The sequence below is a fragment of the Grus americana genome, chromosome 27, assembly GCF_028858705.1.
Source record: "Grus americana isolate bGruAme1 chromosome 27, bGruAme1.mat, whole genome shotgun sequence".
Taxonomy (NCBI): domain Eukaryota; kingdom Metazoa; phylum Chordata; class Aves; order Gruiformes; family Gruidae; genus Grus; species Grus americana.
Window position 1 is genome coordinate 3,922,162 of NC_072878.1, and position 69,994 is coordinate 3,992,155.

The 69,994-nt window shown below is 53.5% G+C and overlaps 4 protein-coding genes and 1 pseudogene across 4 annotated transcripts in view; 3 read left to right on the forward strand and 2 right to left on the reverse strand.

Annotated features, from left to right (window-relative positions):
- The first annotated feature begins 17,964 nt into the window (after positions 1 to 17,964).
- LOC129196982 (olfactory receptor 14A16-like) lies at positions 17,965 to 18,900 on the forward strand. Its single transcript, XM_054804947.1, has one exon. The coding sequence runs from the start codon at positions 17,965 to 17,967 to the stop codon at positions 18,898 to 18,900; it is 936 nt and encodes a 311-aa protein (XP_054660922.1).
- A 5,802-nt stretch (positions 18,901 to 24,702) lies between these two features.
- LOC129196983 (antigen WC1.1-like) lies at positions 24,703 to 28,998 on the forward strand. Its single transcript, XM_054804949.1, has 7 exons — positions 24,703 to 24,795; positions 25,675 to 25,771; positions 26,588 to 26,725; positions 27,461 to 27,556; positions 27,956 to 28,039; positions 28,249 to 28,401; positions 28,654 to 28,998. The coding sequence occupies exons 1-7, from the start codon at positions 24,703 to 24,705 to the stop codon at positions 28,908 to 28,910; spliced, it is 918 nt and encodes a 305-aa protein (XP_054660924.1). The 3' UTR covers positions 28,911 to 28,998.
- Positions 28,999 to 35,068: 6,070 nt separating this feature from the next.
- LOC129197015 (olfactory receptor 14J1-like) lies at positions 35,069 to 35,587 on the reverse strand (the record flags this gene model as incomplete). Its single annotated transcript, XM_054804982.1, has 1 exon — positions 35,069 to 35,587. A coding segment is annotated over exon 1 (519 nt), but the record flags the coding sequence as incomplete, so codon positions are not given.
- A 24,602-nt stretch (positions 35,588 to 60,189) lies between these two features.
- On the forward strand, positions 60,190 to 64,589 carry LOC129196984 (olfactory receptor 14A16-like; annotated as a pseudogene).
- Positions 64,590 to 67,878: 3,289 nt separating this feature from the next.
- Positions 67,879 to 69,994, reverse strand: part of LOC129196985 (olfactory receptor 14A16-like) — a 5,702-nt gene continuing 3,586 nt past the window's right edge. The window contains exon 2 of the mRNA XM_054804950.1: positions 67,879 to 67,916. Coding sequence (XP_054660925.1) covers positions 67,879 to 67,916 — 38 coding nt within the window. The remainder of the gene's footprint in view (positions 67,917 to 69,994) is intronic.

Here is a 69,994-nt window from a genome sequence, read left to right on the forward strand (position 1 = left end):
AGATGGCATGTCTTAAACTCAGCTTCAGCTCATTGCCCAGCAGATAACACCCAGCAGACATCTCAGTGAAGGACCAAACGAGATCTGCCTGAACACAGCATCTCCCAATCCTTGTGTGCAGTTTCCTCCCACTCCCTGCCCACATCTCCGCTGCCTGGAGCAGTATTTGCCAGGAGCTGTTTCTCTTTCCCCAGATCTCTTCCCTGTCCCTGCTCACAGACCCCATCCCACCCTCTGTGTGCATCTGTGTCACACCTCCTGGCAGCAAGGAATTGCCATGGGGGATGTCCATGCTGGCAAGTCTTAGGGGTCTCTGTCTCTTGTTGAAATCTGACAGCTCTGTTACCATTTGCATCTACTGTCACAGCTGGAATGTGAAAGCGCAGACACTGGAAAGCACCTTTACTCCGATGTAGACCCTGCCTTGATGTGCTTCTTGAAAAGTTCCCTGGGAAATGTCCCGGGGGTGATCTGGAGCTGTGAGTAGCCTGGAAACACGCAGCACCCTCTCAAGAGCAGAAGGACCCTGCCCTGCCCTTCCAGGGGGTCGCTCCTTCCACCCACAGCTTCTCCCTGCAGTGCCCTGGGCAGCTCCCCGGGCAGGCTGAGGGCTGACCCTGGCAGGCAGAAGATTCCCCTGGTGTGCAGGGACCGTCCTCTGAAGGACACAACTGGGCACCTCCAGCTGAAAACTGTGGCTACACAGCTATTCAAAATTGCCTAAAAGAGCCCACCCCCTCCTTACAGATCGAATAAGCTTGAGCTGTGCCAGCTTGAGGAGATGCCTCCAGGAACTACAGCTGCATTGCCCTGCACCCAGAGACTTACCGTGTCAAGGGCTCTGAAGATTTCTCCTTCCCTGAGCTCTCAGCAAGCCTCCCATTTCCAACTGCCTTTAAGCTCTCTCTGCCTCGCTGTTCTCCCCTCAGCGCCTGCAGGCAGAGCCCTCAGCCCTGCTGTGCTCTGCAGAGGAGCTGCTCCTGGCCAGAGATGTCTCTCTGCAGCACAGCCCACTTGCCATGAGCTCCCTTTGTCCCAGGAGAGCAGCAGCAGAGGCCCAGCCCAAGGCGGCATGTTAATGACCCCTCTGGTGGGTTTGGGGATGAGTCCATGAAGCTCCGACCCTGAGAGGAAGCTGATGAAACCTCTCCAGAAGTCACAGTCCGATGCAAACTCCACAGTTTCTTGGAGCATTAATGGGTCCCCCTGAGGGCCATCCCTGACAAAGCAACTCTGGGGCTGGTTAGAGCAGGCAAGTGGAGGCAGTGATGACAGGTAGGCAAAGGCAATGGCAAGGTGGCTCTGATGCTGAGTAGTCCTGGGTGTGTTTCATCAAGCCAAAGGGCCAAGCCCAAGGGCCGCCAGCCCCTGCGAAGGGAGGTCCTGTCCCACACACAGGGCTCAGAGCTCTTCCTGGGGCAGGGTGTTGTGGGGATGTGCAACGTAAACTGCAGGAGGATGGTACGACACCTCCCAGGCCTTTGAGTGGAGACAAGGAGGCCATGAGGCCCTCGTGCTGTAAGGATTAGGCGTCTCCTGGTAGGCCTTGGTGACACAGACAACAGCCACAGCCAATGGGAGCAAGACCTCAGCTCTGTTGGGGGCTTTCAACTTTGTCATCTCCCTTGACCATCTCCACCATAGGTTGTCCTATGGTGTCCTATGCCTTCACCTGCTTCCTTGAAGGCTGTGGACATCCACTGTGCTTGCCATCCGTGCTCTCACTTGAGCATCTTCCTACCCTTACTGATCTCTCTCCATCCTCATGGGCTGTGTGTTGAAATACTAAGCTTTGGCTAATCCAGACTCTTGCTGGGTGGCCTCTTGTATCACAGCACTGCACTTGGAGTGATGTTTCGTGTAACTCAATGTGACATGAAATCCTCATGCCCAGTCTCAACTTCCAAAGCTTCCCTTTGTGCCGTTATTTCTTTCTTGTGCTGCTTTCCAAAGTTGAGAAAAACTCCACCATCTCTGAAAGCACACTTCAACCAGTCTCAAGATAGTCTGGGTGGCCATGGTCATCCTAATGCAGACCTGTATGCAGGTGGCCTTGTTCATAGTGAACATGCACCACTGGCTTGTATGGTGTCCCACATAATTCCCAGACCCTTCTCCTCAGGGTCACTGTTCGGCCGGTCAGGTGCAAGCCTGCCCTGATGACCGAGGTTACTCTTCCTTCTAATGCAGGACTGGCCACTTCTCCTTGTAACCCTCAAGAGGTTTGTGTTGACTAGCATCTCAAAGTATCTCAGGTCCCTCTGGACTGCAGCCCCATTTGGTCAGCGGTTAATGTCTGTGTGCGGGTGGCTCACCCTGATGGTGGTGTAGTCTCACAAGAGAACAGCATGAGGAGTTGCAGGGCTCTACAGACCCAGGTAGGAATTGCCATGAACACCACCTCCAAAACACCAATGAGATTACAAAACCAGCAAAACGAGGGCCAGCAGATGTGTTTGGTTTGTGTGGCAAGGTTTTGGTAGCAGGAGGAGGGGAGGCTACAGGGATGTCTTCTGTGAGAAGATGCCAGTGACAGTAATTAGTGAATGATCTCGCCTTGTCCTTATCTCGACCCACAAGCCTTTCGTTATATTTTCTCTCCCCTGTCCAGCTGAAGAGGGCAGTGACAGAGCAGCTTTGGTGGGCACCTGACGTCCAGCCAGGGTCAACCCACCACAACTGGGAGCACTGGTGTGGCACTGGGAGCACTGGAGGGAGCCTGTGAGCAGCTCTAGTAGAAATGGAGCCTAGAAATGTAGACTAGAAATGGAGTAGAAATGGAGACTAGAAGCACCGCGGGGAGCCTGGGAGCGGCTCTGGGGGCACTGGGAGGAGCCAGGGAGCCATAGTGGGAGAACTGGGGTGGCACTGGGACCAGTGGGGGAGACAGGGAGCCACCCTGGGTGCACTGAGGTGGCAGTGGCAGAACTGGGAGGGGAGCCAAGGACCCCCACTGGGAGAACTGAAGAAGCACTGGGAGAACCAAGGAGTGGCACTGGCTGCACTGGAGTGGCACTGGGAGCACTGGGCTGAGCCAGGGAACTGAACTGGGAGCACTGGGGCAGAACTGGGGGGACTAGAGGGACCGAGGGAATTGCTCTGCAAGTACTGGGGCAGTACTGGGAGCACTGGGGGAAGCCAGTGAATGGCACGGGGAGACCTGAAGCACAACTAGGAGCACTGCAGGGAGCCTGGGAATTGGACTGGGAGCACTGGGGTGGCTCTGGCAGAACTGGAGGGAGGGGAGGAGGGGAGGTCGGGGGGCAAAGAGCCCCACCAGGTTCACTGTGAGGAGCCAGGAATCCACACTGGGAGCACTGGAGTGGCAGTGGGAGCCCTGCGGTGAGCTAGGGAGCACCACCAATAGCACTCGGGTGGCACTGGGAGCACTGGAGCGGCACTGTGATCCACACTGGCAGCACTGGGGCAGAACTGGGAGCACCGGAATGAGCCAGGAAACCACACTGGGAGCACTGGGGCAGATCTAGAACTGGTAGGACCGGGGAGCCACACTGGGAGCACGGGGGAAACACTGGGAGCACTATGGCTGCACTGGGAGCTCTGGGGTGGCACTGGGAGCTGTACTGAGAGTACTGGGGAGATACTGGGAGAACTTGGAGGAGCCACTAATCGGCACTGGGAGCACTGGTGTGGAACTGGGAGCACTGCAGGGAGCCAGGGAGCTGCTCTGGGAGTACTGGGGCAGCACTGGGAGAACCGGGGCAGCACTCTGATCCTCACTGGCAGCACTGGAGTGTCACTGGGAGGACTTCTCACCTCTGTGCCTGGCAAGATCATGGAGCGGATCCTCCTGGGAACTGTGCTCAGGCACTTGGAAAACCAGGAGGTGATTGGTGACAGCCACCATGGCTTCACTAAGGGCAAATCCTGCCTGACAAATTTGGTGACCTTCTACCATGGGGTTACAGCATTGGTGGATAAGGGATGAGTGACTGACGTCACCTACCTGGACTTGTGCAAGGCATTCGACACTGTCCCGCATGACATCCTTGTCTCTAAATTGGAGTGACATGGATTCGATGGATGGGCCACTCGGTGGATAAGGAATTGGCTGGATGGTCACACTCAAAGACTTGTGGTCAACAGCTCAATGTGCAAGTGCAGACCAGTGACGAGTGGTGTTCCTCAGGGGTTGGTATTTGGACTGGAACTGTTTAACATCTTTGTTGGAGACATGGACAGCTGGATCGAGTGTGCCCTGAGCAAGTTTGCCGACAACACCAAGCTGTGTGGTGTGGTTGACACGCTGGAGGGAAGGGATGCCATCCAGAGGGACCTTGACAGGCTGGAGAGGTGGGCACATGCAAACCTCATGAAGCTCAACAAGGCCAAGTGCAAGGTCCTGCACATGGGTCGGGGCAATCCCAAGCACAACTACAGGCTGGGTGCAGAATGGATTGAGAGCAGCCCTGAGGAGAAGGACTTGGGGGTGTTGATTGATGAAAATCTCAACATGAGCCGGCAATGAGCGCCTGCAGCCCAGAAAGCCAACCGTGTCCTGGGCTGCATCAAAAGCAGTGTGACCAGCAGGTCGAGGGAGGGGACTCTGCCACTCTTCTCTGCTCTCATGAGACCCCACCTGCAGTACTGCGTCCAGCTCTGGGGTCCCCAGTACAAGAAAGACATGGAGCTGTTGGTGTGAGTCCAGAGGAGGCCAGGAAGATGATCAGAGGGCTGGAGCACCTCTCCTGTGAAGACATACTGAGACAGTTGGGGTTGTTTAGCATGGAGAAGAGAAGGTTCTGGGGAGACCTAATTCTTTCTAGGTCTTCCAGTACCTGAATGGGGCCTACAGGAAAGCTGGAGAGGGACTGTTTCTCAGGGAGTGTCATGATAGGACAAAGGGGAATTGGGTTTAATCTAAAAGAGGGTAAAGTCACACTAGATGTTTGGAAGAAATTCTTGATTGTGAGGGTGGTGAGGCACTGGAACAGGTTGCCCAGAGAAGCTGTGGATGCCCCATCCCTGGGTGGTTTGAAGGCCAGGTTGGATGGAGCTTTGGGCAGCCTGGTCTAGTGGAGGGTGTCCCTGGCCATGGCAGAGGGGCTGGAACTAGATGACCTTTGGGGTCCCTTCCAACCCCAAGCCATTCTATGATGATTCTATGATGATTCTAACAGAAGGAGATATTCAGAAAGCTGGTCAAAATCTCCTTTTGTGAAGGAAAAAGAAACAAACAAAAAAACAACCCCCCCCCCAACACCAGTTTAGACTTAAACAACAGATGAGCAGAGATTTAAGTGATGTGGAGGGAAGTGATCCCATCTGTCCCAGGTAAGATTTGGTAGTCCAGTGATAGATCAGAGTGGGGTAAATTCAGTGTTATAATCACGGTCAGTTCCTTGGCAGGTAGAACTGGTGGAGAATTTTTATTGTCATTCCTGTTCTGTCTGGTGAGAGGGTGCATACAGAGTGCGTATAACAGAAAGAATGTCAGAAGATTATGAAAAAGCAAAAGATTTGAAACAGGGAGGAAACATCCAAATAGAATAGAATAGAATAGAATAGAATAGAATAGAATAGAATAGAATAGTTCAAGCTGGAAGGGACCATCTACTCCAATTGCAGAACAGGGCTGATATCACTCAAGCCATTAAAGATCAAAGGGGCTTTGGATTATTGGGTGTGTGGTCACTGGTGTGTACATGTTCTGGCAGGGGCTTTTCCAAAGGCAACCATCACCTCAGCTGATGTACCTCCAGTGTGAACTTATCCACAGGTCATCGTCCATTTGACTCCAATTCACACCAGAGTTTTAGCAAGTTCCCTTGCTGCCCCCAAAGCTACTCGCTGGTGGGAGCAGAGTGGAGAAAAGAAGAGATGAGATGCCCTGCAGGACTTCATGCTTACAAAGAAGGAAGAGCTGGTCAGAGATGTAACAGTCAGGGGCGAGAAAGTAGAGTGTAGGATCCTGAGAGAAGGGAAGAAGGCCAAGAGCAGGACTTAAGGAGAGCAGAAGCTGACCTCCTGGCCGCCATGCTTGGAAGAATCCCTTGGGATATGGCCCAGCAGAGAAGAGAGGTGCAGAGAGCTGTTTGATGCGCCTAAAGCAGAAAGTCAAGAAAAGGTGGCCAGAGGAAGGCATGGATGAGAAAGGAGCTCCTGACAAAAATCAGGCATGCAGAGGAAGCACAGAGAAGGTGGAAGGTGGCTGCCTTCCAGCCTCAATGGTGCTGTGCTGCTGGGCTGGAGAGAGTCATTTGTACGTGAGTGTCTGTCTGTGCGTGGGGGAACTGGGGAGCTGAGGTGACCCTGGGGCCAGCGCCTGGATAGATGGAAGGTCTAAGACCAGCTCCTGGAGGGATCCATGTTGTCTGTGTGTCTACACAGGTATACATTTTCCACTAATATCACCATGCGTCAAACAGCCCCACCCTCATTTCACCTTTCTCCGCTGACCCTGGTTTGGCTTGCTTTGTACCATCCTTTGGTGTTTTGCAGACTCTCTTCATGGCAATTCCTGCCTGGGTCTGTAGAGATCTGCAACTCCTCATGCTGTTCTCCTGTGAGAGTACACCACCATCAATCAGGGTGAGCCACCCGCACACAAACAGTAACCGCTGACCAAATGGAGCTTCAGTCCAGAGGGACCTGGAGAACCTCGGGGATTTGGCCAAAAGAAACCTCGTGACGTTGACAAGGAGAATTGGCCAGTCTGGCCTCAGGGAGAAGAACCAACCTGTACATCAGGGCCAGCTGGGACCTGCTGTGCTGAGGAGGGACTCTGAGGAGGAGAAGGGCCTGGCAACTGCGAGGGACACCATTCGAGCCAGGGGTTTCTGCTCACTGTGAAGAAGGCCACTTGCATACGGGGCTGCGTTAGGATGAGCATGGTCCCCCAGAGCAGGGCAGTTCTTCTGGCCCTTGACACCGCACTGGTAGGGACCCCCACACATGGCTTTGTCCCAGTTCTCGGCTCCCTCTTTTGCTGGAGCTGGGAGGAGCTGGAGAGTGGCCAGAGGAGATGTGGCCAGGTGGAGTTTGGGGCCTTAAGCAGATGGGCTGTGTGGAGGGGCTGAGAGACCTGGGCTTCTTTGGCCCCTTTGCCCAGTGGTGGAGAGGCTCGGGGCAGTCTAGGAGTAACCTGAGACTGCTTGAAAGGTGGTTTCAGAGATGGTGGAACTTTTCTTAAATCTGGGAAACATCATGAGATGCCACCAAGTGCATCTTGGGAGGTTGAGATGGGAGACGAGGAGAAAGAAATGTCCTTCCAAGTGCAGTTCTGTGGTACAAGAGGCCACCCAGCAAGAGTCTGGATTAGCCAGAGCTTTGCCTTTCAATGAAGAGTCTGTGAGGATGGAGAGATACCAGTAAGGGTAGGAAGACGCTCAGGTGAGACCCAAGTTGGTAAGCAGGCTGGGTGTCAATAGCCTGCAGGGAAAGAGGTGCAAGTGTGGGACACCGTAGGACATGCTGTGGTGGAGACATCTGGGGGCAGTGGCAAGGCTGAAAGCCCCCAACACAGCCAAGGTCTTGGTCTGCTGGGCTGTGGCTGTTCTCTCTGCAGGTGATGCCTGTGAGGAGACATCTTCTCATTAGAGCACCAGGACTTCATCGCCCCCTTGTCACAACCTGTGAGCCTGAGAAAGAGTGTGTGGTAGTCCTGCTCTAGGCATTGCACATCCCCACATCACAGTGGCCCAGGAAGAGCCCTGAGCCCTGTGTGTGGACAGGGTCTCCCCTCCCAGGGGCTGGGGGTCACAGCTTGGCCCTTTGGCTTGATCAAACACACCCAGGATTACTCAGCCACCTTGCCATTGCCTTTGCCTACCTGTCATCACTGCCTCCACTTGCCTGCTCTAACCAGCCCCAGAGTTGCTTTGTCAGGGATGGCCCTCAGGGGGACCCATTAATGCTCCAAGAAACTGTGGAGTTTGCATCGGACTGTGACTTCTGGAGAGGTTTCATCAGCTTCCTCTCAGGGTCGGAGCTTCATGGACTCATCCCCAAACCCACCAGAGGGGTCATTAACATGCCGCCTTGGGCTGGGCCTCTGCTGCTGGTCTCCCGGGACAAAGGGAGCTCATGGCAAGTGGGCTGTGCTGCAGAGAGACATCTCTGGCCAGGAGCAGCTCCTCTGCAGAGCCCAGCAGGGCTGAGGGCTCTGCCTGCAGGCACCGAGGGGAGAACAGCGAGGCAGAGAGAGCTTAAAGGCAGTTGGAAATGGGAGGCTTGCTGAGAGCTCACGCAAGGAGAAATCTTCAGAGCCCTTGACACGGTAAGTCTCTGGGTGCAGGGCAATGCCGATGCGGTTCCTGGAGGCATCTCCTCAAGCTGGCAGAGCCCACAGCTGCTGGGATGTGCCAGGTGGACTCCCTGTGCAGAGGCAAGTTTGAGTGGCTGGGAATGCAGGTGTGCAGGCAGGGGTGCCCAGTTGTGTCCTTCAGAGCAGGGTCCCTGCAGCCCAGGGGCTGTGTGCCGGGGCAGGGACTCTGCCGCCTGCCAGGGTCAGCCCTCAGCCTGCCCGGGGAGCTGCCCAGGGCACTGCAGGGAGAAGCTGTGGGTGGAAGGAGCGACCCCCTGGAAGGGCAGGACAGGGTCCTTCTGCTCTTGAGATGGTGCTGTGTGTTTCCAGGCTGCTCAAAGCTCCAGATCACCCCTGGGACATTTCCCAGGGCACTTTTTCATAAGCAAATAAAGGCAGGGGCTACATGGAAAGAAAGGTGCTGCCCAGGGTTGTTGCTTTCAATTCCCTGCTGTGATGGTCATAGGAAACAGTGATGGAGCTGTCAGCTTTGCACAGGAGACCAAGACTCTGTCGCCTGTCGTTGGCGTGACGACCTGGTTCAGGAACGGCACGACGACCAACCCCAGGTCGTTCGGTCCATTAGCTCACAGACACCAATGTGGTGGGCGGCAAATGGCGTTTATTGGTGGGCAACACAGCATTATATAGCTTAGGTTTACAACATCACATCCGCCTGCTTACGTCGTAAATTAAACACTATTGGCTATTAGGAGAGGGGTCTTATCTTTCCGTACAGCGCGACATCTTCCGGCCGCCGGGCCCTAACTACCTACATTTCCCCCCTCCCTATCCATAAGTAAATTAGTTAAAATATAACAATTCTAAGAATAAGGTCTATCTCTATTCTTATTCTATAGTATATGACACTCTTATATGTTATAAATTTGAAGAAAAAGATAAGGCACGTTAAACGGGTGGAAGTTAGGGGTAACCGTTAGTAATGAGGTGTAAGTCGGGATAACTTCAGGGATAACTGGGGGTAACACTGAGTATACCTTCTTAGTATTCTTAAATATATATACCTACTCACTATTCTTAAAGCAGTTGCTGGTGTTCTACTAACATAATGTTAACGCTCTCTAGCCGGCTTCTAACAAACGACACGATTCTATTCAATAGACAGGGCCCAAAGATCAGTGCCATCATGATCATTGCGATTGGCCCTATCAAGGTCGATATCAGGGTGGTTAGCCATGGTGGGTGGTTAAACCATGATGCAAACTAATTTTGTTGTGCCTCTCCTTCCCTTTTTCGCTTTTCCAATCCCTCTCGCAATTTGGCCATAGTGTCTCTCACTACTCCTGTGTGGTCCGCGTATACACAACACTCTTCTTTTAGTGCAGCGCACACCCCTCCTTGCTGTAAGAAAACCAGGTCTAATCCTCTTCGATTTTGTAACATGACTTCCGATAATGATCTAATTGATTGTTCTAATGCAGTTATTGATTGTTCAATTCTAGCCATGTCCTCATCTACTGCCACTCTCAGGGCGCTGAATTCTTTACTCTGTTGTACCAAGGATGTTACTCCTGTGCCTAGTCCCGCACCCCCTATGATCATCAGAGTAGCTATCGTTAGTACTGTAAAGGGTTCCCGTTTTAACAGATGATGTTCTGGGGTAATATATGAGTCATAGGCATATTCTTCAGGATGGTAGAAGATCTTAGGGACTATAGACGCCTGGACACAATATTCTGAGGATTCATCAAATATTTCCAAGGACAAACAAAGTGTAAGTCCAACAGTGGAACAAACCCACTTGGCATTTTCGGCCGGTACTAACCACTTTGCAGGGGTTTTGTACCGTGCCTTATCAATACATAGTTGTTTATTGTGCTCTGGGACTTTGCCTACACACATGCCACTTCCCACCACCTGTGTCAATGTAATGGCTTGTTTCTCTGTGTCCCATATACACTGGGCCGGATTTGTACCATTTGACTGTAAAGGCATGTCCGTTATTCCTACAGCTTCATAAAAGGGTGGTTTTATCCCGTAGCATAACAAGCAATGCTCTGTAAGGTTTGGATGAGTTTTGTTCAATACTTGGTAGCTAGCTTGCATCATTTTCCAGAGAGGATTTCCATAAGGGATTTCGGTGGTGCGTGGCGTGGTAGATGTTTTCTGGCTGTTGGTCTTTCTAATCATGTAGTCCTGACTGCGAATAGTCCGGACCACTCTCTTAGCAATTGCTTGGTTGGGGCCCACTGGCAAAGGATCATTCGGGACAACCTCTTTTTTTATGATGATTAAGCCACCTCTGTCTGTCCCTGGTTCTGTGTATCTTATTCCCCACATTTTTCCAAGTAACCAACTGTCCTCTTGGGACTTGGTAACATTTAAGAAGAGGTATTGACAATTTCCGCGTCCTCGCCATGCTTGCGGTGGAATGCACCCATATGGACCCCATTGGACTTCTAGGTATTTGTCTCTACCACTACCCGGTATCCAAGCAGGGGCTATGGTCTCACATCCCCAATAGCTACAGTAATATTGGTTAGGGGAGTTACAATATCCCTTCCCAGGATTGGAGCTAGGACACATATAAAATCCTAGGTATTCCCAACACCGGTCTCTCGGGACAAGCTGACACAGAGAGGTAGTAAAACTTGGCGCACCTGATGTTATTTGAGTTGCGATAATCTGGTGATCCTCAAATCGAAAGAGGGACCATTTAAATGGCTGATGAGGGTGACCTGATTTTACCTGTTCTATGGTGACAAGCTCTAGGATCAAAATCACACAAAGGCATTGCGGCCCCCCCCGCGGGGGCCATTTCGTCGTTGTTTGGTTTCTGCCAGTGCGGAATTTCCAGGTTCGGACGGGGTGCTTGTCAGCTTGTTATCTTCTTTTGTCACCGGCGTGTATGGGTTACGGGGGCGTCCAGTGATCCGGTCCTGTGAACAAAAACTCATAGTTTTCATTAGTTTTATTCTGGAGGTCCGGTTTAATAGACTTAAGCGGACACCACTTAACTATTCCATCTTTTTTGACAGCGGCATATACTCGCCCTGTAAGGACTAATCTCCATCCTTGTTCCCATTCTCCCAGCTCATTTCTGATTATGACTAACGGGCCTTCCTCTAATGCCCGAGTGGCCCAATGTTTTTGGGTGGGACTATTCATCTCTTCTCCCCTGGGGAATTGGTTTAGTGCTAATAAAGCAGTCGCTAGTAAGCACGCCTGATCTCCTGGGGGAACAGTGTTGGTAAAACCTTCTGCTTTTGTTAGTAACTCTAATTTAGATTTTAAAGTTTGGTTTGCTCGTTCGACTATGGCTTGTCCCGTGCTATTATACGGGATGCCGTGTATTAAGGTAATGCCCCATTTCAGAGCGAATGCTTGGACCGATTTGGATACAAAATTCAGACCGTTGTCTGTTTTGATCTGATTAGGGACGCCAAGCCAAGCCATGGCTGTCAGCCAGTGTTGGATGGTTGCTTTGGAGTCGGTCTTGAGGTGTTGTGTAGCTACGATCACTCCGCTATACGTGTCTACAGTCACCGCTAGCCACGCTCAAGGCTTCAGTAATTGACAGAACGTAAAATCCGTCTGCCACACCTCGGAGGCTTTGAGACCTCTGGGGTTGACTCCACTAGACCATAGAGGTGTTTTTTGACAATGGGGGCACGTGGCTACTATGTGTTTCGCGTCAGTGGCTGAAATTCCACATCTCTTTGCTAGCGCTTTAGCTCCAATGTGGAGTGATTCATGTAGCTGGTGGGCATCTCTTAGCGTCCACAATCCTTTAGCAGCGGCATCTGCTTTGTCGTTACCGGTTTGGAAAAAGCCTTTAATTGGGTCGTGGCTGTTGACGTGGATGACCGATATGGTACCTTTTCGGGAAAAAAGCGCTTCTTCTAGCATTAGAGCTATTGTAGATGTCGACACACCGGGCCCTGACATGGCTAAGCAAAGCTTGGCCACGAACATTGAATTGGTTACTATATTGAGATGTTCCATTGGGAACAGTCCGCATGCTAGTACCACTGCCGCCGCTTCCAGCTGTTGAACTGAAAGCGCACAATCGGTCATTTTGATACGGTGCCATTCTCCTTCCGATTGCCATACTGCTGCCGCGGTTGAGGTCACCGAGGATGCGTCTGTGAAGACCGTTGGTCCCAGCTGGGGCCGGTCCATGACCTTCTGTGGAAGGTCGATGTCGACGATTGTCAGCATTTGAGTCCAGGGGGGCTTTTTGGCATGCCGGACTACTCCACCAAATCCGACGAGGGCTACAGCTAGATGTTCTGACATTGCCACTGATTGCGTTGGGAGCTGTTTGCGGAAGGGTAGGTATATTGTGGCAGGTTCAATGCCTAAATGTCTTAGGGCGAGTTTTCTGCCTTTCATGATGAGGTTACCAAGGCACTCGATTCCTGGGGAGAATGCACGTGATGGTTTTCCCAGGACTACCCATTGTATTGGTTGAGCTTTTTCAGGGGGGCCCTGGGCCAGTGCCCCTACTCCCCCTCCTGTCGTAAAATGCACATACAGATCGAGTGATACATTTGGCTTCCATCTGGCGAGTGAGCTTGACGATATTTGCTGCTCGATAAAGTCAAGAGAGCTCATTGCTTCTGTCGTTAGAGTTTTTTGTTCCCATGGGTTCTTACCTTTCAAAAGATCGTATAGGGGGGACATGGTTTCTGGAGGGACCAGGACGATATTGCGGAGCCATTGCAAGGATCCTACTAATTGTTGCATGTCGTGGAGCGTCTTGATGTTCCGACAGATTTTCATTTGGGGGGGGGTTATGTAGGAGCTCATGATGTTTACTCCTAAAAAACTTACACATGGTCCTCTTTTAATTTTTGCAGTCGCAATTTCGAACCCGTTTGTTTTTAGAGTGTCTGAAACTGTCGACACCAGCTGGTCCACCTGACTCCCTGACGGCGCGGCGATCAAAATATCATCCATATATTGAATGATAGTTGCAGTCGGGTCGCTGCGTCGGACCGGTGCCAGTGCCCGATCTACCGTTATTTGGCAGATAGTAGGCGAGTTAATCATTCCTTGGGGTAGTACTTTCCACTGGAAGCGTAAATTGGGGCATTGGCTATTTGGGAACACAATGGAAAAGGCAAATCGTTCTCTATCCTCCTCATGCAGGGGTATCGAAAAGAAACAGTCTTTAATGTCGAGAACAGTGCAAGGCTGTCCCTCTGGTATCATAGAGTTCACAGGTAACAGCGTTTGGACAGGACCCATTGGTTGAATTTTCTCGTTTACCTTACGTAGGTCATGGAGGAGGCGAAACCCCTCACCCGATCGTTTGGGTATTACAAAGATTGGGGTGTTCCATGGGCTAGTAGAAGGCTCTATATGGCCTCATTGTAGTTCGCGGTTGATTAGCTCAAGAAGAGCATCCATTCGAGGCTTCGACAGGGGCCACTGCTCGACCCACACTGGGTCGGATGATTTCCACGTCAGTCTAATTGGTAGAAGTGGGTGTGTGGCAGTGGCCCTTATGGTAAATTTGTCACCCTGGCTTCTAATAGAGCCAGAGCGTCCCTTCCCAACAGGGGTGGGACTCCTGACATGACATATGGGAAAAGGTTGATGGTTTTCTCTGGTCCTTTTTCAGTGTGAAGCGTAATTGCTATTAATTGGGCGCTTCTCCGAGCTCGAGTTAATCCTCTGACTCCACCCACCAAGGGGGCATCTTCCAATTTCCAATGTGGGGGCCAGTTCGTTTCGGGGATAACTGTAACATCTGCTCCGGTATCGATCAAAAAGGGGACGCTAATGGTGGTGCCATCTGAGGTATTGTAGAGGGAACAGATTCCCCACACCACTGGCGGGTTATCACACCTTACTGTCAGGGCCACCCTGGGGTCTCGCCCCCGAGGGGTGGTAGTTGCTGTCCCTGAGGCAGGGACGGGTTCGGCTGGATTGTCGGTTGAACCATAAAGTCGGTCGCCCGTCGAGGGGGCAGCGGATTCGGGAGCGCTTCGCCCCATTCGGGGTTGGCATAGTTGGGCCGCCTTATGTCCCAAGTGGGAGAGGGCTGTGCGCGGCCCGGGTGCCCCCTCCCCTTTGCGTTTCCCTGGTTTTTAGATCTGCATTCCCTGGCGAAATGCCCTTTCTTTCCACAAGCCCAACACGGTCCTCTGGGTCGATTTTGACGCGGGGCGGGCAGTGTTGACGGGTCCCTAAACCAAGGGCAGTTTGCTACGACGTGGCCTGCCTGGCCACATTTAGAACATACCATCATATTAGCTATTGTGGTGCGAACGGCAACTTGAATCGGGGCTAGATGTTCTTCATTCGCGACACGTTTAATCATGTCCGCGATAGTTGATCCCGCTGGCAGAGACCGTAAGATTTCTTTGGCTTTCGAATTACACTGTTGGCGCAAGCAGTCTGCAAGGACTGGGCCTTTTGCTTCCACAGGCAGGGTCGAGGAGTCGATCGCTGCCTGGAGGCGATCTACAAATTGTGTAAAACTCTCACTTTCATTTTGTTTTATTGTGGACCATGGCGATGGCTTGGCGACAACTCTGGAGGCTACACGGATAGCTTCTCTGGCCGCACGAGTAGTCGTCATAACTTCATGGGCCCGCAAGCCCTGGGCTTGCGCATGGGGGGTAATCATTGTTGGGTCTGTACCCATTAGCCGCTGCAGGCTGGAGCCGTGTAGTGGATGGTCCGCCCCGGTTACTCGGGCTAGTTGCCTCGTACAGTTGTCCTCCCATTCTTGTTTAAAAACGATCATCCCTGCCCCGTCAAAGATCAGTCTGCAAGTCTGTTTTATATCGAATGGGAGCATATCGTCTCCTCCGAAAATTCCGTCTATTAGGGTGGAAACCAAGGCAGAATTGAGCCCTTTGTCTGCGATTGCTTTAACAATCGTTTGTATATCCTTAGGATTTATTAGCGAGTGGACCCTTTGTCCCCCATCCGTCACCCGGACTGGGAATGCTAGCGCGGCCAATGGGGCCCAGTCGGCGCACGCAATCTTTATTTTCCTCCAGTCCATGAGAGGGATTTCTCCCCCTCCTGGTTCCTCTTTAATTTGGATAGGAATAGTTTGGCTCTTGACTCTGTTTATCTTCGTTTTCTTCTCCTCTAAGTTCGAATCAGTTGTAAGCCACTCGTCCCAGGAAGTGTCTGATCCGGAGTCGGAACTCAACTGACTGGTTACTTCCAGGTTCCGGTACCTTTTTGTCGGGCTCCGGCCCCGCCCTTTTCCCTTGTGGGCGGGTCGTTCCCTCCATCTTGACCCGCCTCGCCTTCTGATCGACAGTGTGTTTGCCCTATAAGGGCATTTTTTCCGATAGCCGCTCTGATTGGGTTTCCACCCCTCATTGACGCCCCCCTTCTCTCCCCGTTCGTCCCCGCTGCTTTTCTCCTCCTCGTTCTCCTCCCCTTCTTGTTTGTGTGCGCTTATTGATTTTAGCGCTTCCTCCCTGTTCCCGCCGGAGGCATCCTCGCCCCGCCCTTCTTCTTTGTGTTCGGCGCCATCTTGGGGCGCGTAGGGCGGTGGCGTAGTCCAGGTTTCTTTAGGTTCTGATTTTTCCGCGGTGCTTCTGGCCTCCTCGGCTAGCGCACCCCAGAAGGATTTAGCTTGTTTCTGTCCTTCCGTAAGCGGGTCGGGGTTTGGGGATTGAGGGGACGCATCGCCCTCTTGCAGATCTTTAGGCTCAGCAGAATCACCAGCGTCTGGGGGGTGCAAAGTCTGTGTGGCTGCCCCGACTCCCAATTTCGGAGTGGCCAGCAAACAGTTCTTTGCCGCCCTCCAGGTCTCCTGCTCTTGTATAGCTTTCTGCAGGGCGTGTACCACTTTTCCCCATGATTTAAGGTTTTTCCCACGACCCGAGGACATCGTCTCCTCAGCTAACGCTTTAGTGCACTTCTCCCACACTTCAGGGTGGAGAATATCCACCGGCTGGTCAATGACCCCAATTTGTAAAAGTCTCGCAACTGCAAGAGTAAAATCTTTAGGTTTACAATCAATCCCCCACTGTTTATGTAATTGAGATACGACCTTCACAAGGGCTTCCATCCTCCTTGTTGGTCCGGGAGCGTCCTCCCCGCCGGGCTGGTCCTGCCACTCCGGCCGCCGTTCACCCGATTCCAGGCGAGTTTTCCCGGGTTTCGGCACCACTTGTCGCCTGTCGTTGGCGTGACGACCTGGTTCAGGAACGGCACGACGACCAACCCCGGGTCGTTCGGTCCATTAGCTCACAGACACCAATGTGGTGGACGGCAAATGGCGTTTATTGGTGGGCAACACAGCATTATATAGCTTAGGTTTACAACATCACATCCGCCTGCTTACGTCGTAAATTAAACACTATTGGCTATTAGGAGAGGGGTCTTATCTTTCTGTACAGTGCGAAATCTTCCGGCCGCCAGGCCCTAACTATCTACAGACTCCTACAGCATTACAGTGAGTGATGAACAGGGTTTTCAAGGCACCTCATAAAGTCACTTCACCCTTTCCTCTGCCTACAGAAAGCATCAACATCACCTTTGTGGTGTCTTCAGGGTTGATCTGCTCTTCTCCTTAAGACCTGCCAACACAGAGGTGCCCCTGGGCAGTGTCCTGCTGCCAGGAGGGGTCTGCAGGGCAGAGCTGAGCACACAGAGGGTGGGATGGGCTCTGTGAGCAGGGACAGGGAGGAGAGGTGTGGGCAGAGCACCAGCTCCTGGCAGGGACAGCTCCAGGCAGCAGAGACATGGGCAGGGAGTGGGAGGAAACTGCAGGCAAGCCCTGGGCTAGGCTGCCTTCAGGCTGCTCTCTTGTGGTCCCTCACTCTAGATGTCTGCTGGGCGTTGTCTGCTGAGCAATGAGCTGACTCTGCCTTTAGGACATCCCATCTTCAGGACATCGGACTGTCTGCTTTGCCTGTGCTGCTGGGCTTGGGAGCTGCCCCAGAAGAGCACGGCTGTGCTGTAGGATCCCAGGGAGTGCTGAGCTTTCCCTTGGAGGTCAGTTCTCTCCTCTCAGAGGCCTTTGCTTCTCTCTGAGAGGGGCTGTGTCCTTCTCTCTCAATCACAACTCCACCTCTGGGCTGGGAAAAAAGAACAATTTGCAGATCTGCTCTTTGAACCAGGACTCCCCATCTCTCATCACAGTCTAGTATTGGGGGATTATTTAAAAGCAATTTCTGTTTGTCGTCATCTTCAAGGCAGCAAAAGCAAAAGTGCAGGGCAGCAGGATGACAATCTAATGGACACTGCAGCTCTCGTGACTCTACACTAAGCTACAAAGAGATGAGCCTTTTTGCCTGTCCTGTCACATTCCCATTGCTGTCCTCTTCCCATTTTTCCATCCTAAAATGAGTATTTCTACCCCTCAAAAGAGCGCTCCCCAGATGTGATGGTGGAAAATAAAAACCACAGACAAAATTCTTCTAAGGAAATGCTAAGCCTGTCTTTGGCAGCCTGCGCTCTTCTGAGTCATGAGTGCAGACATTTAATTTTTCCATTAAAGGTGGATTACAGCTGACATCGGTTGTCAACACTGGAGGTGTCACGAACCAGCTCCATGTACCCACTGCAGCTGAGCACAGCTGACTCCTCAGCTCCTCACAACACACTCAGCCAGCACAAACCAGAGAAGGGAAAGGCATTTCAGTTGGGGGGTGTTTCTATGAAAAATGGAGTGGCTTTGCTCAGAGGAAGATGTCCTAATTGTTCCCTGTCCTTTGCTTTTTTCAACCAGCCCCCATGCCAAGGAACCACAAATGTCCAACAGCAGCTCCATCACTGAGTTCCTCCTCCTGGCATTCGCAGACACACGGGAGCTGCAGCTCTTGCACTTCTGGCTCTTCCTGGGCATCTACCTGGCTGCTCTCCTGGGCAATGGCCTCATCATCACTGCCATAGCCTGCGACCACCACCTCCACACCCCCATGTACTTCTTCCTCCTCAACCTCTCCATCCTCGACCTGGGCTCCATCTCCACCACAGTGCCCAAAGCCATGGCCAATTCCCTATTGGACATCAGGACCATCTCCTACACAGGATGTGCTGCTCAACTCTTTCTGATTGTCTTCCTGCTTGGAGCTGAGTATGCCCTTCTCACTGTCATGGCCTATGACCGCTACGTTGCCATCTGCAAACCCCTGCACTACGGGACCCTCCTGGGCAGCAGAGCTTGTGTCCACATGGCAGCAGCTGCCTGGGGCAGTGGGTTTCTCAATGCTGTGCTGCACACGGCCAATACATTTTCTATACCACTCTGCCAGGGCAATGCCCTGGACCAGTTCTTCTGTGAAATCCCCCAGATCCTCAAGCTCTCCTGCTCAGGCTTCTACCTCAGGGAAGCTGGGCTTATTATATTAAGTTGTTTTTTAATATTTGGTTGTTTTGTTTTCATTGTGCTGTCCTATGTGCAGATCTTCAGGGCTGTGCTGAGGATCCCCTCTGAGCAGGGACGGCACAAAGCCTTTTCCATGTGCCTCCCTCACCTGGCTGTGGTCTCCCTGTTTGTCAGCACTGGCCTATTTGCTCACCTGAAACCCCCCTCCATCTCCTCCCCATCCGTGGACCTGGTGGTGGCAGTTCTGTACTCGGTGGTGCCTCCAGCAGTGAACCCCCTCATCTACAGCATGAGGAACCAGGAGCTCAAGGATACCCTCAGGAAACTAATTCAATGGACCTTGCACCACCAACAGTAATTTGTCTCCCCTTCTCTGCAGAGTGTCCAGAACATATTTTAGGCCAGTACTCTGTTTGTTTTTTTTTTTTTTTTCCTCTGATAATCATTGTTAGAGGTAATTGCTTGGGTTCATAGCACTTTTGAGGCTCTGTCCTGTTGTGTCTGATCCTTGAAGAACCATGTGTCTCCTTTTGCCTTCCTAATAGCCTCTCTGCAATAAAAGGGGATCTCCTGAGGGAGGTGCCTGCAGCCTGGGCTCTCCTTCATACAGTTGTGGCTAAGAACAAGCCAGAGGAATTGGACTTTCCAAGTCTCTTCCGCCTGGTTTTCTCCTTCTCTTTGGGGAAATAATCTCATGGTATCACTGTTAGACACCAAGCACTTAGATGAAGGCTCTCGTCTTGGTGTCCAGGCGCATTGGAAATGGTGCACGAGCTCCCAGTCACCTTCCTCAGGCATGATGGGGCTGATGGCAGATGTCCGTCCATGTGGAAAGGAATCTGGTGTGGTCAGGAGAGGATGGGGACACTGCAGGTACTGCAGGGTGGGAAGTGAATGGAGACTCAGAAGGTGAAAGACCCTGAGATGAAGTCCCCCCAGGGCAGAGCACTCACTCCAGGTACCCGCAAAGAAAGACTCTGCAGTGCTGTGGGAGTCCGTGAAGATGCAGCAGGCACAGGGCAGGAGAGTGGAGAGATGCAGGAGGTGCCTGAGGAGCCGCAGGGCCAGGACTCTGCTGGTGTCCTGGGGAGCAGGGCTGGCGGGGAGGCAGAGTGGGGCAAAGGCGGTCAGGGCTGGGGATCCCCTGCAGCGTCAATGCAGGAGAGGCCGAGAGGGAGTGGCCTGCGCTGGCACTTGGGGCCAGCTGCAGGCCTGGGGCCGATGGGGAGGCTGAGCCCCCCCTCTGCCTCCCAGCAGCTGCTGTGCCCTTCCGAGGGGCTGGGGCTGTGGGCTGAGTGCCCAGAGCTCTGCAGCAGCCCAGACTGCCAGCCCAGACTGGGCTGCTCTGCTGGGCTGCGCTGGGGAGAGGGCAGGGAAGGTGGGGGAGAGCCGGGGAGGGGATGGGCTGGACTGGAAAGTGCCCAGGACAGGAACAGCCTGACGTTATCGGAGCTCTGTGACCATCCAGGGGGAGGACCTGCTCCAGTGGGCCTGTGGAGCAGAGCCTGATCTCCTCGAGAAGGAAGCAAGTCATCACAGGTGCAGGAGAGAGGAGCTGCTCTGTGCCATGTTCCCTGGACACGCTGGGGAAGCTGCCCCAGGGCAATTGGGAGAAACCGCCCCACGCATCGTCCATTTCCCTCGCTGGCCATACACTCAGCCCTGGGGAGGGACCTTTGTTGTGGGGCCAGCTCCATCCTCCTGCTCGGCTCAGTGCCTGTCCTGGGGCACGGCCAGCCCGGTGCCATCTCTCTTCTGTCCCACACCCTGCAGATCCCACCGCACGGCTGACTGCTGACACCCGCATGGGACACGACCGAGGTTGTGCAGAGGCAGGTACTGGTGGGAGGCTGCCAAATGGAGGGCTGCTGCGGGTGGAGGCATGGAGGGCTGCCACGGGGACTGTGCTGCTGGAGATGCTTCCCCACCCCAAGAACGCACCCTGCTCTATCTAGTGCCTGCACTGCAGGGCTGGGGGGCCATGTTGGGCAGCAGGGCTTGGCCAGCCCAGCTGAGGAGGTCTCCTCTTCTTGCCCCATGCTCTTCAGCCTGGATTCAGGGTCAGGCTGTGGAGCTGCGAGAGCCCATGTTCCCTGGGGAATATTCCTGCTGACAGAGACATTTCCATCCTGCCAGCCAGAGCTTCCAGCAAAAATGTCTCCCTGCTGAGGAGGTCTCCTCTTCTTGCCCCACACTCTTCAGCCCACTGTCAGCCTATAGGCATTGCCACAGTGCCTGTGTGCTGGCTGTTGGGGGTCTCCATGTGCCCTGCTCTGAGCCCATGCAGGGACCTGCCGTGGGTGTCTCTGCTGGAGCTGGGCACCATGGCCTGCCTGCACAGTCCCAGGAGATCCTGGACAGGCTGCCCTTGGCGATGTGCTGTGATGGTCCTCTAGCCCACAGCAGTTACTGAGCAGCAGCCCAGGAATGCTTCCCTGGGGATGAGTGCCTCACGCTGTGCTGGCTGCACATGTGAGCCTCGGGGGATGTCCTCATGCTATGGTTCTTCTGGGTACAAAAGGGGAACCGTCGTCTCCCAAAGTGATTTCAGCTGGGTGGGAGCTGTCAGTGTTGCAGAAAGGCTGGCACACAGAAAGACTATTTGAAAAAGGACAATCATTTCATTGGGCTCTAGTCCCAACCCCTCCTCAGACAGCTCCTGATAGATCAGGTGCTCAGGGCCTTGTCTCAACAAATTTGGAATATCTCCGTTGGCTGAGATCCCACCATCTCCCCCGGGCCCGGGCTCCAGTGTTTGGCTCTGAGGGCTTTCTCAAAACAGGGCAGCTCTCTCAGCCTCTCCTTGGACATAACATGCTCCAGGCCCCGACCACCCTTCTGGCCACTGCTGGAAAATCTCCACTCGGTCAGGGTCGGTCTGGCTGCTGCTGTGGACCAGAGGCTGGATCATGAGCTGTCCTGGTGTCAGCTGAGACAGAGTTAATTGTCTTCCCAGTAGCCAGTCTGGGGCTGTGTTTGGGATTTGTGCTGGAAACAGTGTTGATAACAGAGAGATGTTTTTGTTTACACAGAGATGTTTTTGTTGTTGCTGAGCAGGGCTTACACAGAGTCAAGGCCTTTTCTGGACCTTCCACTGAAAGCTGCCCCCAGAGCTCCACCAGGGCCAGTGTTTCCTGTCAGCTGAAGGAGCCATCTGTTCTTTGAGACAGTCCCGCACGGGCTCTGGAGATGGGAGGGAACTGGAGGCTCTCACAGCTCTGGCGGCCCAGCTCTGGCTGGGCTGTTTGTCCCTCCCCGGGCGCCTTCCTGGTGCGCCTGGGGATCCCTGCCCTGGAACATGCCAGGAGCACAGGCACCACTGCTACGGGAGACACGCCGCCACAGCTGCCCCGCCCACCAGCTGCCAGGGGAAGTCCCACCCCGTCCCAGCAGCCGCAGGGGCCACTTGCCCCGCAAGTCCCTCTCCTCTCCTGGGCATGTGCTCTGCTGGGATTGGCTGGCAGCACTGGCCACCCCTGCCGGGTTACATCAGACCCGGAAGGCCCTTCCCCTACACACACCGTGGCCGCCATTTTGCTCTGGCCACCCTTCCAGGACAGGGGGTGCTGCCATTCCCTTGCCGTGAGCCGCTGTCTTGGTGAACGGCATACTGCTCTGTGATTGGCTAGCGGCCATTTCTTGACACTGTCACCCCCGTGTGTTCTCAAGCAGCCCCTGTGATTGGCTGGCAGGACCGGCCGCCCCGTCCTGTTGTCCTCAGGGGCGCGTCACAAAGGAAGCGCCCTGTCATTACATAGAGGGAGGAGGCCGCTTCTGCCTGCCTCCTTTCATCCTGCCTGGTGATTGGCTGGCAGCCATTGTTGACAGCATCATAGCCAGGTGTTCTCAGGCAGCCTTGCAGTTGGCTGCCTTTCTTCTTTGGACCAGGAAGTGCTCAATATAAATATAGATACTTTATATAAAATATATAAAAATATATGTATATATAAAATGCATGTACAATTATATTTATAAATTTATTTATTTGTAAATAGATACAGGGTTTTAAGATATATACTTCCATATATGTGTGTATGTGTGTATAATTTATATTTAAATAAACATTTCTTAAGCTATAGAAATTAAATTACTAGAGCCACAAAAGCCTAGGTATGCAATGGATAAAACTTTCTTTAGTAAGATTTAATGGACTGAAGAATTAAGATTTAAATGCTAATAGAAACAAACAAAAAAATTCCAGTTGGTTCCCCCACTTGACCAGGCTGCAGAACAAGCCCTGACAGGTCCAGGGTGGGGGTACTTCAAGAGGGCGGAGCACGAGGTCATAGCAAATAGGTTGGTCTGTGCTTGTGAGGTCACTGCTGCTGGAGTAGCTGATAGGCCAAGAGTAGCCTCATGGCTTGTGTAGGTGCTTGTGAGGTCACTGGAGACTGAATACCTCAACAACGAGTACATGGCATATAGGAGGATATGTGCTTGTGAGGTCACTCTCAGCTGAGGAGCTGATAGGCCTGGAGCAGGCCCATGGACTGTGTAGGTTGTTGTGAGGTCACTGCTTCCCGAATAGCTGACAGGGCAGGAGCAGGCAGATGTCTGTGTGGGTGGTTGTGAGGTCACTGGTTCCCAGGTAGCTGGAAGGCCAGGCAAAGGCCAAAAGCTTGTGTAGGGGTTGGTGATATCATTAGTGCCTGAGCACTTGCTAGGCCAGGAGAAGGCCCGTGGGCTGTGCAGGTTCTCATGAGGTCTCTCTTGCCTGAGGAGCTGATAGGCCAGGAGCAGGCTTATGGATAGTGTAGGTGCTTGTGAGGCTCCTGGTGCCTGAGGAGGTGATAGGCCAGGAGCTGGCGGATGACTGGTGAATGTCCTTGTGATGTCTAGTGGTGCCTGAGTACCTGATAAGCCAGGAACATGCACATGGCAGTGGTAGATGCTATGACATCACCTGTGGCTGAGTAGTGGATAGGCCAGGAGTATGCCCATGGCTTGTGCATGAGCTCGTCATTTCCCTGCTGCTGGAGTAGCTTTTAGGCCAAGAGCAGGGATATGGCTTGTGTGGGTGCTTCTGATGTCATCAAAATAATATTTAGACCCCACCCAAACATGGCTTTTTGGAAGAACCAACATCAGCAAAAGCCTGTACACAGCACACACACACACACGTGTGACAGTGTGACCCATGAGCACACAGCAGCACACAGTAGGAGGGTGTGAGGTCACGGTCACTGTAACTCCCGAGCAGAGAGCGCTGGCAGTGGGAGGGCTGTGAGGTCACCGTCAGTCTAAGTGCTGCTCAGAGAGCGGTGGCACTAGGAGGGTGTGAGGTGACGTCAGCAACAGCAGCCCGTGGCCGTGGGGCTCGGTGCCGAGCGGGCGTGTGCATCAGGGGGGCATGCCGGGGGCCGGGAGCTGCCCAGCCCTGTGCCTGCGAGGCCGAAGGAGCAGCCCCTGCAGCCCTGGCTGGAGCAGTCGGGGTGGGGGTGGCTCGGGGGCCCCGCAGGGATGTGCCTGGGCACGGTGCCAGGAGGAAACCACAGACTGCCTGCTGGGGCGCTGCGGGGGGAGCGCGGCGAGCGCTGCCAGGCCACGTGGGCTGTGGTTTGTGCACCTGCAGGCTTTGGCTCCCGATCTGCCCGCTGGGAATAACGGCGCCTGGGTGACACGCAGAGAGTCAGGGAAACGTCTGAGCCTTGGGGCTGCGTGTCTGCTGCCAGGGCAGGGACATGTCCCAGCTCGGGCTCCTGCGAGGGACCTGACGTGGGGCTCTGCGAGGAGGGACGGGCGAGCCAGCACTCCTGGCATGGAGCTCTTCCCCTGGCTGAGGACTTTTCCCAGCTGCTGCTCCCAGCACAGCAGGGGCTGTAGCAGGGGCAGGGGCTGTTTCCTTTCCAAGCTGACACAGACCCCGGAGCAGTCCCAGCTCCGTGGTTCCCACGGCTTGGTGGTGCCTGGACACTCACGCCTTGGCTTCTTGGGTGAGCCCAGCAGAGGAGATGCTCATTGCTCCCCATGCCCACAGCAGGGGCCAAGGGGTGACAGACCCATTTCCCCTCCACACCCAGCTTGTCCCGTGACGAACCCCCACTGCAGTGATGATGACACCCGCAGCGAAACATCTATGTCCCTCATATATGGTCATGAACGGTGCTGGAGAAGTTCATTGGAGGGCTTGGCTGTGTCGGAGGGGAGATCACTCCCGATAATGTCTAAGAAGGTGCTGCTGCTTCGATTGGCTCCTCCTGCAGCTGGGTCGTCATTGACAGAGATATATTACCCTCCCATCATCGTTGTCCCTGTGAGTCCCCAGGAGGCGTGAGAGGGAGTGGGGTGCTGCAGGGCTGTGCCAGCAGGGCAGGAGGCTGAGGATGGGGATGAAGGGACTCCTGTCCCCTCAGGTGCTGTGGCTGCTCCTCTGGCTGCAGCTGTGCAGGGGTAAGTGCCGACATCCTTGTCCCAGAGATGGGGCCAGCGGGCACCAGTGGGGTCATTGGGATACCTCTGGGAATGGGGTTGCTTTGAAGGTGCCGCTGAGGTGAGGGGCAGATGTTGCTCCAGTCGATGGAACTTCTGCCTTTGCCTGTGCCTCTCTGGGTGGGAGAGGGAGCTGTGGGCCTGGGGGCATGGGGCTGTACAGGGGTTTCTGGGCTTGTGAGGAGAAGGTGCCCTGTGCAGGGCCGGGCATGATGTGCTGGTGGGCATGGGCAGGGGGTTGTTGAGGTGGGAGGAGGTGTCGCAGGCTGTGGGGTGGTGAACGGCCCAGCAGGGCCAGAGCTGGGCACCTCCAGCCCTTTGCAGCCTGTGGGGAGAAAAGGGACCCCGACACTGCCCTGGGGACAGCGTGGAAGGGTGAGGGCTCCCATGCTGGTGCTTGTGACTCAGCCTGGTCAGGAGGGACCTCCAGACCTGTGGTCTGTGGCTTGGTGCTCTCCTGACCATTCCCATGTTGGTGTTTGAAGGTGCTGCGGAGGTGAGGCTGGAAAATGGTGGTGGACGCTGTGCTGGAAGAGTGGCAGTGAAACAACAGGGCCAGTGGGGGACCGTGTGTAGTTATAACTGGGACATGTCTGATGCTGCAGTGGTTTGCAAGCAGCTGGACTGTGGGTCTGCTGTCAAAGCACATTGGAATGCACACTTTGGGCAAGGATGTGGCCCCATTTGGATGTTTGATGTTCAGTGTCAAGGCACTGAGTCTGCCCTGTCTGACTGCAAAAACAGAGGCTCAGCTCAGGAGTACTGTGATCACAGTGAGGATGCTGGAGTGACATGTTCAGGTAAGGGGCCAGCCCATTCCCACCTTTGTGGCCAGGGTCAGGGAAGGGACCTGGCTGTACCCTCAGGGAAAGAAGAAGGTACTGGAGAAAGGCCCGGTGTGGCCAGTCACACTGCTGAGCTGGGGCTGTCATTGCTGGTTTCCCTGGTCCCTGAGGAAAGCCCAGGGGGAACCTGCCACTGCCTGACCTCTGATGTGGCTCAGCCCACCCTCCGTGGGTGCCTGGGGCTGGGAGATGAATGCCCATCCTGCCCCGCAGTCTCTGTTGTTTCCCAGCTTTCAGATCGTGTTCACGCAGGAGTTATTTGCACATGTAAGGCCCTCAGCTCCTTCCTGGCCACCCTGACCAGCCCCGCAGGAGGGACACTTTGGGTGGGATGTGTCAGGGATGTCCGCACACGTGCACACACACACGACATGTCAGAGAGGAGGCTCCCTGGTACCTGCACACCCAGCCTCTCAGCCCTGCTCCACTTCTCCTCCTCTGCAGCTGCACCCAGGACAGCAGCACCAACCCCCCGAGCAGGTAAGCTGTCCTTCCCGTCAGCGCTGGGTCTTCCCAGGGCCAGGTTGTGACCCACAGCCGGAGGGAAGGGGCTCCTTGCTGGGGTGTGAAACTCCCAAGAGGTGTCCCCGGGTTAGCGGTGGGGGAGGGGTTTGGGAGGGCTGTCATTACCCGGTAGAGTGGGAGCTTCCCCATCACTCCCGCCCTGGGGTCCCTTACCCCCCCGGTGTAAGGGGGGGTCAGGACTGGGCTGTGCCAGCCCCCACCTCTACCAGGCCTGCTGCTGCTATTTCTGTGTTCCTGCCCATCCAGATCCCACCCAGGGCCGTCAGACGGGCAGCGGGAGAGTCTCATTGCCCGTCATCATCTGCATCATCCTGGGAGCCCTTCTCTGCCTGCTCCTGGCCCTCCTGGCCGGGCAAGTGTGGAGCGCTAGGGCTGGGCGCAGAGGTGGGTCCTTCCCCCGCGGTCCATGGGGAAGATGCCTCCTGGCAAGGCCAGGGGTGCTGTGGGGTGTCAGTGAGGGGTACAGGCAGAGCTGGGGGTACCAGAGTGTGTGCTGCCTGCATTCCCATGTGCCACACCAGCAGCAAGGGGTAGAGAGAGTCCAGATACAGGGGGAGTTAAGGATGGGGCAAGGAGAGAAATAGCCGAGCTGGGCTGGGGGAGATGGGAGCAGAGGGGAGACAGGTGAGGATGTGCCACTGGCAGTGCTCTGGGCAGCTCTGGAGGGGGCTGTGGGGCAGGGGAGATGCTGGGAGAAGCATGGGACAGCAGGGTCCATCCCTGTGGTGTCAGGCCCACAGGCTGTTCCTCTGTCCCACCCTTACCTACCCCCCAGCAGGGCAGGGGCCGTGCTATGGATCCATGGGGCAGGGAGGGGGCAGCTCCAGGGGCAGAGGAAAGGCAGGAGCTGCTCCAAGGTCAGCACCAGGGACCTGGCCCAGGGCCCAGAGGGGCACGAGGGCTATCTCTGAGGGGATGGTGCGAGAGTGTCGCTGCCCCTGACCATCTCCATGGGGACATTGCCCTTCCTGAGCAAGTGTCAGCGGTGACAGGACAGCGCAGTGGGGCTGTGCTGTGGGGACAGCCCTGGGCTGTCCCAGGGGCAGAGGGCTGGTGGAGCAGAGCAGGATGCCGTTGCCTCTCTGCCCGTCCCTGAGCCAGCCCTGCCTCTGTCTGCAGGCTCCGAGAGAGCTTGGGAGCCCTTCCCTGAGGCCCTGTACGAGGAGATCGGTTACAGCCTGGCGTGGGAGAAGCAGGCGAGGTTCAGCGGCTCAGGTGGGTGTGGGTCCCTGATGGGGAGCACATCTGCAGGGCTCTTTGCCCTGGCCCCCACCCAAGGCTGACCCCGTGCAGCCCCCAGCCCATGGTCCCTGCAGCTGTGGGGCTGTGGGGTGTGTGGGGACAGCAGCCAGGTGGTGGGCGTCCCAGCCGGGGACAGCCCCTCTCTGCCTGTCCCTGCGTCCCACCTGGCACCTGAGGGGTGAGGGAAGGGGCTGTCCCGGGGCAGCTCTGGGAGCCGCTGTGAGAGGGGGTTTGTCCCAGGGGAGCAGGCTGAGTCCTGAGCCCTCCTCCCCACGCAGCCCTGGCTCGGTGGGTCCCCTGTCCCCAGCAGCACTGAGCACAAGCTGGGTCAGCAGAGCGCACTCCCATAACACCTGCATCGCCTCTCTCCAGGCTCCTATTCAGAGGGATCCCTGACCAAGGTGCAGCCCCAGCCCGGGGACAATGAGGAGGAGGATGGTCCGTGGTCAGCACCAGGTAACGGGGGGCAGGAAGGGGTGGATCTCTCCTCCCTGCAGACTTGGGATGGACAGTGGTGTCACTGTTAGAGTTGGGGAGGACACAGGCAGGGTTCTCCTGTGGTGCTGCCAAAACCAGTGTCTGAGCCCCATGTCCCTGCACATCCTCCCATCCTCTGCTCTGCAGGACGTGTCTTCTCACTGTCACCAACTCTCCTCTCCTTTCAGACGTCCCTGTCGGGCCCAGAGGTGACCCAGCGGATGGCTATGATGATGCCAGGGAGGTTTCTGACCCTGGGGAGGATCCTGCCTCTGGTCAGGGAGACTGGGAAATGCCCAGGGCCCCAGAGGAGGGAGCAGGACCCAGGGATGCACCTGGAGGTGAGAGGGAAAGATAGCGCTGCCGGTTCCTGGGGTGCCATCCCTGCTGCTGGATGAATCGCTGCCATACTGAGACCCCAAAATCCTGGGATGGGGGAACCTGCCCTGGGAGTTTTCCTTGGGGAGACCAGGGGTGGGAGAGGGATCTGACCACTTCAGGAGTGGTGAGGAGAAGGGGGGGGAAGGTGATGTAGAGACCAGGAGGGGCACCTCATGGGACGAACGTGCAATGGGCTGCCTTGCTGCCTGCAGGTGCAAAGCTGCGCTCCCAGAGAAGTGCTGGGGCCCCTGGAGCTGAGGGAGATGCCTGGTCCCTGTCCCCGGAGAGCACAGGCTATGACGATGCTGACGAGGTGTCTCTGGCACATCCCCCTGAGGACACAAAGGCTGTGACACCAGAGCTCAGTGCCCAACAGTCCCTGGGCCCCGGGCCAGGACAGCCCGTCCCTGCCGTGCAGCTGGGTGCAGCCAGGAGGGAGGAGAGGTCTGTGCAGCTGGGAGAGCCGTGAGCACCAGGGAACCGTCTGCCTTTTCCCATGGGCAGCAGAAACAGCTGGGCATTGCCTCTGGTTTTATTCTCCTGTGTTTACCCCCTGCCTCCACATTTGTTCTTATTAAAAGCCTTTGGGGGTATGACCCAGAGCTGGTGCTTGCCTGCCCAGATGTCAGGGTGTCTTCCTGAGGCTGATCGGGGGGAGCAGAGCACAAGGAGATGGCGGTAAAGAAGGGCCATGTCTTGCGGACAGTGGGTTCAGGGTCAGGCTGTGGAGCTGCGAGAGCCCATGTTCCCTGGGGAATATTCCTGCTGACAGAGACATTTCCATCCTGCCAGCCACAGTTTCCAGCAAAAATGGCTCCCTGCAAGGTCTCGTGATGCACCCCAGAGGGAGCGCCCATCTCCTCACCCTGGGGTTCCCCAGCTGCTCTTTCCCCCAGGCCCTGCCTGGGCCACACTGGTCCCGTGGCACAGAGGCCATGACAGAGCTGCTGTGTTGGGGTGAACCCTGGGCTGTGGCCCCACAGAAACGAGCCCTAAGGTGGCCACGGTGCCCTGAACACCCCATCCAGCCCCAGGGGGTCTGACGTCCCATGGATCACCTCCCACAGTGGTTAGGAGGCAGCTCTGCTCCCCACTGTCCTGGCACAGGGTACAGAGGCACTTGCTGGGGCACACGGGGCTGGGATTGCCCCTTCCCTGGCTCTGCCAGGTCCCCAGTCTCCATGAGCTGTTCCTGCTCCCTTGGGCCCTCACAGACCTTGGAGCAGTGCTGGTAGATCCCCAGAGCTGCCTCCTTCCTGGGCAGGGACTGTAAGGCCCCACGGCAGCCCTGGGACCCCCTCGTCCTGCTGCGCTCCAGCCCCCAGCCCTGCTGCCTCCCAGGGGTGTCAGTGAGGGTTTGTGTCGGGGCAGTACCTGTGTGCAGGTGCAGGGGGGATGAGAGCAGGAGCAATGGGGGGACCTTTCCCTCAGTGCTGTGGGAGGCAGAGGAGGGAGAGTCCAGGGGAGGGAGAAAGGATCCCCAGGAGACATGGGCTGCTGCCCAAAGCCGTCATCCAGCCCCTGGTGTGGGAGGCGGCTAATTTGGGCACATTTCCATGGCAGAGGGTATTTTGTGTCCCTCCCCTAAAGCCGGCACTGCTGGGAGCTGAGCCAGGGTCCCTCTCCTTGGGCTGGGGCTTTCACCTGCCCCAGCTCCCATGGGCAGAGAAATGACTCACACAGGAGCTGGGTAGGGAGAAGGGTTTGACACTTGGGCAGGAACATGGAGCCCAAATTGCCCTCCCTGGTCCCACTGGTGGGTCTTCAGACCCCTCAAGCTCTTCCCTGATGGGCTTCTCTGCTGCAGACCAGAAGGTGTGTTGGGTGTCCATTGCAGGGGAGCAGCCCCAGGTGGGTAGCACTGCAAACAGCAGGATCTGGCCCTAGAGCAGAAGAGGGGAGGAGGCAGCTGTCACCAAGAGCATCTCCCACAGCAGCGTTGCCCCATTCCTTGCTGGGAGCTCCTCCACCCCTGGGGTAAACTTGAGGGGCATGGGGAAAGCCCAGGGTCACATACCTCTCTGCCCTGATCCCTAGAGCTTTCCTGCTGGCAGTCCCTGGCCCTGTGGAGATGCAGGGCTGAAGCCTCCCACAGTTGTAGTTTCCCAAGGGAAGGAGGCTGTGTTTGCTGTGCCCATGTGTGTCACCCATGATGATGACCTTGAGGGTCTCTCCCTGATAACTCTCCTCTCCTGAGGGATTTCCACAGCCGTGCTCTGCCCAGCGTGGGGCAGCAGTGCAGAGGGTTGGGGGTCTCACCATCAGGCCCCTTGTGTAGGTCCTGGGGAGCTGCTGCAGGAGCAAGCACAGATCTGGGGTACAGTGATGATCCCGCATTGCTGCAGAGAACAGACCCAGCCCACAGGCCCAGACTGTTCAGGCCCCAAAACACCCTGAAATGGGATCTTTCTGCTCAGGTGTGCTGCCCCCTCACAGACACCCCTGTGCTCTGTGGCTCATCTCCCTGAGGAGGAGGAGGAGGAGGCAAAGCTCTGCCAGGTGCCAGCGTAAGGGAGAAATATTACCCCTGGGGGAGGGCAGAGCTGGCAGGGAGGTGGCATGGGGCAGACACTGGGCTCTTCTCTCTGGTCCCCACCTGGGGCAGCTTGAGTCCGCAGCTCAGTGTCCATACTGGCACCAAACATCCTGTGTTCAGAAGATATCCCCACCCCACCGCCCTTCTTCTGTACTTCACTTTTATACCTTATTTCTCTGAATTTGGGCCCACCGTTGCTGGGGGGAACTGAGCACCCTGCAGTGAAAGGCCATGTCTCATGTCCCACTTTGGGTTGCAGGTGGTTTTGGTGGGGGAACAGCTGAGGCACCATCTCCTGGCCCTTGCTGCCTGTGCATGGCTTTGGACAGCCCTGTGTCTCCCTGATCCCACCGACATGGGCTGGACGGAGACACCAAACCCCCAGGAACAAGAGGTGGGTACCAGCCCCAGCAGTCCCACCTCTGCAGGGCTGTGCCTGACCTCAGCAGCTCTGGGTTCCTCTGCTCAAGGCAGTGGTGATGGCAGAGGGAAAGAGACCTGGAGACAGGGACAGGGTAAGAAATGCCATTCCACCAGCTGGGAGTCCCACAGGCCTGTCCAGGCTGGTCCAGCTCAGACACCCCTAGCTGCTGGCACAGGGGGGTGTTTCCCAGCTGGGATGGGATCTGCACCTGAGCTCAGGTCCAGCACCTCTGGGAGGTGGCTCAGCAGAGGCAGCGCACACAGCCCTCCTCACCCCACAGACAGGCCCGGGGTGGGCAGGGCAGGCCCACAGTGCCTGGAGAGGACCAGTGCTCCAGCTCCAGCCTGTACCCGCCTGAGGCTGGGCACTGGGGGAAAAAGCACCCTTGGAGATGCCGGGGATCGAACCCAGGACCTCCCACATGCAAAGCGGGCGCTCTGCCGCTGAGCTACATCCCCTTCACGCCTGCCAGCAGGACAGACACTCTGCTGCTGTGACATGTCTATGACAAGCACAGCCCTGTTGTGCCCTGGGTGCCCAGGGACCCTCTGCAGAAAACAGCATTTGAAGCCTCCTGAGATGGGGGAAGTCAGGACGGCCTCTCCATGGGGGCCTGATCCTGGCACAGGGAGGCACTGCAGAGCATTGCCCCTTCCACGTCTCGGCAGGGCAATGGGGCAGAAGGAGGCTCTTGCTGCAGGCGCTGCTCCCACGCTCTGACCCACTCTGGGCTTGATGGAGAGGAGAAAACCCCCGAGCCTCCTCTGCCACCCAGGGCAACAGCCGTCTGTCTCCCATCTGTCCCCAGCTCCACAGGAGGAACAGAGCAACAGGGTGAGGGAAACACCCTCCTTGGGGTGAGGCTACAGGTCCTTCACGAACTGCTCCCAGCGTGGTCTCTTCCATGGGGTGCAGACTTCAGGAGCAGACTGCTCCAGTGTGGGTCCCCCACGGGGTCACAAGTCCTGCCAGCAAACCTGCTCTGGCATGGGCTCCTCTGTCTCCACAGGTCCACAGGTCCTGCCAGGAACTTGCTCCAGCACGGGCTTCCCACAGGGTCACAGCCTCCTTTGGGGGCAACCACCTGCTCTGGAATGGGGTCCTCCAAGGGCTGCAGGTGAGTATCTGCTCCAACATTAACCTCCATGGGCTTGTGGGGGTCAGCCTGCCTCACCATGGTCTTCTCCATGATTTGCAAGGGAATCTCTGCTCTGGTGTCTGCAGCACCTCCTCCCTCTCCTTCTTCACTGACCTTGCTGTCTGCAGGATTTTTTCCTCACTGTTTTTTTTTCCTACCTTACTCCTGTCTCACTCTTGCATTTGTGCCCTTTCTGAAATATGCTTTCACAGAGGCACCACAAGCTTTGCTGATGAGCTCAGCTTGTGCCAGCAGTAGGGCTATTGCAGTGCGGGCTGGACTTGGCTGTGTAGGGCATGGGGCAACACACTGTCTCTTCTGACAGGGGCTCCTGTCGCCCCACCACTACTAAAAAAGTGGATGTTGAAACCCATACAGAGCAAAATGCTTGGCCCTGCTCTTCCACTGTCAAGAACTCCAAAGTACTCATTGGAGGGGAAGAGAAACAGAGAAGGCCTTGACGCTGTGCACGCACTGCTCAGCAACAGCTAAAATAAGGGTGTGTTATCACCACTGTTTGGGCCACCAATGCAAAGCACCATATGAGCTGCTATGAGGGAAATTAACCCCATCCCACCTAGTCCCAGTACAATCCGCACCCTTATTCCACAGCATTTCCGTCATGCTCAGGTCCCACATTGACTGATACACCTGAGTGTACACATTCAGGATGTACACAGTCGCCCGATTCCTGTGTTGTTGCATTTCTACACCCTACTCAAGCCTTTCCATTCTCTCTCTTTCTTGTTCCCACAATCCCCTCTTACCAACACTTACAACTTGTACTCCATACTTAAACCATCTTTACTTCCGACAGTCAGGTTTACACATCCTCATTAACCACTACCCCCTGTTCCTTGACACACGCTGATATTGTTCACTCATTCCAGGCCCACTCCCTCCACCCCCACACATGTCAATGACTTGGGTCCCATCTGCCAAGGCGATCACTCAGGACAGGTGAAGTACTCGCCCCATTCCTCGTGAGGATTGCCCGCTGTTGGTTCAAGTGGTTCCTGCTGCCTTGCTTCGTAGCACATGCAACTCACATCATGGAGGATTTTCCCCCAAGGTTAGATCTCCTTGAGGTACACACCAGATCTCCCATCCTTCCACATTACCCACCGAGTACAGCCAGGTCCTTGAGCCAAGACAATCTCACAGATGGGCTTGCTTGTTCCCAGGGGAGGAGCAGCCCACACTGCCTTCCCCAGCCAGCTCCCTGTGTGCGCTATGGGGACCTTACCTCCTCCCACAGTATGCGCAGGCTTTGTTTGGGCAGGACCAGGAAGGTTAGCAGATCCTCTGGTGTGTACCAGCTGAATGGCTTCTGCTAAACTGATCACCTGTCCAATATGACATGGAGCAGTGTCCCTGTGACTTTGGCCTGCTCCCTCAGCATCCTTGGGTGAAGTCCCTCCCATCTCATGGACTGGCAAGGGTTGAGTTTGACCAAGTGACCCTAGATTTCATCCCCACCCACTGACGGTTGTTCACCATGGGTTCTGCCTCAAGGCACAAGGGCCTGGGAGACCTTGCTGATGAAGACTGAGCCAAAGGCAACATAGAGCATCTCAGACCTATTTACACCTGCTCTTGCTAAGTTCTGCAGCAGCCCTGCACTGTCTTTGTTTCTTCTTTAACTTCAGTAGTAACAGCTCATCTTGGTGCCATTGAGCTCCTTTGAGAGAGTCAACTGAATATCCTTATGGGCTGTTGCAGGAGGCCGTCCTTAGAGACCAGTGGTACTGAGCTCTGCTCAGTGCTCAGTACTTGTGCTCTGCCCTTCAGTGCTCCTGCCCATAAAATCCTGCAGTTGTTACTACCCTGTTGTCCATCCCGTAGTGAGGTTCATACTTCCCAGCTGCTCCATCAAACAGATGACAAGTTTCTCCTGATGACGTGGTTTAGGCCCAGCCGGCAGCTAAGCACCACGCGCAGCTCGCTCACCCCTCCCCCGCAGGATGTGGAGGAGAACAGAAAAACAATGGCAAAGCCTGGAGGATTGGGAAAAGGGCAGTTTACTGGGACAGCAAGGGAGAGGGAAAACAATCAACAACAGCACTGATAACAGATATTCACAATGGGTGATAACAGAGAACAATTTACCGATCCAACCACCGACCCACTAGAAGCTCAGCCCATTCCAGAACCGCGCCGAAAACCGCGCCGCCCCCCCACTGCCCGACTAGCCCCCCTTTTATGGTGAGCATGATGTCACATGGTATGGAATAGCCCCCGGCCAGCTTGGGTCACCTGTCCTGGCTCCTTGTGAAATTAACTCTACCCTTGCCAGAACCAGGACATTCGTAAAGGATCAGACACAACAGGACAGAGCCTCAAGGGAAGTGCTATGAACCCAAGCAATTACCTCTAAGTATGATTATCAGAGAAATAAAAACCCAGAGTACTGGCCTAAAATATACTCTTGGCACTTTGCGGAGAAGGGGAGACAAATTACTATTGGTGGTGCAAGGTCCATTAGATTAGTGTCCTCAAGGCATCCTTGAGCTCCTGGTTCCTCATGCAGTAGATGAGGGGGTTCAATGCTGGAGGCACCACTGAGTACAGAACTGCCACCACCAGGTCCAGGGATGGGGAGGAGATGGAGGGAGGTTTCAGGTGAGCAAATGTGGCAGTGCTGATAAACAGGGAGACCACAGCCAGGTGAGGGAGGCACATGGAAAAGGCTTTGTGCCGTCCCTGCTCAGAGGGGATCCTCAGCACGGCCCTGAAGATCTGCACATAGGACACCACAATGAAAATGAAACAACCAAAACCTAAAAAACAGCTTAATATAATAAGCCCAACTTCCCTGAGGTAGGAGCCTGAGCAGGAGAGCTTGAGGATCTGGGGGAGTTCACAGAAGAATTGGTCCAGGGCATTACCCTGGCAGAGTGGTATAGAAAATGTATTGGCCGTGTGCAGCACAGCATAGAGAAACCCACTGCCCCAGGCAGCTGCTGCCATGTGGACACAAGCTCTGCTGCCCAGGAGGGTCCCGTAGTGCAGGGGTTGGCAGATGGCAACGTAGCGGTCATAGGCCATGACAGTGAGAAGGAAATATTCTGCTGAAATCAGAAAGTAAAAGAAAAAGACCTGTACAGCACATCCCCCATAGGAGATGGTCCTGGTGTCCCAGAGGGAATTGGCCATGGATTTGGGCACAGTGGTGGAGATGGAGCCCAGGTCAAGGAGGGAGAGGTTGAGGAGGAAGAAGTACATGGGGGTGCAGAGGTGGTGGTCACAGGCTATGGCAGTGATGATGAGGTCATTGGCCAGGAGAGCAGCCAGGTAGATGCCCAGGAAGAGCCAGAAGTGCAAGAGCTGCACTTCCCGTGTGTCTGCGAATGCCAGGAGGAGGAACTCAGTGATGGAGCTGCTGTTGGACATGTGCTATTTCTTGGCATGGGGGCTGGTTCAAAAAAGCAAAGGACAGGGAAAAGTTAGGACAGACTCCTCTGAGCAAATCCATTCCATTTTTCACAGAAACACCCCCCAATTCAAATGCATTTCCTTTCTCTGCTTTGTGCTGGCTGAGTGTGTTGTGAGGAGCTGAGGAGTCAGCTGTGCTCAGCTGCAGTGGGTACATGGAGCTGGTTTGTGACACCTCCAATGAAGACAAGCGATGTCAGCTGTAATCCACCTTCAATGGAAAAATTAAATCTCTGCACTCATGATTTGGAAAAGTGCGGGATACACAAGAGATTCTTAGCATGTCCTTATAGGAATGTTATCTGTGGTTTTTATTTTTGACCATCACATCAGGGGATTTTTCCTCTGAGGGTTAGAAATACACATTTAATCATGGAAAATGGGAAGAGTCTTGAGACAGTTCAGGCAAAAGGGCTCAGGTCTTTGTAGCTTAGTGCAGAGTCAGGAGAGCTGCAGTGTCCATTAGACTGCTAATGAAATTGATTCTGTTGCCTTGACGTTGTCGACAAACATGAATTACTCTCTAAAAAATAGCCCAAAACAAGACTCTAAGGAGAACAGAGGAGTCCTGTTTCAAAGGGCAGATCTGCAAACTGTTCACTTTCCCAGCTCAGAGGTGGAGTTGTGATTAAGAAGGACACAGCCATTCTCAGAGAGAAGCAAAGGCCTCTGAGAGGAGAGAACTGACCTCCAAGGGAAAGCTCAGCACTCCCTGGGATCCTACAGCACAGCCGTGCTCTTCTGGGGCAGCTCCCAAGCCCAGCAGCACAGGCAAAGCAGACAGTCCGATGTCCTGAAGATGGGATGCCCTAAAGGCAGAGTCAGCTCATTGCTCAGCAGACAATGCCCAGCAGACATCTAGAGTGAGGGACCACAAGAGAGCAGCCTGAAGGCAGCCTAGCCCAGGGCTTGCCTGCAGTTTCCTCCCACTCCCTGCCCATGTCTCTGCTGCCTGGAGCTGTCCCTGCCAGGAGCTGGTGCTCTGCCCACACCTCTCCTCCCTGTCCCTGCTCACAGAGCCCATCCCACCCTCTGTGTGCTCAGCTCTGCCCTGCAGACCCCTCCTGGCAGCAGGGCACTGCCCAAGGGGATCCCAATGCTCCTTGAGAAGTGCCCTGGGAAATGTCCCAGGGGCGATCTCAAGCTGTAATCAGCCCTCACAAACAAAGCACCCTCTCAAGAGCAGAAGGACCCTGCCCTGCCCTTCCAGGGGGTCGCTCCTTCCACCCACAGCTTCTCCCTGCAGTGCCCTGGGCAGCTCCCCGGGCAGGCTGAGGGCTGACCCTGGCAGGCGGCAGAGTCCCTGCCCCGGCACACAGCCCCTGGGCTGCAGGGACCCTGCTCTGCAGGACACAACTGGGCACCCCTGCCTGCACACCTGCATTCCCAGCCACTCAAACTTGCCTCTGCACAGGGAGTCCACCTGGCACATCCCAGCAGCTGTGGGCTCTGCCAGCTTGAGGAGATGCCTCCAGGAACCGCATCGGCATTGCCCTGCACCCAGAGACTTACCGTGTCAAGGGCTCTGAAGATTTCTCCTTGCGTGAGCTCTCAGCAAGCCTCCCATTTCCAACTGCCTTTAAGCTCTCTCTGCCTCGCTGTTCTCCCCTCGGTGCCTGCAGGCAGAGCCCTCAGCCCTGCTGTGCTCTGCAGAGGAGCTGCTCCTGGCCAGAGATGTCTCTCTGCAGCACAGCCCACTTGCCATGAGCTCCCTTTGTCCCAGGAGAGCAGCAGCAGAGGCCCAGCCCAAGGCGGCATGTTAATGACCCCTCTGGTGGGTTTGGGGATGAGTCCATGAAGCTCAGGCCCTGAGAGGAAGCTGATGAAACCTCTCCAGAAGTCACAGTCCGATGCAAACTCCACAGTTTCTTGGAGCATTAATGGGTCCCCCTGAGGGCCATCCCTGACAAAGCAACTCTGGGGCTGGTTAGAGCAGGCAAGTGGAGGCAGTGATGACAGGTAGGCAAAGGCAATGGCAAGGTGGCTCTGATGCTGAGTAAACCTGGAAGTGTTTCATCAAAGGGCCAAGCCCAAGGGCCCCCAGCCCCTTGGAAGGGAGGTCCTGTCCTGCACACACGTGTCTCAGGTCTCTTCCTGGGGCAGGGTATTGTGGGGACATGCAATGCCAAGTGCAGGACAATGGTACGACACCTCCCAGGCCTTTGAGTGGAGACAAGGAGGCCATGAGGCCCTCGTGCTGTAAGGATTAGGTGTCTCCTGGTAGGCCTTGCTGACACAGACAACAGCCACGGCTAATGGGAGAAAGACCTCAGCTCTGTTGGGGGCTTTCAACTTTGTCATCTCCCTTGACCATCTCCACCATAGGTTGTCCTGTGGTGTCCTATGCCTGCACCTGTTTCCCTGAAGGCTGTGGACATCCACTGTGCTTGCCAACCTTGCTCTCACTTGAGCATCTTCCTACCCTTACTGATATCTCTCCATCCTCATGGGCTGTTCATTGAAATACAAAGCTTTGGCTAATCCAGACTCTTTCTGGGTGGCCTCTTGTACCACAGCACTGCACTTGGAATGACGTTTCATTAACTCAAAGTGACATGAAACCTTCCTATCCAGTCTCAACTTCCAAAGATTCACTTTGTGCCATTATTTCTTTTTGATATTGTTTCCCAATATCGAGAAAAACTCCACCATCTCTGAAAGCACACTTCAACCAGTCTCAGGATGGTCTGGGTGGCCATGGTCGTCCTAATGCAGACCAGTATGCAGGTGGCCTTTTTCATGATGAGCATGAGGAGTTGCAGGGCTCTTCAGATCCATGTAAGAAATTCCATGAACACCACCTCCAAAACACCAAATGGGTTACAAAACAAGTAAAAGCAGGGACAGCGGTTTGCATGGCAAGGTTTTGTTATGGATGGGGGGCTATAGGGATGGCTTCTGTGAGAAGCTGTTAGAAGCTTCCCCCATGTCCAATAGAATCAGTGCAACTGGCTCCAAGATGGACATTCTGCTGGCCAAGGCTGAGCCAATTAGCGATGGTGGTAGCACCTCTGTCATGACTTATTTAAAAAGGGAAAAGAAGAAAAAAAACCCCAAACACCAGGAGCAATTGCAGCCAGAGACAGGTGTTAGAATATGTGAGAGGAACAACTCTGCAGACAGCAAGGTCAGTGAAGAAGGAGGGGGAGGAGGTACTCCAGGTGCCAGAGCAGAGAATCCCCTGCAGCTCGTGGGGAGCACCATGGTGAGGCAGGCTGTCCCCCTGCAGCCCATGGAGGTTGATGGTAGAGCAGATATCCACCTGCAGCCCATGGAGGACCCCACGCCGGAGCAAGTGGATGCTCCCAAAGGAGGCTGTGACCCTGTGGGAAGCCCACGCCAGAGCTGGCTTCTGGCAGGACCTGTGGCTTCGTGGAGAGAGGAGCCCACGCTGGAGCAGGTTTGTTGGCAGGACTTGTGACCCCGTGGGGGACCCACGCTGCAGCAGTCTGTTCCTGAAGGACTGCACACTGTGGAAGGGACCCGCGGTGGAGCAGTTTGTAAAGAACTGCAGCCCGTGGGAAGGACTCATGTTGAAGAAGTTCATGGAGGACTGTTTCCTGGGGGAGGGACCCCCCACTGGGGAAAGGTGTGAGGACTCCTCCCCCTGAGGAGAAAGGAGCGGCAGAGACAATGTGTAATTAACTTAAACATCATCCAGTTTTAACCTCCCTGACAGGGGCAGGGACATCTTCCACTAGACAACGTTGCTCAAAGCCCCATCCAACCTGGCCTGGAACACTTCCAGGGATGGGGCATCCACAACTTTTCTGGGCAACCTGTGCCAGTAACTCATCACCCTCACAGGGAAGAATTTCTTCCTAATATCTAATCTACATCTACACTCCTTCAGTTTAAAGCCATTACCCCTTGTCCTATCACCACACTCCCTGATAAGGGAGTCCTTCTCAGTCCTTCCTGTAGCCCCATTCAGGTACTGGAAGGCTGCTATAAGGTCTCCCCGGAGCCTTCTCTTCTCCAGGGTGAACCACCCCAACTCTCTCAGCCTGTCTTCATAGGAGAGGTGCTCCAGCCCTCTGATCATCGTTGTGGCCTCCTCTGGACTCACACCAACAGCTCCATGTCTGTCTTGTACTGGGGACCCCAGAGCTGGACGCAGTACTGCAGGTGGGGTCTCATGAGACCAGAGAAGAGTGGCAGAGTCCCCTCCCTCGACCTGCTGGTCACGCTGCTTTTGATGCAGCCCAGGACAGGGTTGGCTTTCTGGGCTGCAGGTGCACGCTGCCAGCTCATGTTCAGCTTTTCATCAATAAATACCCGCAAGTCCTTCTCCTCAGGGCTGCTCTCAATCCATTCCTCGACCAGCCTATAGTCGTGCTTGGGATTGTGCCGACCCACGTGCAGGACCTCGCATTTGGCCTTGTTGAACTACATGTGGTTCACACGGGCGCACCTCTCCAGCCTGTCAAGGTCCCTCTGGATGGCATCCCTACCTCCAGTGTGTCAACCACACCACACAGCTTGGTGTCGTCGGCAAACTTGCTGAGGGTGCACTCGATCCCACTGTCCATGTTACCGGCAACGATGTTAAACAGCACCAGTCCGACCCCCAAGGAACGTCAGTCGTCACTGATCTCCACTTGGATGTGGAGTCGTTGACCACAACTCCTTGAGTGCAACCATCCAACCAATTCCTTATGCACCAAGTGGTTCCTCCCTCAAATCCACGTCTCTCCCATTTAGACACCAGGACTTCATGCGGGATAGTGTCAGATGCTTTGCACAAGTCCAGGTAGATGACGTCTGTCACTCTTCCCTTATCCACCAATGCTCTAACATAATCGTTAAAGGCCACAAAATTTGTCAGACAAGATTTGCACTTAGTGAAGCCATTTTGGTGGTAGCCCAGTGCTGGTTTGACTCCTGGTGCCCATGGAGCAGAGCCTCCTTTTGAGGATGAAGTCATTCAATGCATAATCCCGAGGACAGACTTAGCCAGGGATTAAAAATGCCAGCAATGCCTCAACACACTACCCTCACCTCCACTGCTTATCCCCTCTCCCTACAGAGGTTTGGCTGGGAAGGGACCTATGGAGGTCTCTAGCACCGTGGTCTGCTCTGAGCAGGGAGAACTTGAGAGGTCAATCAGATTGGTCAGTGCTTTCTCGTGAGCCAGCACATGTCCACTGGAACCATCGCAGTAAGAAGGGCGAGAGCCCTGCCTGGCTGGGGGCTGGGGGTAATTCTGAGGTCCCAGCAGAGTGGGAGCTCCCTGGAGCATTGTGTCTGCTGTGGGCATTCCCTCCCCTGTGCAGATGCAGCCCCGCACATGGCCCCATGGCCCTGCTGTGCACATCCCCTGGGGCAGGGGGTGTTCAGTGGTGGAGAAAAGTCTCCCTTGGCATCATCCCCCACAGCAACTCGCAGTGCCCCAGCCCCCAGCGGCCCTCCTGCTTGGGCAGCCTCCCCCAGCACCCTGCCCCTGCCCAGGCTGAGCTGCGTCCCAGGTGCTGGTTCCCAGTCAGCCCTGCTCTGCACTTTGCAGGGCTCTGGGCCAGGACAGAGGCTGGGCAGGACTGCCTCTCCTAGCGACACGGCCACTGAGCCCCGCAGGACATGGCAAAGGTCAGCCCTCCCAAGGACCATGGTGAATGGCCAGGGCTGGAAAGGTGACATGAGGAGAGGGGTCTGGCAGGAGGCTCCTGGGGCAGTTTCTTTTAGATGGAGGAACTCTTCTGGAGGGCCCTCATGGGCATGGGCATGGTCTACATGTTGCCAGGTTCTCCTCTGCATACTACCTCGATCTGTGGGGATCACAAAGGCTGCAGAGGACGCAGGAGAAGCCTTGTCCTCTCTCTGGTCACAGCTGGACCCCAGTCCTCCAGCTCAGCCCCAGGCAAGTAGCTTTGTCTGGGAGTGACTTGTGGGGTAAGAGCTGGCAGATGAGTGGGGGAGGTTGTCCCAAGAACATGTCCTGGTGGTGTGGTGTAACCCGGTAGGCAGCTCAGCCCCACACAGCTGCTCCCTCCCTCCCAGCAGGATGGGGAAGAAGAATCCAAAGGGTAAAAGTGAGTGAACTCGTGGGGTGAGATGAAGGCAGTTTCACAGGTAAAGCAAAAGCTGCGCACACATGCAAAGCCAAATCAGGAGCTGGTCTGTTACTGGTCATCTCTGTCTTTGTTTCCTTGCAGATACCAGGATTCTTTGGGTGAATGCAGCTCGGGCAATCGCTCACCTTGGGGTGGGTCCAGCCACTGCCCACCACAGAGATCTGCAGGCAGCTGCAGATTCCCCTCTGGGGGGATGTCCTCTGCACTGTCACATGTGGGATAGCCCTGGGTATGTACCTCTAGAGACCACTCACCATCCCCATTCTCACCACACACCAATGGTTGAGTCCAAATTCCACCCCTCGGTCTCTAACAGCTCCCAAAGTGACAGTGAGCTTTTCTCTCCAAAATGCAAGGAGAAACAGGCCCTTTGGGGGTGAAATTCCTTGGGTCTGATGTTGACATCACCTTTGGAAGAACAGCTCAATCGTGAGGAATTGCATTGAGGAGATGCCACTTTATTACAGAGGTGCGATGAGAGAGTCCCAGGGTCAGACAACCCTTTTATACAGGTGAGACAGAGCAAGTTCATTCCTCAGTAGAACTGAGATGAATCTGAACATTTCATTAGGAACATAATAAACACAAATGAACAAACAGATAACTCTGAGGATAATGGTAAACAAAGAAACCAAATAAAGGCCTGATATTGGTTACCCTGGCAGTCACTTGTGAAAGAGAGATGGGAAGTATATCATAACTGAGATAAATTTTTCATGAGAAACATCCATGAAATCACTTTCCTAATGGCCTCCTTGAGCTCCTGGTTCCTCATGCTGTAGATGAGGGGGTTCGCTGATGGAGGCACCAGCGAGTACAGAACTGCCACCACCAGGTCCAGGGATGGGGAGGAGATGGAGGGGGGCTTCAGGTGAGCAAATAGGCCAGTGCTGACAAACAGGGAGACCACGGCCAGGTGAGGGAGGCACGTGGAAAAGGCTTTGTGCCGTCCCTGCTCAGAGGAGATCCTCAGCACAGCCCTGAAGATCTGCACATAGGACAGCACAATGAAAATGAAACACCCAAAACCTAAAAAACAGCTTAATATAAGAAGCCCAACTTCCCTGAAGTAGGATCCTGAGCAGCAGAGCTTGAGGATCTGGGGGATATCACAGAAAAACTGGTGCAAGGCATTACCTTGGCAGAGTGGTAAAGAAAATATACTGGCCGTGTGCAGCACAGCATTGAGAAACCCACTGCCCCAGGCAGCTGCTGCCATGTGGACACAAGCTCTGCTGCCCAGGAGGGTCCCGTAGTGCAGGGGTTGGCAGATAGCAACGTAGCGGTCGTAGGACATGACTGTGAGAAGGGACAACTCTGCTGACATCAGAAAGAAAAAGAAAAAGACCTCTGCAGCACGTCCTGTGTAGGAGATGGCCTTGTTGTCCCAGATTAAGTTGGCCATGGCTTTAGGCACAGTGGTGGAGATGGAGCCCAGGTCGAGGAGGGAGAGGTTGAGGAGGAAGAAGTACATGGGGGTGTGGAGGTTGTGGTCGCAGGCTATGACAGTGATGATGAGGCCATTGCCCAGGATAGCAGCCAGGTAGATGCCCAGGATGTAGATAGCTAGGGCCTGGCGGCCGGAAGATGTCGCGCTGTACGGAAAGATAAGACCCCTCTCCTAATAGCCAATAGTGTTTAATTTACGACATAAGCAGGCGGATGTGATGTTGTAAACCCAAGCTATATAATGCTATGTCACCCACCAATAAACGCCATTTGCCGTCCACCACATTGGTGTCTGTGAGCTAATGGACCGAACGACCCGGGGTTGGTCATCGTGCCGTTCCTGAACCAGGTCATCACGCCAACGACAGGCGACAAGTGGTGCCGAAACCCGGGAAAACTCGCCTGGAATCGGGTGAACGGTGGCCGGAGTGGCAGGACCAGCCCAGCGGGGAGGACGCTCCCGGACCAACAAGGAGGATGGAAGCCCTTGTGAAGGTCGTATCTCAATTACATAAACAGTGGGGGATTGATTGTAAACCTAAAGATTTTACTCTCGCAGTTGCGAGACTTTTACAAATTGGGGTCATTGACCAGCCGGTGGATATTCTCCACCCTGAAGTGTGGGATAAGTGCACTAAAGCGTTACCGAGGAGATGATGTCCTCGGGTCGTGGGAAAAACCTTAAGTCGTGGGGGAAAGTTGTACAGGCCCTGCAGAAGGCCATACAAGAGCAGGAGACCTGGAGGGCGGCAAAGGACTGTTTGCTAGCCACCCCGAAATTGGGAGTCGGGGCAGCCACACAGACTTTGCACCCCCCAGACGATGACGATTCTGCTGAGCCTAAAGATCTGCAAGAGGGCGACACGTCCCCTCAATTCCCAAACCCCGACCCGCTTACGGAAGGACAGAAACGAGCTAAATCCTTCTGGGGTGCGCTAGCCGAGGAGGCCAGGAGCACCGCGAAAAAATCAGAATCTAAAGAAACCTGGGCTACACCACCGCCCTATGCGCCCCAAGATGGCGCCGAGCACAAAGAAGAAGGGTGGGGCGAGGATGCCCCCGGCAGGAACAGGGAGGAAGCGCTAAAATCAATAAGCGCACACAAACAAGAAGGGGAGGAGAACGAGAAGGAGAAAAGCAGCAGGGACTACTGGGGAGAGGAGGGGGGCGTGAATGAGGGGCGGAAACCCAATCAGAGTGGCTATCGGAAAAAATGCCCTCATAGGGCAAACACCCTGCCGATCAGAAGGCGGGGCGGGTCAAGAGGGCGGGAACGGCCCGCCCACAAGGGAAGAGGGCGGGGCCGGAGCCCGACAAAAAGGTACTGGAACCCGGAAGTAACCAGTCAGTCAAGTTCCGACTCCGGATCAGACACTTCTTGGGATGAGTGGCTCGCAACTGATTCAAACTTAGAGGAGAAGAAAACGGAAATAAATAGAGTCAAGAGCCAAAATATTCCCATCCAAATTAAAGAGGAACCAGGAGGGGGAGAAATCCCTCTCACGGACTGGAGGAAAATAAAGATTGCGTGCGCCGACTGGGCCCCATTGGCCGCGCTAGCATTCCCAGTCCGGGTGACGGATGGGGGACAAAGGGTCCACTCGCTAATAAATCCTAAGGATATACAAGCGATTGTTAAAGCAATCGCAGACAAAGGGCTCAATTCTGCCTTGGTTTCCACCCTAATAGACGGAATTTTCGGAGGAGACGATATGCTCCCATTCGATATAAAACAGACTTGCAGACTGATCTTTGACGGGGCAGGGATGATCGTTTTTAAACAAGAATGGGAGGACAACTGTACGAAGCAACTAGCCCGAGTAACCGGGGCGGACCATCCACTACACGGCTCCAGCCTGCAGCGGCTAATGGGTACAGACCCAACAATGATTACCCCCCATGCGCAAGCCCAGGGCTTGCGGGCCCATGAAGTTATGACGACTACTCGTGCGGCCAGAGAAGCTATCCGTGTAGCCTCCAGAGTTGTCGCCAAGCCATCGCCATGGTCCACAATTAAACAAAATGAAAGTGAAAGTTTTACACAATTTGTAGATCGCCTCCAGGCAGCGATCGACTCCTCGACCCTGCCTGTGGAAGCAAAAGGCCCAGTCCTTGCAGACTGCTTGCGTCAACAGTGTAATTCGAAAGCCAAAGAAATCTTACGGTCTCTGCCAGCGGGATCAACTATCGCAGACATGATTAAACGTGTCGCGAATGAAGAACATTTAGCCCCGATTCAAGTTGCCGTTCGCACCCCAATAGCTAATATGATGGTATGTTCTAAATGTGGCCAGGCAGGCCACGTCGTAGCAAACTGCCCTCGGTTGAGGGACCCATCAACACTGCCCCCCCCGCGTCAAAATCGACCCAGAGGACCGTGTTGGGCTTGTGGAAAGAAAGGGCATTTTGCCAAGGAATGCAGATCTAAAAACCAGGGAAACGTAAAGGGGAGAGGGCACCCAGGCCGCACACAGCCCTCTCCCACTTGGGACATAAGGCGGCCCAATTATGCCAACCCCGAATGGGGTGAAGGACTCCCGAATCCGCTGCCCCCTCGACGGGCGACCGACTTTATGGTTCAACCGACAATCCAGCCGAACCCGTCCCTGCCTCAGGGACAGCAAGGACCACCCCTCGGGGGCAAGACCCCAGGGTGGCCCTGACAGTAAGGTGTGATAACCCGCCAGTGCTGTGGGGAATCTGTTCCCTCTACAATACCTCAGATGGCACCACCATTAGCGTTCCCTTTTTGATCGATACCGGAGCAGATGTTACAGTTATCCCCGAAACGAACTGGCCCCCACATTGGAAATTGGAAGATGCCCCCTTGGTAGGTGGAGTTGGGGGATTAACTCGAGCTCGGAAGAGCGCCCAATTAATAGCAATTACGCTTCACACTGAAAAAGGACCAGAGAAAACCATCAACCTTTTCCCATATGTCATGTCAGGAGTCCCACCCCTGTTGGGAAGGGACGCTCTGGCTCTATTAGAAGCCAGGGTGACAAATTTACCCTAAGGGCCACTGCTACACACCCACTTCTACCAATTAGACTGACGTGGAAATCATCCGACCCAGTGTGGGTCGAGCAGTGGCCCCTGTCGAAGCCTCGAATGGATGCTCTTCTTGAGCTAATCAACCGCAAACTACAACGAGGCCATATAGAGCCTTCTACTAGCCCATGGAACACCCCAGTCTTTGTAATACCCAAACGATCGGGTGAAGGGTTTCGCCTCCTCCATGACCTATGTAAGGTAAACGAGAAAATCCAACCAATGGGTCCCGTCCAAACGCTGTTACCTGTGAACTCTATGATACCAGAAGGACAACCTTGCGCTGTTTCTTTTCGATACCCCTGCATGAGGAGGATAGAGAACGATTTGCCTTTTCCGTCGTGTTCCCAAATAGCCAACGCCCCAATTTATGCTTCCAGTGGAAAGTACTGCCCCAAGGAATGATTAACTCGCCTACTATCTGCCAAATAACGGTAGATCGGGCACTGGCACCGGTTCGACGCAGCGACCCGACTGCAACTATCATTCAATATATGGATGATATTTTGATCGCCGCGCCGTCAGGGAGTCAGGTGGACCAGCTGGTGTCGACAGTTTCAGAAACTCTAAAAACAAACAGGTTCGAGATCGCGAGCGCAAAAATTAAAAGAGGACGATGTGTAAGTTTTTTAGGAGTAAACATCACGAGCTCCTACATAACCCCTCCCCAAATGAAAATCTGTCGGAACATCAAGACGCTCCACGATATGCAACAGTTAGTAGGATCCTTACAATGGCTCCGCAATGTCGTCCTGATCCCTCCAGAAACCATGTCCCCCCATACAACCTTCTGAAAGGAAAGAACCCATGGGAACAAAAAACTCTAACGACAGAAGCAATGAGCTCTCTTGACTTTATCGAGCAACAGATATCATCAAGCTCACTCGCCAGATGGAAACCAAATGTACCACTCGATCTGTATGTGCATTTTACGGCAGAAGGGGGAGTAGGGGCACTGGCCCAGGGCCCCCCTGAAAAAGCTCAACCAATACAATGGATAGTCCTGGGAAAACCATCACGTGCATTCTCCCCAGGAGTCGAGTGCCTTGGTAACCTCATCATGAAAGGCAGAAAACTCGCCCTAAGACATTTAGGCATTGAACCTGCCACAATATACCTACCCTTCCGCAAACAGCTCCCAACGCAATCAGTGGCAATGTCAGAACATCTAGCTATAGCCCTCGTCGGATTTGGTGGAGAAGTCCGGCATGCCAGAAAGCCTCCCTGGACTCAAATGCTGACAATTGTTGACATCGACCTTCCACAGAAGATCGTAGACCGGCCCCAGCCGGGACCAACGGTCTTCACAGACGCATCCTCGGTGACCTCAACCGCGGCAGCAGTATGGCAATCGGAAGGAGAATGGCACCGTATCAAAATGACCGATTGTGCGCTTTCAGTTCAACAGCTGGAAGCGGCGGCAGTGGTACTAGCATGCGGACTGTTCCCAATGGAACATCTCAATATAGTAACCGATTCAATGTTCGTGGCCAAGCTTTGCTTAGCCATGTCAGGACCCGGTGTGTCGACATCTACAATAGCTCTAATGCTAGAAGAAGCGCTTTTTTCCCGAAAAGGTACCATATCGGTCATCCATGTCAACAGCCACGACCCAATCAAAGGGTTTTTCCAAACCGGTAACGACAAAGCAGATGCCGCTGCTAAAGGATTGTGGACGCTAAGAGATGCCCACCAGCTACATGAATCACTCCACATTGGAGCTAAAGCGCTAGCAAAGAGATGTGGAATTTCAGCCACTGACGCGAAACACATAGTAGCCACGTGCCCCCATTGTCAAAAAACACCTCTATGGTCTAGTGGAGTCAACCCCAGAGGTCTCAAAGCCTCCGAGGTGTGGCAGACGGATTTTACGTTCTGTCAATTACTGAAGCCTCGAGCGTGGCTAGCGGTGACTGTAGACACATATAGCGGGATGATCGTAGCTACACAACACCTTAAGACTGACTCCAAAGCAACCATCCAACACTGGCTGACAGCCATGGCTTGGCTTGGCGTCCCTAATCAGATCAAAACAGACAACGGTCTGAATTTTGTATCCAAATCGGTCCAAGCATTCGCTCTGAAATGGGGCATTACCTTAATACACGGCATCCCGTATAATAGCACGGGACAAGCCATAGTCGAACGAGCAAACCAAACTTTAAAATCTAAATTAGAGGTATTAGCAAAAGCAGAAGGTTTTACCAACACTGTTCCCCCAGGAGATCAGGCGCGCTTACTAGCGACTGCTTTATTAGCACTAAACCAGTTCCCCAGGGGAGAAGAGGTGAATAGTTCCACCCAAAAACATTGGGCCACTCGAGCGTTAGAGGAAGGCCCGTTAGTCATAATTAGAAATGAACTGGGAGAATGGGAACAAGGATGGAGATTAGTCCTTACAGGGCGAGTATATGCCGCTGTCAAAAAAGATGGAGTAGTTAAGTGGTGTCCGCTTAAGTCTATTAAACCGGACCTCCAGAATAAAGCTAATGAAAACTGTGAGTTTTTGTTCACAGGACCGGATCACTGAACACCCCCGTAACCCATACACCCCGGTGACAAAAGAAGATAACAAGCTGACAAGCACCCCGTCCAAGCCTGGAAATTCCGCACTGGCAGAAACCAAACAACGACGAAATGGCCCCCGCAGGGGGGGGCCGCAATGCCTTTGTGTGATTTTGATCCTAGAGCTTGTCACCATAGAACAGGTAAAATCAGGTCACCCTCATCAGCCATTTAAATGGTCCCTCTTTCGGTTTGAGGATCACCAGGTTATCGCAACTCAAATAACATCAGGTGCACCAAGCTTTACTGCCTCTCTGTGTCAGCTTGTCCCGAGAGACCGATGTTGGGAATACCTAGGATTTTATATGTGCCCTAGCTCCAATCCTGGGAAGGGATATTGTAACTCCCCTAACCAATATTATTGCAGCTATTGGGGATGTGAGACCATAGCCCCTGCTTGGATACCGGGTAGTGGTAGAGACAGATACCTAAAGGTCCAGTGGGGTCCATATGGGTGCATTCCACCGCAAGCATGGCGAGGATGCGGAAATTGCCAATACCTCTTCTTAAATGTTACCAAGTCCCAAGAGGACAGTTGGTTACTTGGAAAAATGTGGGGAATAAGATACACAGAACCAGGGACAGACAAAGGTGGCTTAATGATCATAAAAAAAGAGTTTGTCCCGAATGATCCTTTGCCAGTAGGCCCTAACCAAGCAATTGCTAAGAAAGTGGTCCGGGCTATTCGCAGCCAGGACTACATGACTAAAAAGACCAGCAACCAGAAAACATCTGCCACACCACGCACTACCACGCCACGCACCACCGAAATCCCTTATGGAAATCCTCTCTGGAAAATGATGCAAGCTAGCTACCAAGTATTGAACAAAACTAACCCAAACCTTACAGAGCATTGCTGGTTATGCTACGGGATAAAACCACCCTTTTATGAAGCTGTAGGAATAACGGACATGCCTTTACAGTCAAATGGTACAAATCCGGCCCAGTGTATATGGGACACAGAAAAACAAGCCATTACATTGACACAGGTGGTGGGAAGTGGCATGTGTGTAGGCAAAGTCCCCAAGCACAAAAAACAACTGTGTGTTAATAATGCACAATATAAAACCCCTGCAAAGTGGTTAGTACCGACTGAAAATGCCAAGTGGGTTTGTTCCACTGTTGGACTTACACCTTGTTTGTCCTTGGAAATATTTGATGAATCCTCAGAATATTGTGTCCAGGCGTCTATAGTCCCTAAAATCTTTTACCATCCTGAAGAATATGCCTATGACTCATATATTACCCCAGAACATCATCTGTTAAAACGGGAACCTTTTACAGCACTAACGGTAGCTACTCTAATGATCATAAGGGGTGCGGGAATAGGCACAGGAGTAACATCCTTGGTACAACAGAGCAAAGAATTCAGCGCCCTGAGGGTGGCAGTAGATGAGGACATGGCTAAAATTGAACAATCAATAACTGCAATAGAACAATCAATTAGATCATTATTGGAAGTAGTGCTACAAAATCGAAGGGGATTAGACCTGGTTTTCTTACAGCAAGGGGGGGTGTGCGCTGCACTAAGAGAAGAGTGTTGTGTATATGCGGACCACACAGGGGTAGTGAGAGACACTATGGCCAAATTGCGAGAGGGATTGGAAAAACGAAAAAGGGAACGAGAGGCACAACAAAATTGGTTTGCATCATGGTTTAACCATTCACCATGGTTAACCACCCTGATATCGACCTTGATAGGGCCAATCACAATGATCATGATGGCACTGATCTTTGGACCCTGTATAGTGAATAAAATTGTGTCGTTTGTTAGGAGCCGACTAGAGAGCGTTAACATTATGTTAGTAGAACGCCAACAACTGCTTTAAGAATGTATTTACTCAGTGTTACCCCCAGTTATCCCTGAAGTTACCCCGACTTACACCCCATTACTAACGGTTACCCCCTAGCTTCCACCCGTTTATTGTGCCTTATCTTTTTTATTCAAATTTATAACATATACTTTTTAAGAGTGTCATATAATATAGAATAAGAATAGAAATAGACCTTATTCTTAGAATTGTTATATTTTAACTAATTTACTTATGCATAAGGAGGGGGGAAATGTAGATAGCTAGGGCCTGGCGGCCGGAAGATGTCGCGCTGTACGGAAAGATAAGACCCCTCTCCTAATAGCCAATAGTGTTTAATTTACGACATAAGCAGGCGGATGTGATGTTGTAAACCCAAGCTATATAATGCTATGTCGCCCACCAATAAACGCCATTTGCCGTCCACCACATTGGTGTCTGTGAGCTGATGGACCGAATGACCTGGGGTTGGTCATCGTGCCGTTCCTGAACCAGGTCGTCACGCCAACAATAGGCGACACCAGGAAGAGCCAGAAGTGCAAGAGCTGCAGCTCCCGTGTGTCTGCGAATGCCAGGAGGAGGAACTCATTGATGGAGCTGCCATTGGACATCTGCTGTTTCTTGACATTGAGGCTGGTTGGTTGAAAAAAGGAAGGACAAGGAAAACTGTGACAGATTTCTCTGAGCAATGCCACTCCATTTTTTCATAGTAAAACCCCCATGCTGAAATGCTTTTCCTTTCTCTGCTTTGTGCTGGCTGAGTGTGTGGTGAGGAGCTGAGGAGTCAGCTGTGCTCAGCTGCAGTGGGTACATGGAGCTGGTTTGTGAAAGCTCAAATGTTAAAAATCAATGTCAGATGTATTCCACTTCTAATGGTAAAATTCAGTCCCTGCTGTCATGACTCAGAAGTTCCCAGGATGCACAAGAGCGGCTTAGTATGTCCTTGTAAGAATTTTGTCTGTGCTTTTTATTTTCCACTGTCACATCTGAGGACTGTTCTTGTGAGGGGTAGAAATACTCATTTTAGGATGGAAAATAGGAAGGGTCTTGAGGAAGGACAGGCAAAAGGGTTCAGATCTTTGTAGCTTAGTGCAGAGTCATGAGAGCTGCAGTGTCCATTACACTGTCACCCAGCTGCCCGGCACTTTTGCTTGTGCTGCCTTGAAGATGATATCACACACAAATGACACTTTCAATAATCCCCAAAACAAGATGATGGGAGCAGGGGAGTTGTGTTTCCAAGGGCAGATCTGAAAACTGCTTCCCAGCCCAGAGGTGGAGTTGTGATTGAGAGAGAAGGACACAGCCCCTCTCAGAGAGAAGCAAAGGCCTCTGAGAGGAGAGAACTGACCTCCAAGGGAAAGCTCAGCACTCCCTGGGATCCTACAGCACAGCCGTGCTCTTCTGGGGCAGCTCCCAAGCCCAGCAGCACAGGCAAAGCAGACAGTCCGATGTCCTGAAGATGGGATGTCCTAAAGGCAGAATCAGCTCATTGCTCAGCAGACAACGCCCAGCAGACATCTAGAGTGAGGGACCACAAGAGAGCAGCCTGAAGGCAGCCTAGCCCAGGGCTTGCCTGCAGTTTCCTCCCACTCCCTGCCCATGTCTCTGCTGCCTGGAGCTGTCCCTGCCAGGAGCTGGTGCTCTGCCCACACCTCTCCTCCCTGTCCCTGCTCACAGAGCCCATCCCACCCTCTGTGTGCTCAGCTCTGCCCTGCAGACCCCTCCTGGCACCAGGGCACTGCCCAGGGGCACCTCTGTGTTGGCAGGTCTTAAGGAGAAGACCAGATCAACCCTGAAGACACCACAAAGGTGATGTTGATGCTTTCTGTAGGCAGAGGAAAGGGTGAAGTGACTTTATCAGGTGCCTTGAGAAACCACATTGATCACTCATTGTCTTGGTCTCCTGTGCAAACCTGACAGCTCCATCACTGTTTCCTATGACCATCACAGCAGGGAATTGAAAGCAACAACCCTGGGAAGCACCTTTCTTTCCATGTAGCCCCTGCCTTGATGTGCTTCTTGAAAAGTGCCCTGGGAAATGTCCCAGGATTTATATGGAGCTGTGAACAGCCTGGAAACATGCAGCACCATCTCGACAGCAGAACAATTCTCCCCTGCTGTACCGGGGGTTAATTCTTCCACCCACAGCTTCTCCCTGCAGTGCCCTGGGCAGCTCCCCGGGCAGGCTGAGGGCTGACCCTGGCAGGCGGCAGAGTCCCTGCCCCGGCACACAGCCCCTGGGCTGCAGGGACCCTGCTCTGCAGGACACAACTGGGCACCCCTGCCTGCACACCTGCATTCCCAGCCACTCAAACTTGCCTCTGCACAGGGAGTCCACCTGGCACATCCCAGCAGCTGTGGGCTCTGCCAGCTTGAGGAGATGCCTCCAGGAACTGCATCGGCATTGCCCTGCACCCAGAGACTTACCGTGTCAAGGGCTCTGAAGATTTCTCCTTCCGTGAGCTCTCAGCAAGCCTCCCATTTCCAACTGCCTTTAAGCTCTCTCTGCCTCGCTGTTCTCCCCTCGGTGCCTGCAGGCAAAGCCCTCAGCCCTGCTGTGCTCTGCAGAGGAGCTGCTCCTGGCCAGAGATGTCTCTCTGCAGCACAGCCCACTTGCCATGAGCTCCCTCCATCCCAGGAGCCTGGAGCAGCTCAGCAGCAGAGGCCCAGCCCAAGGCGGCATGTTAATGACCCCTCTGGTGGGTTTGGGGATGAGTCCATGAAGCTCCGACCCTGAGAGGAAGCTGATGAAACCTCTCCAGAAGTCACAGTCCGATGCAAACTCCACAGTTTCTTGGAGCATTAATGGGTCCCCCTGAGGGCCATCCCTGACAAAGCAGCTCTGGGGCTGGTCAGAGCAGGCAAGTGGAGGCAGTGATGACAGGTAGGCAAAGGCAATGGCAAGGTGGCTGAGTAATCCTGGGTGTGTTTGATCAAGCCAAAGGGCCAAGCTGTGACCCCCAGCCCCTGGGAGGGGAGACCCTGTCCACACACAGGGCTCAGGGCTCTTCCTGGGCCACTGTGATGTGGGGATGTGCAATGCCTAGAGCAGGACTACCACACACTCTTTCTCAGGCTCACAGGTTGTGACAAGGGGGCGATGAAGTCCTGGTGCTCTAATGAGAAGATGTCTCCTCACAGGCATCCCCTGCAGAGAGAACAGCCACAGCCCAGCAGACCAAGACCTTGGCTGTGTTGGGGGGCTTTCAGCCTTGCCACTGCCCCCAGATGTCTCCACCACAGCATGTCCTATGGTGTCCCACACCTGCACCTCTTTCCCTGCAGGCTCTTGACACCCAGCCTGCTTACCAACTTGGGTCTCACCTGAGCGTCTTCCTACCCTTACTGGTATCTCTCCATCCTCACAGACTCTTCATTGAAAGGCAAAGCTGATCCAGACTCTTGCTGGGTGGCCTCTTGTACCACAGAACTGCACTTGCAGGGACAATTTCTTTCTCCTCGTGTCCCATCTCAACCTCCCAAGATGCACTTGGTGGCATCTTGTCTTTCTCATGATGTTTCCCAGTTTTCAGAAAAGCTCCACCATCTCTGAAACCACCTTTCAAGCAGTCTCAGGCTACTCCTAGACTGCCCTGAGCCTCTCCACCACTGGGCAAAGGGGCCAAAGAAGCCCAGGTCTCTCAGCCCCTCCACACAGCCCATCTGCTTAAGGCCCCAAACTCCACCCGGCCACATCTCCTCTGGCCACTCTCCAGCTCCTCCCAGCTCCAGCAAAAGAGGGAGCCGAGAACTGGGACAAAGCCATGTGTGGGGGTCCCTACCAGTGCGGTGTCAAGGGCCATAAGAACTGCCCTGCTCTGGGTGACCAAGCTCATCCTAACGCAGCCCCGTATGCAAGTGGCCTTCTTCACAGTGAGCAGAAACCCCTGGTTCGGATGGTGTCCCTCGCAGTTGCCAGGCCCTTCTCCTCCTCAGAGTCCCTCCTCAGCACAGCAGGTCCCGGCTGGCCCTGATGTACAGGTTGGTTCTTCTCCCTGAGGCCAGACTGGCCAATTCTCCTTGTCAACGTCATGAGGTTTCTTTTGGCCAAATCCCCGAGGTTCTCCAGGTCCCTCTGGACTGAAGCTCCATTTGGTCAGCGGTTACTGTTTGTGTGCGGGTGGCTCACCCTGATGGTGGTGTAGTCTCACAAGAGAACAGCATGAGGAGTTGCAGATCTCTACAGACCCAGGCAGGAATTGCCATGAAGTGAGTCTGCAAAACACCAAAGGATGGTACAAAGCAAGCCAAACCAGGGTCAGCGGAGAAAGGAGAAATGAGGGTGGGGCTGTTTGACGCATGGTGATATTAGAGGAAAATGTATACCTGTGTAGACACACAGACAACATGGATCCCTCCAGGAGCCAAATCCAGCAGCCCGATAGAGGTGAGACTGCTGCAGCTCCATGCCACGCCATCCCACACACACACGTGCACACAGAAAGGCCAGCACATATGCACGTGTACACCCCCCACACACACACTCAGAATGAAGTCTCTCAGTCAACTCGCAGACTCTACAGCAGCTGGCACTGAACTCCCCTGCTCCTCCAGAACCAGCCTCTCCATGGTCTCACCATCCGAGTGGCTCACACAGCCTTGGCTCCCAGGTCACTTCACCTTTGCACCAGTGACTCCAGCTTGATCTTCACCACCAATTGCACACTGACACTTTTAACCTCACTCGCTCCACAGCCGGCAGCACAGACACGTGGGCCTCTGTGACAGCTGGTCTGACTCCCCTTGCTGGCACGTAGAGCTGCTCCTGGCACATGCCCGCACACAGCATAGAGAGCCCCCCAGCCAGGAACAGAGCTAGAAATGGAGCTGAATGAGGAGACACATCAGACGGTTGAGTTCAGGCGCAGGGCATGTCCAGACCAGCATATTGACCAGACAAAGGTTTATATGCGAAGGCTCCTTTTATCCCTGTTATATTTATGGATGAAATCATCCTGAGTGCCCTCCCATAGCACATACAGGATAAGCAATCAGGCTCAGTCACCATGTGTTGATGAAAGGCAGGTCCTTCTTGATTACCCTCATCTCCTTGTATGACAAGGTGACCCACTTAGTGGATGAGGGCAAGACGGTGGATGTTGTCTACCCAGACTTTAGTAAAGCCTTTGACACCATATCCCAGAGCATTGTCCTGGAGAAACTGGCTGCTCATGGCTTGGATGGACATGTGCTTCACTGGGTAAAAAACCGGCTGGGTGGCCAGGCCCAAAGAGTTGTGGTGAATGGAGTTAATTCTAGGTGGTGGCCTGTCACAAGTGGTGTTCCCCAGGGCTCAGTACTGGGGCCAGCTCTCTTTAATATCTTTATCAATGATCTGGACGAGGGGATTGATTGTGCCTTCAGTACGTCTGCAGATGACACCAAGCTGTGCAGGAGTGTTGATCTGCTTGAGGGCAGGAAGGCTCTACAGAGGGATTTGGATCAATGGGCTGAGGCCAACTGTATGAGGTTTAACAAGGCTCAGTGCTGGGTCCTGCACTTGGGTCACAACAACCCCAGGCAACACTACAGGCTTGGGGAAGAGGGGCTGGAAAGCTGCTCGACAGAAAAGGACTTGGCGGTGTTGGTTGACATCTGGCTGAATATGAGCCAGCAGTGTGCCCAGGTGGCCAAGAAGGCCAAGAACATCCTGGCTTGTGTCAGACACCACTGCAGAAAGACAGCTCTGCCCAGGAGCAGCTCCTCTGCAAAGCACAGTAGATGTGACATCCCATGGGTTACTGACACGTAAAAGGGTACGAGTCTGATGTGGGGCTGGGGGAGGCCCTTCTGTTGAGTCACGAGGTTCAGAAAGGACCCCCTTGCTTTCTAAACTCCTTCTCAGAGAGGAGCCTAGGTGCAGCTAGGGCCAGTCTTAGTTTCAGACTTGGTCAATGGTTTATGTCTAAAGGATTATGTGTGTAGCCACATATCAGAGTCAACGTTTGCCTGTCAGAGCCCCACCAAGGACTTTCACTGAAACAGTTTCGCAAAGTTGAAAAGATAGGTAATTTATTGAGGAGACGGGTGTAAAAAGTTCAGAATTGCCATTGATAAATGCACTTACTGCAACAATTTTGAGCTCAAGTTAATGGTTCAGCGCTTTTGTTAATGATAGCTTTCCCAGGGTAACATCCAACATAACCGGAGGCGCAAGTCTTACCAAAGAGGCGTCCCTGCTTGGGGAGGAGAGAGGTCCAGGCCCGTCGACCCATCCAAATAGTTGGAGTTCTTGTCCTCAGAAAAGAGGATTCTAAATGCCAGATTTATACTTTTGGTGAGATGGGACTAAATCAAGTATTGTGTGCCGACGGGCCCTTGACAAGGCTTGTTGCGCAGTTGATCGGGGCTGGGGGGGGAGTAGCGGAGAACAAAGGCGTTCAGTACAGAGCAGTGGTGGTCTGTTTAGCTTTACTGAAGTAACATCAGGCTGTGAAGGCTCCCCCTCACCCCAGGGGTCACTCCGTTGGTTGAGGAGTAGACCATCAGGTGCCGCATCTTGTTAAGATGAACAAATTGCTCATCTCCTGCCCCTGTTCGGGTCCAGTGCTTATCAGTGCAACATAAGTTGTTCAATCCGTGCTCTCGCCAAATTTGGACCCCCCTGGGCCCTTTCTGGTGGCTCATAATGACCCTGTATTCGGCACCAACAAGCCTGGACAAGTCTGGCATCCCACAAAGATGAACCAGGACCAACACGAGAGCAGGGGAGCTGTGAGATATGTGAAAAGATTTCAGCCACCATCCAGGTGAGCCCATCATTACCTGGCTGCTCTGATGCTGGGATAATGGGGCCAGGAGCCTGGAATTAGAGGGCAGGGAGGCCAAGCAGCTGGCATCCCTGTCTAGGGAAGGGGACATCAAGAAGGTGATTGGAAAAGGGGCACAAGCCCTCAGCCTCTGGAGGTGACTTCTTTCAAGCATGAGGGAAAGGTATCCCTTCGGTGAAGATGTTATATGTCACCCAGGCAAGTGGATCACCATGGAGAGATGTATCCAGTACCTGAGGGAATTAGCTGTGCGGGAGATAGTTTATTAGGACCCAGTCATTGCACAGTTACCCACAGATCCTGATGAAATCCAAAGTACATGACAAATGTGGCAGAAGTTCGTACGGAGTTCACCATCATTGTATGCCAACTCATTGTCAGTAATGGACTAGAAAGGTGAAAAGGCACCAGCAGTGGATGAAGTGACTGGCCGACTCTGGCAATACGAAGAAAGTTTCTCTTCCTTCCTTGTCTCGGCTGTGGAGAAACTGTTCCGGGAGTTCCAGCAATTCAGAGAGGATATGTCCTACTCCCTACCTGTACAGACCAGTATCTCAGCTACTAGGAGTAAGCGTTCCTCTGCTCCAGAGAGAGGATATAGAGGGAACACACCATGAGGCACCCTGTGGTTTTACCTGTGTGACCACAGAGGGGACATGAGGAAGTGGGATGGAAAAACCTCACTCGATTGTACAGGCACAAGGACATGAGCTGCAAGGCTCATAAAAGGGGATAAAAGGAAAAATGCTGCTCCAGTTTCCAGCAGGCAGTCTCCCAGACCGAGTGGAAGGCTTGCCCATTCGTACGATCCTCTTGAAGGGACCACTAAGTTGCAAGAAGTGAGTAGCGAATACAATGAGCAGGATTAGAGGGGCTGTGCCTCCGGCCAGGTGGAGGAGAGGGACAACCCGGTTTATTGGACTGTGTGGATCCAATGGCCTGGCACATCAGACCCACAAGAGTAGAAGGCTCTAGTGGACATTGGTGCATAGTGTAATGCCATCGAACCATGAAGGAGCAGAACCAGGGATCCAGTTGACTGTACTGGAGGCTGAAGTAAATCTAACTGCGAATGACTGGGAAAATGCACCCCATTGTGACTGGCCCAGAGGCACCGTGCATCCTCGGCATACACTATCTCCGAAGATGGTATTTCAAGGACCTAAAAGGGTACTAACGGTCAATTGGCATAGCTGCCTTGGAGACGCAGGAAATTGAACCGCTGTCTACTTTGCCCGGTCTCTGAGAGCACACTTCTGTTGTGGGGTTGCTCAGGGTCGAACAACAAAAGGTGCCAGTCACTACCACAATGGTGCACCAGTGGCAATATCGCACCAACTGAGACTCCCCGATTCCCATCAATAAGCTGTTTCGTCAGCTGGAGAGTGAGAGAGTGATCAGCAGAACCCGCTCACCCTTTAACAGTCCCATATGGCCAGTGAGGAAGTCCAGTGGAGAGTGGAGGCTGACAGTAGACTATCGTGGCCTGAATGAAGTCACACCACCGATGAGTGCTGCCGTGCCAGACATGCTGGAACTTCAATATGAACTGGAGTCAAAGGCAGCCAAGTGGTTCACCACAACTGATACAGCTAATGCATTTTTCTTGATCCCTTTGGCGGCAGGGTGCAGGGCACAGTTTGCTTTCACTTGGAGGGGCATCAAGGACACCTGGAATCGACTGCCCCAGGGGTGGAAACACAGCCCCACCATTTGCCATGGACTGATCCAGGCTGCACTGGAACATGCTTAAGTCCCGGAGCACCTGCAAGACATTGATGACATCATGGTATGGGGCAACTCAGCAGAAGAAGTTTCTGAGAAAGGGAAGGAAACATTCCAACTCTTGCTGAAAACTGGTTTTGCCATAAAACGAAGTGAGGTCAAAGGACCTACACAGGAGATCCAGGTTTTAGGAATAAAATGGAGAGATGGGCATCATCAGATTCCATTGGATGTGATCAACAAAATAGCAGCCATGTCTCCACCAACCAACAAAAAGGAAACACAAGTTTTCTTAGGCATTGTGGGTTTCTGGTGAACGCACGTTCCAAATTAGATTCTCACTGTAAGCCCTCTCTGTCAGGTGAACAGGAAGAAGAACGATCTCAAATGGGGCCCTGAGCAACGGCAAGCCTTTGAACAAATCAAACAGGAAATTGTCCATGCAGTAGCCATTGGGCCAGTCCAGGCAGGACCAGATTTCAGAAATGTGCTGTACACCGCAGCCGGGGAGAATGGCCCTACCTGGAGTCTCTGGCAGAAAGTTCCAGGGGAGACTCGAGGTCAATCCCTGGGGTTTTGGAGTCGGGGATACAGAGGATCAAAGGCCCGCTACACTCCAACTGAAAAGGAGATATTGGCAGCATATGAAGGGTTCAAGATGAAGAAGTAGTCGGTACTGAAGCACAGCTCCTCCTGGCACCCCAACTGCCAGTGCTGGGCTGGATGTTCAAAGCGAGGGTCCCCTCTACACATCATGCAACTGATGCTACATGGAGTAAGTAGGTTGCATTGACTACACAGTGGGCTCGAATAGGAAACCCCAACTGCCCAGGAATTCTGGAAGTGATCACAGACTGGCCAGAAGGATAAGATTTTGGAATTTCACCAGACGAGAAGGTGACACGGGCTGAAGAGACTCCACAGTGTAATAACAGAAAATGAGAGGCCATCTGCCCTGTTCACTGATGGGTCCTCTCGCATTGTGGGAAAACATTGGAGGTTGTTGGCTGGTGTGAGGCATTTTACATGATGAGTTGCAGAAATATTTGAAGCACATGTTAAATTGAGTCAGCTTGTACCTTGCGCAGAAAGATCCCAACCCTCATTTCTCCTTTCTCCGCTGACCCTGGTTTGGCTTGCTTTGTACCCTCCTTTGGTGTTTTGCAGACTCTCTTCATGGCAATTCCTACCTGGGTCTGTAGAGATCTGCAACTCCTCATGCTGTTCTCTTGTGAGACTCCACCACCATCAGGGTGAGCCACCTGCACACAAACAGTAACCGCTGACCAAATGGAGCTTCAGTCCAGAGGGACCTGGAGAACCTCGGGGATTTGGCCAAAAGAAACCTCGTGACGTTGACAAGGAGAATTGGCCAGTCTGGCCTCAGGGAGAAGAACCAACCTGTACATCAGGGCCAGCTGGGACCTGCTGTGCTGAGGAGGGACTCTGAGGAGGAGAAGGGCCTGGCAACTGCGAGGGACACCATCCGAGCCAGGGGTTTCTGCTCACTGTGAAGAAGGCCACTTGCATACGGGGCTGCGTTAGGATGAGCGTGGTCACCCAGAGCAGGGCAGTTCTTCTGGCCCTTGACACCGCACTGGTAGGGACCCCCACACATGGCTTTGTCCCAGTTCTCGGCTCCCTCTTTTGCTGGAGCTGGGAGGAGCTGGAGAGTGGCCAGAGGAGATGTGGCCAGGTGGAGTTTGGGGCCTTAAGCAGATGGGCTGTGTGGAGGGGCTGAGAGACCTGGGCTTCTTTGGCCCCTTTGCCCAGTGGTGGAGAGGCTCAGGGCAGTCTAGGAGTAGCCTGAGACTGCTTGAGAGGTGGTTTCAGAGATGGTGGAGCTTTTCTGAAAACTGGGAAACATCATGAGAAAGACAAGATGCCACCAAGTGCATCTTGGGAGGTTGAGATGGGACACGAGGAGAAAGAAATTGTCCCTGCAAGTGCAGTTCTGTGGTACAAGAGGCCACCCAGCAAGAGTCTGGATTAGCCAGAGCTTTGCCTTTCAATGAAGAGTCTGTGAGGATGGAGAGATACCAGTAAGGGTAGGAAGACGCTCAGGTGAGACCCAAGTTGGTAAGCAGGCTGGGTGTCAAGAGCCTGCAGGGAAAGAGGTGCAGGTGTGGGACACCATAGGACATGCTGTGGTGGAGACATCTGGGGGCAGTGGCAAGGCTGAAAGCCCCCAACACAGCCAAGGTCTTGGTCTGCTGGGCTGTGGCTGTTCTCTCTGCAGGGGATGCCTGTGAGGAGACATCTTCTCATTAGAGCACCAGGACTTCATCGCCCCCTTGTCACAACCTGTGAGCCTGAGAAAGAGTGTGTGGTAGTCCTGCTCTAGGCATTGCACATCCCCACATCACAGTGGCCCAGGAAGAGCCCTGAGCCCTGTGTGTGGACAGGGTCTCCCCTCCCAGGGGCTGGGGGTCACAGCTTGGCCCTTTGGCTTGATCAAACACACCCAGGATTACGCAGCATCAGAGCCACCTTGCCATTGCCTTTGCCTACCTGTCATCACTGCCTCCACTTGCCTGCTCTAACCAGCCCCAGAGTTGCTTTGTCAGGGATGGCCCTCAGGGGGACCCATTAATGCTCCAAGAAACTGTGGAGTTTGCATCGGACTGTGACTTCTGGAGAGGTTTCATCAGCTTCCTCTCAGGGCCTGAGCTTCATGGACTCATCCCCAAACCCACCAGAGGGGTCATTAACATGCCGCCTTGGGCTGGGCCTCTGCTGCTGAGCTGCTCCAGGCTCCTGGGATGGAGGGAGCTCATGGCAAGTGGGCTGTGCTGCAGAGAGACATCTCTGGCCAGGAGCAGCTCCTCTGCAGAGCCCAGCAGGGCTGAGGGCTCTGCCTGCAGGCACCGAGAACAGCGAGGCAGGTGAAGAGCTTAAAGGCAGTTGGAAATGGGAGGCTTGCTGAGAGCTCACGGAAGGAGAAATCTTCAGAGCCCTTGACACGGTAAGTCTCTGGGCCCAGGGCAATGCAGCTGTAGCTCCTGGAGGCATCTCCTCAAGCTGGCAGAGCCCACAGCTGCTGGGATGTGCCAGGTGGACTCCCTGTGCAGAGGCAAGTTTGAGTGGCTGTGAATGCAGGTGTGCAGGCAGGGGTGCCCAGTTGTGTCCTTCAGAGCAGGGACAGGGAGGAGAGGTGTGGGCAGAGCACCAGCTCCTGGCAGGGACAGCTCCAGGCAGCAGAGACATGGGCAGGGAGTGGGAGGAAACTGCAGCCAAGCCCTGGGCTAGGCTGCCTTCAGGCTGCTCTCTTGTGGTCCCTCACTCTAGATGTCTGCTGGGCGTTGTCTGCTGAGCAATGAGCTGACTCTGCCTTTAGGACATCCCATCTTCAGGACATCGGACTGTCTGCTTTGCCTGTGCTGCTGGGCTTGGGAGCTGCCCCAGAAGAGCACGGCTGTGCTGTAGGATCCCAGGGAGTGCTGAGCTTTCCCTTGGAGGTCAGTTCTCTCCTCTCAGAGGCCTTTGCTTCTCTCTGAGAGGGGCTGTGTCCTTCTCTCTCAATCACAACTCCACCTTTATGCTGGGAAAGAGAAGAGTTTGCAGATCTGGACTCCTTTAAAACAGGACTCCCCTGTTGTCATCAGAGTCTTGTTTTGTGGTATGTGAGTAATTTATGTTTGTTGTCATCGTCATGGCAGCACAAGCAACAGTGCAGGGCAGCTGGGTGACAGTCTAATGGACACTGCAGCTCTCCTGACTCTGCACTAAGCTGCAAAGAGATGAGTCCTTTTGCCTGTCCTGTTGCAAGTTTTTTCTTGTTTTCCATCATACAATGAGTATTTCTATTCCTCCAAAGAACACTCCCCAGAAATGATGGTAGAAAATAAAAACCACAGAAAAAATTCTTCTAAGGACATGCTAAGCCTCTCTTCTGCATCCCGTGCTCTTCTGAATCAAGAGTGCAGAGATTAACTTTTCCATTAAAGGTGGATTACATCTGACATCGGTTGTAAACACTGGAGGTGTCACAAACCAGCTCCATGTACCCACTGCAGCTGAGCACAGCTGACTCCTCAGCTCCTCGCAACACGCTCAGCCAGCAGAAAACAGACAAGGGAAATCCATTTTGATTATTGGGTATTTCTATGAAAAAGTGAGTAGCTTTGCTCAGAGGAGTCTATCCTAACTTTCCCCTGTTCTTTGTTTTTTTTCAACCAGACCCCTTGCCAAGAAATAGCACATGTCCAACAGCAGCTCCATGACCGAGTTCCTCCTCCTGGCATTCGCAGACACACGGGAGCTGCAGCTCTTGCACTTCTGGCTCTTCCTGGGCATCTACCTGGCTGCTCTCCTGGGCAATGGCCTCATCATCACTGCCATAGCCTGCGACCACCACCTCCACACCCCCATGTACTTCTTCCTCCTCAACCTCTCCATCCTCGACCTGGGCTGCATCTCCAACACTGTGCTCAAAGCCATGGTCAATTCCCTCTGGGACACCAGGGCCATCTCCTACACAGGATGTGCTGCACAGGTCTTTTTCTTTTACTTTCTGATTTCAGCAGAGTTTTCCCTTCTCACAGTCATGGCCTACGATCGCTACGTTGCCATCTGCAAACCCCTGCACTACGGGACCCTCCTGGGCAGCAGAGCTTGTGTCCACATGGCAGCAGCTGCCTGGGGCAGTGGGTTTCTCTATGCTGTGCTGCACACGGCCAATACATTTTCTATACCACTCTGCAAGGGCAATGGCCTGAACCAGTTCTTCTGCGACATTCCCCAGATCCTCAAGCTCTCCTGCTCAGACTCAGACTATCTCAAGGAGGCTAGGCTTATTGTGGTTAGTGCCTGTTTATTCTTTGTGTGCTTTGTTTTCATTGTGCTGTCCTATGTGCAGATCTTCAGGGCTGTGCTGAGGATCCCCTCTGAACAGGGACGGCACAAAGCCTTTTCCATGTGCCTCCCTCACCTGATTGTGGTGTCCTTGTTTATCAGCACTGGAATGTTTGCCTACCTGAGGCCCAACTCCATCTCCTCCCCATCCCTGGATGTGGTGGTGGCAGTTCTGTACTCGGTGGTGCCTCCAGCAGTGAACCCCCTCATCTACAGCATGAGGAACCAGGAGCTCAAGGGTGCAGTTCGGAAACTGATGACTAGATGTTTTTCAGAAGCAATATACTGCCCCTGTCCTTCCACATATCACTTGTAACAGAACTCATGACAGGCCCAGCCTGTCTTTTGCATGTTTTCTTACTGTTGATGTTATTGTTGATTTTCTTTTTTTTAATTTTCCTTTTTTAACTTGTAATAATGTTGTCCACATAGAATTTTCATTATTCATTCTAATTCGAATTCATTATCTACCTCTCTGATTTGACCCAGAGGAATTCTAAATACATTTCCGCACCCTCTCTCTGAGTATTTAAACATTAAAAAAGAACCTGCGGTGACATTTCTGTCTGAGATTTTATCCCCCAAGACCTTCTCTGGAGCTGCAGAGGCAGTTCCTGTGTACAGAGTCCCTGCACAGCAGATCTCTGACAGAGCTGGCCTCTGTAGCAGCATTTCCACCAGGAAAGGCAATCTCCTCAGGGCACTGCCCAAAGGCTTACGTCTTTTTCCAGTCTTGCTCTCAAGAACATGCCCAAGGAAGAGGCTCTAAAGAAAACTGTTGCTTTGCTTGTTTCTCCATGGGCGCAGAGGGATGAGATGAGGGTCCCAGTGTGCTCTTCCAGGGACTGAGGAATGGCTCAGGTGTTCCTTGTGGGTGGACAGCACCCACACAGATGCTGAATGGACTCCAACTAAGCTGCCTGGGGCTCGACAGCCTGTGGTAGGGCTGATGGCAGATGAGTGTTTTTCTGGAAGGAATCAGGAGCTGCCAGGAGAGCCCAGGGGATCTGCAGGGACAGCACGTGCCAGGAGGTCAGCAGGGAATGGAGCCCACTGAGCACGAGCTTGTCTAAGGTGAAGTGACCCAGCGATCAAGTGCTAAATGTGGGTGTGAACCACCAAGTGAGGGTTCTGCAAGCCCAGGGGACACAGCAGGCACAGGGAAAGGAGCCTGGTGAGTGGTTCGTTTTCCCATCAGTGGACTTCCATAGACTGGATGCGGTGCAGCACCCAAACACATCTCATGGCATTGGCAATAAGGCAGGTCACCTCTGAGCAGCCTCCATGGCCACATAAGAGCCTCTGTGGGAGGCAGTCAGTGGCAGTGATGTCTCTGAGCTGGGTCTGCCTCCCAGCCTGGCCAGCACGTCCCTTGCAGAGTGCCCCTGTGACCCCAGGCCCCACAGCCCACTTGCTCTGCAGAGCAGCTCCCCCAGCTCAAGGGCTGTGGAGAGCATGGGCAGGGGGTGCAGGAATGGCTGTCCAGGCCAGCACAGATGTGCCCACCTTGTCAAAAGACATGGGATGTCCTGGTGTTTTTTTCAAAAGTGGGATCATTTACCCCATGTGCAGTACACCAATACACACACAGAGCAGAGGTATTTTATTTATTTCATGGCTGCACAGAGATGGTTGCAGGGTGGTAATGCCACAAAGCTAGCACCCTGCACACAGAAACTACAACATATTTATTTTGTTGCAGGATTAGAAAAATTATCAGGTTATCAATCTTTCAGGTCCTCTTCGAGGACAGTCCTTAGCAAGGCGTGCATTTATCAGTCTGTCCCTCTTCTTCAAGGGTCCAGTCATTAGCAAAGCAACGCAGTGTATTCAACCCTGAATTAGACAGTGTCTAAGCATTAACCCAAACACATTCCTCACCCTGTCAAGTGGAAAATTCTACTTGACAGATATCAATACTGTCACTGTCTACAGCTGTCTTATGGGATGGTGCAGAGGAGAAGGAGTCAGACTCTTCCCATGTGGGCACAGTGGAAGGATGAGAAGCCATGGGAAAAAGTTGGGATGTGGGAAATTCTGACTAGACTTAAGAGAAAAGAAGCTGCACTATAAGGTCCATCAGGCACCAGGAACAGGCACTCCGAAAGGCTGTGGTACCTCCACAAATGGAGATATTCAAGCCTCAACCAGATGTAGTGCCACAGGGGGGTTTTCATCATAATGGGTGACTACCTAATGCGGGGGACAGAGGCACTCATCTGTTGGGCCAACCAACCATCTAGAGAGGTTTGCTGCTTGCTGGGGACAAGGATCCAGGATGTTGTGGTGGGACATCCAAAGCTCATCTCGCTCTCTGACTACTGCCTCCTGCTCTTAACCCATGTGGGCACAAATGACACTACCAGGGGCAACCTGGACAGTACCAGAAGTGACTACAAAGCTCTAGGGGGTGGCACTGAAGGGCATGGGGACCCAGGTGGTGTTCTCCTCAATCTCGCTGGTGAGGAGAAAGGCACTACTAGGACAAGTTAATAATTAACTGCGGAACTGGGGTAGGGTTTTGGGTTCAACGAGTGTGGGACCCTGTTTGCGGACCATCATCGTCCTGGCAGAGATGGGATCCACCTCACTAAGCAGGGCAAAGCTATTTCTGCCAGCAGGCTGGCTGACGTCATAAGGAGGCCTTTGAACTAAGAATGATGGGGGAGGGAGACAGTAACCAGCAGTCCTCTAAAGGAGTGACAGAATCAATGAGCAAGGGCATGGGGTGATGTGATGGGAAGGGATCACAAAATCAACAAAATGGGGCTCAAGTTCAGCGCTTGCATGTAAGCAAGGAAATGCCTACAAAGCACCATGATGGAGAAATCTCTCACAACCTCTCCAGGAACTCAACATGCTGGGGTTCCTCTCTAAAGTGTCTGTACTCTAACGCATGCAGCATGGGGCATAAACATGAGGATTTAGAGATCGGTGTGCAGCTGCAGGGCAATGATCTTGTTGGGATCATGGAAATGTGGTGGGATGGCTCCCATGATTGGATGTCGCAATGGAGGGATACAGGCTCTTGAGGAAGGAGAGGATGGGATGACAAGGAGGGGGGCGTTACCTTTTATGTGGCAGAACAGCTGGAGTACATGGAGCTTTGTCTGGGGATGGGTAGGGAGTCAACAGAGAGCTTAAGGGTGAGGATTAAAGTGAGACCAGGAAAGGGTGGCATTACAGTGGATGTCTGCTATCGGCCACTCAACCAGGAAGAAGAAGTATATGAGGCCCTCAACAGGCAGATAGGAGCAGCCTCACATTGGCAGGCTCTGGTCCTCATGGGAGATGTCAACCACCTTGATATTTGCTCAAAGGACAACATAGTAGGGCATAAGCAAGCCAGGAGGTTTGTGGAGTGCATGGATGAGAAATTCCTCACTCAAATGGCAAAGGAGCCAATGAGGAGAGGTGCTCTGCCTGACCTCATCCTCATCAACAATGAGGGGCTTGTTGGGGATGTGAAGGTGAAAGGCAGCCTTGTGACCATGAGATGGGGCTGTAGTGACCATGAGATGATGGAGTTCAGGTTCCTGAGGGCAGGCAGGAAGGTAAAAACAATCTCAGAGCCCTGGGTTTTAGGAGAGTAGACTTTGGTCTCTTCAAGGATCTGCTTGGAAGAGTCCCATGGGATGTGGCCCTGGAGGGAAGGGGGGCCCAAGAAAGCTGGTTCATATTCCAGGATCACCTCCTCCAAGCTCAAGAGAAGCACATCCCATCAAATATGATGCCAGGCAAAAATGCCAGGAGAGCTGTGTGGATGAACAAGGAGCTCCTGGCCAAACTCAAACACAAGAAGGAAGAACAGAGAATGTGGAAGTAAGGATGGGTAACCTGGGAGGAACACAGAGACTTCGAGCATGCAGGGACCAAGGTAGGAAAGCTAAAGCCCAAATGGAATGGAATTTGGCAAGGGATGCCAAAGAAACCAAGAAGGGCTTCTGTAAGTAGACAGGGAACAAAAGGGAAACCAGGGAAACTGTGGGCCCATTGCTCAGTGAGACTGGGGACCTGGTGACGCAGGACGTGGGAAAGGCTGAGGCACCGAATGCCGTCACTGCCTCAGTATTTGCCAGCAAGATCGGCCTTCGGGAATCCCAGGTGCCAGAGACCAGGGGGAAAGTCTGGAGCATGGAGATGTGCCTTGCTGGAAAAGGATCAGATCAGGGAATACTCAGGCAAACTGGACATACATAAGGCCCTGGGCCTTGACGACTCCTGATGACTTCCTTATCGTTCCTGTGCCTGGAAAGGGTTTCCAGCATTAGCTCTCCATCATCTTCCCAGGAAGGGAGGTGAGTCTGACTGGCCTGTAGTTCCCTGCGTCTTCCTTCTTTTCCTGCTTGAAGACAGGAGTGACATTTGTTTTCCACATCTGTGCTCTGGGCCTCTTTATTTGGCTGGGCTCTGGGCCTCTGCATATCGACTGAGGTCTGGCACTTGGCGGGTCATGGTGTTATGCCATGGGACATCCCATAAAGATGTGGCCAGCTCAGAGAAAGGGATGCCATGAAGGAAGTGATAGCAGGTGTGGCCATTTCTTGATGGCAAAGAAATATAGGGTGATCTATCCAACTCCTCCTACCTTCCTTGCTCCAAGCTCCCTTTAGCTATGAAATGCAGATGTATCATATGACAATATAAATGTGTCACCAGAACACAGTTTCCCCATTCAAAGTGATAGCAGGAAATATATTTCTGGAAATGGCTGTATAAGTCTCTATTTCCATAGAGGGAGAGAAAGGGTCATCATCTTGCTGGTCCATGTCCGTGTCCTATGAAAAAACTCATGAGAATTTACAGAATATATATTCAAACTCCATTAGGAGACACTCAGGATCAATATGAACTGAGGATTTCTCATATCACGTAATGTGTGAGCAGAATTAAGAACTGTGGGGAAAAAAAAAAAGAATCCTTCCTTACTGTTTAGTATTGAAATCTTTTGACTTTGACTACACTCCTGAAATCTCTCCAATTAACCACAAAAGAATTGAAGACCTAAAGGAAAATTATGCACAGAGCATTGGCTGATTAGGGCGTTTTGCATATTAATTAGCCCCCTGGTGCCAAGTTCCTGAACTGCAGGTCCTGAAAGATTGAACAAGTGTCTAAAGAAGTAAAAGTCAGCAGCAAACCTCCAAGTTTCTGAGAGTGTTCCTGGGCCCCAGGGAGGACCATCACTCAAGAGACCATGGAGGGAATGACCAGACAAGGAGATTTACAAAGGCATGTAGTGGTAGGCCAAGAGGTAATGGCTTTAAGCTGAAGGAGGGTAGATTTAGATTAGATGTTAGAAAAAAACTCTTTACTGTTAGAGTGGTGAGGCTCTGGAACAGGTTGCCCAGAGAGGCTGTGGAGGCCCCATCACTGGAAGTGTTCAAGGCCAGGTTGGATGGGGCTTTGGGCAACCTGGTCTAGTGGAGGGTGTCCCTGCCCATGGCAGGGGATTGAACTAGATGATCTTTGAGGTCCCTTCCAACCGAAACCATTCTGTGATTCTCTGGTTGTCCCTGGGAGCTGGTAAAACAGGAAGTCAGAGGCACTGGTCACATGTGGAAAATCAAATGTGGAGGTGGCTGTGAAAGCCCTGAATGTGTTTCACCAAGCAGGATGGCCAAGCCCTGACCCCCATTCCCTGAAGAGAGGATCCTTTCCCTCATGAGATGCTTACAGCTCCTCCTGGGAGCAGTGTGATGGGAGGGTACGTGATGCCAA

Excerpts from the sequence above, each read along its gene's own strand:
- LOC129196983 (XM_054804949.1), top strand. The coding sequence starts at position 24,703 with ATGTCTAAGAAGGTGCTGCTGCTTCGATTGGCTCCTCCTGCAGCTGGG. Across the intron at positions 27,557-27,955 it reads GGCGAGGTTCAGCGGCTCAG|GCTCCTATTCAGAGGGATCC; the intron begins GTGGGTGTGGGT and ends GCCTCTCTCCAG. Across the intron at positions 28,402-28,653 it reads ACCCAGGGATGCACCTGGAG|GTGCAAAGCTGCGCTCCCAG; the intron begins GTGAGAGGGAAA and ends TGCTGCCTGCAG.
- LOC129196982 (XM_054804947.1), top strand. The coding sequence starts at position 17,965 with ATGTCCAACAGCAGCTCCATCACTGAGTTCCTCCTCCTGGCATTCGCA.